Source organism: Adiantum capillus-veneris, chromosome 19, assembly GCF_014529385.1.
Source record: "Adiantum capillus-veneris isolate H3 chromosome 19, ASM1452938v2, whole genome shotgun sequence".
Lineage (NCBI taxonomy): Eukaryota > Viridiplantae > Streptophyta > Polypodiopsida > Polypodiales > Pteridaceae > Adiantum > Adiantum capillus-veneris.
This window is the reverse complement of record NC_140949.1, coordinates 36103369-36175457: the sequence shown is the minus strand read 5'-3', so window position 1 is coordinate 36175457 and position 72089 is coordinate 36103369. Positions and strand designations below refer to the sequence as shown.

The following is a 72089-nucleotide window of genomic DNA, read 5'->3' as shown; positions in this document are numbered from 1 at the left end:
CTGCAGAAGAGAGAGAGAGAGAGAGAGAGAGAGAGAGAGAGAGAGAGAGAGAGAGAGAGAGAGAGAGAGAGAGAGAGAGAGAGAGAGAGAGAGAGAGAGAGAGAGAGAGAGAGAGAGAGAGAGAGAGAGAGAGAGAGAGAGAGAGAGAGATTGGATACAACAGAAACCACGCTTTTTTTTTGATTGATTGAAAAAAGAAGTCTTACATAAAAGATGTGCTTGGACTACATGCTATAGAGGTCGTTTCCCAATAAATTGAACCTGAATTGCATGCTGTAGAAGAATCGTTTCCCACGGGTTATGACCACAAGGGCTTGAAAACCCAACATGCTAGAATTAGTTCTCTGTGTGTGTGTGTGTGTGTGTGTGTGTGTGTGTGTGTGTGTGTGTGTGTGTGTGTGTGTGTGTCTCAACACTACGTTGATTTATAACTCTTTTAGATTTTAGGCTAATTGCTACTCAACTCTAATTATCTCTAGCATTGGTCTTGGGCACATCTATACATCCACTCCCCTTGCCAATGATTAGCGGTAATTGGATTGATCATTAAGTTGTGTATTAGTATTTCCTAATTTCATTGGTTAGATCCCTATACTAGACTTAGTTTCTTTCTCTCTCTCTCTCTCTCTCTCTCTCTCTCTCTCTCTCTCTCTCTCTCTCTCTCAACACTAAGTTGATTTATAACTCTTTAGATTTTAGGCTAGTTGCTACTCAACTCTTATTATCTCTAGCATTGGTCTTTGGGCACGCTATACATCCACTACCCTTGCCAATGATTAGCGGTAATTGGATTGATCATTAACACTAGAATGGTAACATGACACTTTTATGTCCTTGGACACTTTTGTGTCCTGTTAAGTGACCATTTTGCTTGAATTAATTGAAGAGTATGAAAATGAATTTCTAAGTGCTATATATCCACAAAGTTGCTTATGAGCTGAAAAAAACTTAGTTTTTTTTTTTTGAGTATCAATCTCACCATTAACCTTACTCTTGCACAACATTTTTGAACCTAAACTGTGTGAAAAAACAGGTCCTCTTTTCGGCTTTTTTTCAATTTTTGGCAACTATACCACTCTAAACTTCATGTTTGTGAGGTTTAGATGGCTAGAGGTTAGGCCTTCATAGTTCTCAACATGTTTTGATGCTTGTAGGGAGAACTAAGTGTTAAAATTGAAAGTTATGACTAATTTACAAGAATTGTATAATCCTTTTTTTTTGGCCAAAATTAGCACTTTTATGATTTTTTTGGTGGCTTTCTTGATATCCAAATTCAATTTGATTGTGTAAGTGTAATGTATAACATAAAGCTAATCTTCCTTGAGTTTTGGGGGACCTAATATGCTATATAGCATAGTATATGATGATGGTTGAGTTTTTTGATTGCTGAAGAACACGATACATTTTAGAGTAGCAAGTATAACTCTCTCAATATTGCTAGTTTCTTAGGCCAATTGTGTGTATTTTGTAGGTAGTAACCATATCTAATCATAGACTACAAACTTGGCTAGATATTGAGTAGTTTCTATGGGTTTCTAGAGGTCATAATGCTAAACCGAGTTTTTTCATGTTTGCTGTATTTAGCACTTTATCATTGCCCCCAAGGTTCCAATTGTAAGAGATCCATTATCCTTTTGACATGCTCCATGGCTCCTTTTGAATCCAGAGGCCCAAAGGGAACTAAGAAAACATGTATATAGTATCTGTATTGAGCGTGACTATAGAAACTTTGATGATAGGTCCGCAGAATGGCAAAAATGCAACTTTTTTGTACCTTTTTTTTGCCCAAAAAAAAATTAGTGAGGTAAAAGCAACCATATGTTTTGGTCACCAACCCATTGAAGTTAATGGGGCATTTTATCTCATGTCCTACAAAAATCTCCACTCTTATTTATATGCAATCAACCGTAAGAAATTGTTGTTTTAGGCAAAATGCTCTGGTCCATCAACTTTGGAGGCTTGTAGTGACCGAGGGATGAGAAAAATTACAAGTTTCTCATTTTTTCCATATGTAGTAGTTATTGAACTATAAGCTCATGAAAGGATTTTTCAAAATGAGTGGATCTACTGTGGTTTTGGAATTTTTTCCCAAAACCCTGAAAGGACACTTTTATGTCGTGTTAGGTTATCATTCTAGTGTTAAGTTGTGTGTGTTTTTCCTCATTAGAATTTCTTGATTACATTTGATGCTTGCAAAATTTCCTATCTATGCATACGTACATGCAAAGCACCCATCAAAAACTTTCAATGACTGCACCCATGCACTATCTAGCCCAAGCGTCAAGCAATGATGTTCTGATTAATCTTCAATTTTTTCGTCCTTGATTTCTTCATTATTTCTACTTGTTGCCATTGTTGAAGTGTGCATGTGTGTGTGTGTGTGTGCGGACGTGCGCGCTTGAAGCCAAAAAATGTTCTTCAATGCATTTGAAAAGGGGTTAGCCAATGTGGGACCATGACCCTCACTTTCATCCAAGTCCACCACTTGCCCACTACCTATTGGACTAACTGCAAACCCTCCGACCATAGTCCAAAAAGAAGACGCCACCCGTCGATTGGATACTCGTTGTGTGTATGTGACTCCTCATCTATCCAAACCTGAATCTTGTCTGAAACAATCTATAGCTCAATTTTGGTCCATTAGGACCTTACCCCGCACCATCAAGGCTTCAACCCAAGCTGCTGGAGGCCACACCACCCACCTGCACTCCATTTGAGTGATCTTTTTGGGTCACCCCCTTCCGAGGCACGTTCCCATGTTTGTTAGCATCACACTCTTTATTGGCCGAGCCTGAGTTCCCACAACTCCCTTGGCATGAACCTCTTCCTTGTTGATGTTAATCCTTGGCACTAAGGCCTTATTCCGATTTGGAAATAGGGGCATAGCTAAGTAGAGAATAGAGTGGTTTACTTAGTGGAGAGAGATAATTTTCACACACAAGAGAGATAATAGAGAGAGAGAGAGAGAGAGAGAGAGAGAGAGAGAGAGCACACGATATATGTGATTCACCCAATGTGAGCTACGTCCTCGGAATCACCACCTCACACACACCTTGCTTCACTAAATTCACAATCCACAATCACAACAATGCCTTTTGTGTGTAAGAGACCCGTGTGTGTTTTTGCCCTTGTGTAAACTAGTTCATCTTGAACTCTCCCATGCGGCCATGTGTGGACTTCCTTAGGTAGACAAGTCCACCTGAAATTCCTCCATGCGTCCATGTGTAGCGAGAGCCAAGTCCGCCTGAAACTCATCCACTGATCATTGAATTCGACCACCAGCCAAAGGCTTCCAACCATCAGCCACCCCCACTGACCATTGACTGCATGCCACAAACCTACCGATTGGTCGTTTTTTGATCATTTGTTGGCCATTGTCCGGTCAGGATATTTCGGTGAACCGTGGTTTTTTGGGGCGAGTGATTTTTCCCACGCACAATGGATTCTCCTCATAACGGGGCCTTATAAATGTGTGTTTTTGAGACTAAAAATTACAAGGAGTAAATCACGCTCCATACTAACAGTTCCTATAGCTGATGAGCAGTAGGACTTTAAAGTCAATGAAGCATAAAATCAAAAAAATTCAAAGCATTCGAACTACAATTTAGAGGGTGAATTGTCTTCCTCCATCATAGCTCCCATGTTCTTTGCTTGCAAATGATGCTGTATTTGTCTTTTGGTTGTAAATCCCACTATGTATGCATATTTGAGCTAGTGGATCTACCACATTGCACTCTAAAAGTTGTAAAAGGTCAAGATTCTACCGTATTTATTTGGTAAGACCACCCACATGCATAATGTCTACCAAAAGAATCGACAAATTCAATGGCATTGGATACACACCTGAAATGTTCAAGAGCAAGCCAAGAATGAGCAAGCACTTGGAATAATCATCATGGCCCTAGAAGATGACTTCATCCACCACATTGATGATGCTACATCTGATCTTCATGCTTGGAAAACCCTAGAGTGTCTATTTGGTGCTTGAGGAAAGGACTCCAATATGAGCCTTAAATCTAGCTTTATGGTCTCACTTTGCAAGATCAAGATGATGTTTCTAGCCTTCTGAACAAACTGAAGAGTATCTCAACCCAACTCATTTATGTTGCCAAAGTACAAGTTTCACAGACTAGGATAAGATAGCCATCCTCTTTAAAGCCCTACCAAGAGTTTTGACAATATTGTAATTGTGTTAAAGGAGAAGGAGCCCATCCCTGCACTTGAAGATGTAATCAATTCACTTCTAGAGGAAGAAAAATGATTTGCACGTTACCCAAGGTCTCAAAATAGTGCAATGGTTGTAAAAAATAAAGGTTGCTCACATTGTGGCAAAAACAACCCATAAATTACAAAATTGATTCCTCCGTAAGGTGTGCCCTTTTTGCAACAAAAAAAGACATGCACCTATAGGTGTTGTTCAAAACTAATGCTAAAAACAAAGAGAATCCTAAAGCTTCCAAAGGCAAGGTACATGTAGTAGTAGTAGAACAAAAAGAAGAAGAAGAAGGGAATGTCAACGTTGTCTACTATGAGTATGTTTTATAATGGGATTAAAAAAAGAGAATCCTAGAGCTTCCAAAGGCAAGGTACATGTTGTAGTAGTAGGAGTAGTAGAAGAAGAAGAAGAAGAAGAAGAAGAAGGGTATTTCAACACTATCTACTAATGAGGATGTTTTATAATGGGTTTAGACATTGCCCAGAACCCAAAATTTTGGTGATAAGACCTACCCTCTTGCATTAGATTCATTGTTATGAGCCATATGTAGCTTACCCGATGTAACCCATATTAGACTCCATGATTAGAATCCATGCTTCTTGTGTAAGCTTCATGGTATGATGGCAGCAATTGTTGGCGTAAGCCTTTATCTTACACTCTAATGCGATCAATCCCTAAATCCAAGCATACGTGCATGCACCTCTACATGCATGGATACACTCTCCTACATAGAACTCCCAAACACATGCTACTCATGCTTGCACACATGCTACACATTGTAACCCACATGCTACTTGTTGTGGCGCATATGCTACTTTCCCTCTACCATATGCAGTGCATATCCCTCTCACCTTTATTTCCACCTTTCATCTTGAGCCTATAAAGCACTATACAAAGATTGTATCAATCTCTCTCATTTTCTCTAATCAAGCAAGCCATTGTGTATTTAGTACACTCTGTCTAATCTACCTATTCTTTATTGTTGTGGTGCCTACACAATGATGAACAGTGCAGTTTTGCTCAGGCAAAAGATAGCTTTGTGACTTACCTTGCACACCATCCAGCCTTGAACCCACGACGGGACGACAGTGAGTTTGAAAGCATAACCATTAGGGTAACACCACGTTGTGTGCATAACACATTCATAATAAAAATATGTAACTGTTTTTGTCATTGTGAGGGCTGTGCTGCAGCGGCCTGCAAAGAAGGCAATCAACACTCCTCTGGTGCGCTGACTAAAATCTCCTTGTTAAGCCTTAGGGTGCAACCATGGAGTAATGTCAATGCATGTCTGCAGAAGGCCGTGTTCCCGTGATACTGCAAAATCGTAGGCCAGAGGAGGTAATTTAATTGTATTTTGTGCTGGTGAAAGGGGCGACCTGCCCATGCACTGGGAGTATTGAACCGTCACCTTATCAGTATCATGCCTCAAGTGCAACCGCTCAGAGTCTGAGGAACAAATACGACGCTGTGTAGATGATGGGATTTTAATGCTTTGTGCTGCAACCAAAGGGATGAGTACAAGGATGCAATCAATTTGCAGGGATTTTTGTGCGCTAGACCACGCAGATGCAACAACGAAGCAAAATCGCTTTGGGAAATTCTCGACTGCAGAATCGCTGTGTGTAATAGACGGTGGTTGCAACATAGGGATGAAGGCGCAGGGTTTGGTCTGAAGGCACACGCTTGACAAAGCAGTTCGGATTTCGAAAATTAGTAAATTTTCAACTTTTTAAGAGGCAATGCTCACATTGTTAACATGAAACTCGTGAGTGGTACAAGAATAAAGTTTATGTGTTTGGAAGTAGTCAGTAAATATTTTTGGTGCAAAGCTTATCTTTGACACAATCTAAGAAATTTGAATGCACATGTTGCATATGTGAAGTACACCATTGACGTAAAATGAAAGCATCATGGGGGAAAAATGTAAGAAATCTTGCATTTTTTGCGGGGAATATGACCACATATGGGAAAAATGTCGCAATATGCCGTCGTCACAATGCGGGCATGATGATCACAAAGCCTGGCATTGTTTATTAACATTATTGGAACAATAATACATTCTCGAATAAAACATTGTACACAACAATTTGCATAAACCCAAAGCATGGGTAGAAGATTTTGCTGATGCAATAGAAAAAGCCTACTTGTGGTTTTATAAGCATGGTGAAAATACATAGGCAATTGAACTTGCTAAAGGAGTTTCACAAAAATAAAAATCATCTGTATGAGTTGCTTCATAATCAAAGATTTCTTCAAAAGGTTTTGAGATCATGGCATAGCGTGTTGAAGAGGGAGTAGATGATTACTCAAGTAATGATGATGAACATAATGAACATGGGAATGGTAGGAATGGGATGGAGATTGGAGTGAAGAGAGAGGACCCTATGAGCCAAGAGAGCCAAGGAGAGTCCTCGAGGAGCCCCATACTCACATCTTGCACCATCAACTAAAGCATTGTGGGTCAAATTCCATCAGTTTTTGATGGTGAATTGCATAGTTTTGATGTTGTAAATGATGAGGATGACATGGACTTGTTTGTTGATTATCATGAGATGAATCAGGAAAATAATGTTTGCAACTCTAAAGAAAATGATTTCTTTGATGAGCTTTTTCATGAAACATTGAAGACAACTCATGATGAATATGATGAACTCTCACTTCTTGTTGACGAAGAAAATGATGTGATCAATGATTTTGGGAACTCTCGCATTGCGAGTAGATTTTTGTGTCGTACATGATGTTGAAATAGTGACTAGCCAAAATGAAGTTCTTCTTGTCCAAACATGAGAAATAAATTGTGATGTGTGTGAAGCAACCTATTTCAAAAATTGAGGGTATGCTAAATGATTGTTTGCTTGAGGCAATGTTGTGTGATGGGATATGTGTTTATTCACACAATTGGTGCCTACATGATGGGGCTTGTATGCTTATCCATGCTAGGAAAGTTGGTTATGTTGTGATTTTGAGCAAGCTAATGTTTATTTTTGTGCATGATCATGCAATGATCTTGTGGCTTTTTCTCATTGTAAGCCTAGAAGGAGATCATGTTTGGTGGTTTGAAGTCCAAATTGCATCAAGGAATGAAGTTTCTCTTTACACAAATAACATGGAGCTAATTTTTTTGCATGTTCTTGTTGAAAGCATGCCTTTACAAATTGAAGCCAAAACACACAATATTTTTGAAGAAATATGTGCCAAAGAAAAGGAGTTATCATTGATGAATTTTGATCTTGTTTGCAAAACAATGAAGCTTATTTTAAAGCAATTGGCTCAAAGATGGAATCTACTCAATGCAGTGGAGATTTTCTCATTACTTTATGGTTCTACAAGTTTGTTTTGTATGAGCTTTCATGGATGTTGATTTACTTGATGGGTTCCCAGCCCTGGCATGTTGCCAATAAAATGGTGCACTTGTATTCACATTTTTTTGGTAAGAAGGCACACTATACCTGGTTTGGTGATTGTAATGCAACATATAGCTTTAGGAAGTGTATTTGTGCATCTTGGATTAAGTTCCAGGCACTATGATTTGCATTTTCTAAGTGCTTGGGGGAAAAAGGGCGATGTTTCATGGACTACTGTGGTGTATATGTGTACCTTGGAGTAGACTCCAGGCATTGCACTTTGCATCACGGTATTCTATGAGCACTGAGTTTTTGGATCAAGGGAATTGTGGGATTCAAGTCAGATTTTTATGCCAAAAATCTTACCACCGGATTGTGCCAAGTGTTGAACCGTAAATGTGCACTATTCCCTAGGCTAGCACTAAGGTCTAGGAGAATTAAAGGGTTGCCTAGGAGGAGGTAGCAAAGGGCATGGGAAAGCTATAAATAAGTCTTTTATATTGTAATCTCAAGCATGAATGTGAACCAAGAAGTAGTTGTGTCTGTTTGTCTCTCTCTCTCTCCTTCCTCTCTCTCTCTCTCTCTCTCTCCTCTCTCTCTCTCTCGTCATCTCCCTCACGCCATCTCTCTCTAATCGTCTCTCTCTCTCTTCCCCTCCACCCAATTTACATCAATGTACCCATAGATTTGCACCTCCATGTTAACCTCATAAAAGAATGCCTAATCTAATGCACTCATATAGTGCAATGTGCATTTCATCGCATCCAAGTGTGAATTCATGCAAAAATGCATAAACTCTCAAGTGCAGGTGTATCACTTAAAATTGGTCATGAGATTTTCAAGTAGAATAGGCTACCCACACTCTTCTTATACATGGTGACATTCTCAAGTACATCATACACATCATCTTGCACCATTAAATTCTCTTCAGAGGGTATAGAAATAGGATTATAACAATCCGTACAATACTGTCTAGCCTTGTAATGTGTCATTTCATTGTGTTTCACCTTGTAAACACATTCACATTGAACCATATTCATTTCCTTTAAAAATGGCACTAAATCCCATGTCTCATTAGCATCAAGGGAAACCGCCTCCTCATCCATACTTGATCCCTTTCTCAAAACAATGATTAAAGCTCCAAAATTAGCAAAGGCTATTCAAGAGAAAAAAATATTTGAGTTATATAGCCTTCCATTTAATATAACAAAAAATTGATGGCCATTTCTAGCAAGTGGTATTTGAAGGACCTTGCAGGAGTAGTGCAAATGTAGTACATGATGTGTGTGGAGAAGAGAGAATAGATGTGGGTGGAGCAGCCTCTCAATGTGATAGTGAGAGTGCTCTTTATTGCTTTGCCGACCCTGAGTAAGAGGCACATTGTCTTTACCCTAATGCCCTCCCACTTAAAGGCGAGTGTGCCAATAAAAGGACTTACTTGCTAACTACTAGTATATACAAGATGATAGGGTTAAAGGCGAGTGTGCCAATAAGAGGCCTTACTAACTAACTACTAGTATATACAAGATGATAGGGAGAGATCTATAAGAGTTCAAATTTCTATCTGATTGTGACTCCAATATCTCCTAGGAGAAGAAAAGGGAGTGAGGGTTGTTTTGTGGCTATGCTCGATCATATCTAAGGTAAACGTACCTTTTCTCGGTGATGCACTTTACAATGTTGCCCACCCAATACGCTGGCATGAGGTGGGACCCATGTTCCTAGGGCTTTTCGGGGTCAGAGTCCTGAGTGTTATGCAGTTCTGCTACTAAATACGTGTCCCGTGTCACTTTAAGTGAGCTTACATATTTATTAGCATTTATTGACCATTTTTAGGATTGTGGATTTTTTATGATGGGTAGGGAAATTTGCCTATTTTCCTATATATGTAGCCCCCCCTCGTACTTTTGGCATGTTATATCAATGAACAAAGCTTCCTACATTTGGATACTCTCTCTCTAGAATTTTCTCTCTCTAGTTTTGTGTGAGTGACCTCTCTCTCTCTCTCTAGAATTTTTGCAGTGCACCATCCATCTCTCTCCCAATGTTTTTGCATCTCTCTCCTTCTCTAGCGCTCCACTTCTCCTATGCTTTGAGCCCCTATGTGCACACGTGCACTTGCAATGCTACCCATGCCTGATTGATGGGCGGAATGCGATTGGAGTTTGTCTACGAGGAGATCTGTCGTGATAGATTGAAAATCCATTGGCTGTCCGTTCACGAGAGGAGGTTTGCTCACGATTGCAAGCGAGACCATCACTCGATTCACCCTTTTCCACTACACCTTTGACATGGTGAGCCACTATGTGCTCTTGAATCAGATTGGTGATCTATGTGAGTTTCAAGGGCTAAAATTTTTGCATTGAAAAGAGATTTCTAAGTTTTTCACTCATTTGGGGTTGATTTTGGCTGTAGTGGGCACATTTGAAGATTTCCCTTCTTCTATCTCGACCTAGCCTTGTCACATGCCCAATTTCTCTCACACGATGGAGAGGAGTGATGTTTTTGACATGAATTTGATTCGTTTCATTCATCCTGAGGTAGCTACCAACGGTGGATATTGGTCCAAGTTCTATTCTGACGTAGGTGATCAACCAATCAAGATAGACAACTATACCATTTGGAAAGCGACCATGATGGCAATCTTTGACTCATACGAGCTTGGAGACTTTGTTACAAGCCACTTTCAAAATCCAAATGGGAGCGAGTAGATATGCTCCCATTTGACGAGTAGATATAATAAATCCTCAAAAAATTTACACCTCTTCCATGCTCACATTGAGCCATGGAGACCCATCATAGCCATCAGGAGACCATTTCAAAACTAAAACCATATAGGAGGAGCGTGTCGACAAACATAACAGTCCATAGTGGGCTTTTTACATGGAAGCCCATAATCAAATACAATGCGGTCGATATGACCTTAACAAACCCCATAGCATGGTTGCCACCACATCAACACTCCCTCGCACCAAGTGTGATGTGCCCCTACAGAAAACAAATACTAACAACACCCGAACAAAGCTGTCTCCACAGTAAAAGCCATAGATGTTGCCATGGCCGGTACTTCTCACTGGTGCTTGTTGGCTTTCTTGATGAGGGCATGGTCCTTGGTGGCAAGTAGGTCCTAGCAAAGAAGCCGAGCCAGACGAACCGTCAACCACCTCCCAAGACGGCCTTTTGACCAGAATCGAGCACCTTCACAGAGCGAAGAGAAATCCTGCAACACGAACCGCAAGGCCTCCAATGGACGAGGGTGCCACCAAGAAACCTGCTTGCCCTCGAACCACGCAAATCTACACAACGAATGGGCAAGGCAAGCAAGATTTACCCCAACCTGAGGCAAGGGTTTCCGCCACACCCCCTTGCAAGAAATAGGCTGTCCGAAGGAGCCGCCAGTGCAAAGAGGCACATAATGACCAGGGTCCCCAACCCCTGGGAGATCCTCCCCTCCTCTGCTCAGTAGATCCTCCCTTCGTTGACGACAATCTTGCCATGACCAGCACCATCAAAGACGCCCCACCACACACTGTCCCCTGCTTCGGCTCCTCGGAGCACGCCCTAGCTCATACAAACCCGAGCAGGGATGACAGCATGCGACAAAAAAGTTAGTCTTGTGTTTTCCAAGCTCACAATTGTGAGTGTTTTTTGTATTATAATGTCACAAAGTGAATTACAAAGCAGCGTCAAGCTCATGTCGAGCCGGTTACATGAGAACTTGGTCAGAACTACCCGGTCTGACAATGGAGTACAGATCAGTAGTACAAAACTTCGAAACTGTTTTCCACCAAGGCACAAATCCTTCTTGAAGAAACCTATCTTCCATGTTCTTTGTATCCATTTTCACCCTTTTTTTGCTAGGCCTCTAATAGCCGGACATTCTATGAAGAGGTGGGCAAGGTCTTCACTAGCCAATCTGCACCCTGAACATCTATCAGACCCAATACCGCGTGCTTGTATCTTGATGCCCCCCCCCCCCCCCCCCCCCAAAGTACCTTCCACAGAAATCTCTTCATAAAACTAGGCCACTGTAGATTCTAGATGTCTTCGTGACCTCAACCCATCTAGCTTTCATCCATTGCTTCGTCCAATGCTTGTTCAATCAGGCAAACGATTTAGCCTCGTGTATTAACAGTTGGTAAATGCCCTTGGTATGAGGTTTAAAGAAATGGCTACTAAAAGACCATTTCCAAGCTTTCCACTCAAAAGTAGATTCACAGATCAGCATCAATATATTGACCAGGCCTTCTACTACTCTGTTAACAAGTAGCTTCTCAATGTCATTGAGTAGAAAGTGGGCTGCCACATGGTCCACGAATTTCTAGCACTTGTTATCTCTACCGTAGAAGTGGCTCAACCACTAAAGTCCTTTATTGTTGATCCTTCTTGGAGTTTCTCTCCAAAGCCTTGTGGCTAAAAATTTTAAAGATTGATGTAATCTTTAAGAAAATAATGAACAACTCTTAAAAAATGTTTCTAATTTGAGAGAGTTTATAAAGAGAGATAGGAAGCAAGAAAAAACTTACATATTGATTCAATATTTGAGAATCTGCAAAGATAGACTCTTTAAGAGAAATCTTGAAAAGAAATACCAGTTAACACTAGTTTGGTATCAAAACAAGAAATATAAGTGTCCAATTTTTTTTAAAAAAATGCTACACTAATTCTAGTAAACATCTTCAAAAATTATCTTGTAAGAAAAGTGTATGCTAGCCAAAGTACCAATTAAAAGTATGTACAATTACTTTTGTACACACTCATGAATAGGCACTCTATGTCGCTTGCCATCCCTTCGTGGCCTCCCACACCACCACCTCTCCTCCCTCACGTGCTTGCACTCGTTGTCTCCACCATTGCCAACCCTCTTTTGTCAATTACGACTGTGACCGTGCAATGGCTACTATAGCTCATCTACAGATTCTCATCTTTGCCACCTCTAACAGTGATAGTCACCCGAGGGGTCTGCTGCTCAAGATCGTGCACCACACAAGGACCCCCTCCCACCACACATGACAACGTAAGACGGATAGAGATCAAGAGTATTTTTTTCACCCCTATACACACTTGTAGCATTGAGAGACCGAGAGAGTTGTCTGCGCAAACCCTTACCAAGATCTGCCACCATTCCTCGATCTGGTTCTCTCTCTCTCTCTCTCTCTCTCTCTCTCTCTCTCTCTCTCTCTCTCTCACACACACACACACACACACACACACACATGTGCACGCACATGCAAACATGCAAGGGTCTTGGCACAAGAATACGTCCTACTCTGTTTCTTTCCTCAAACCAATAGGAGAATTTGCCTTTGCAGTCCCACCTGGCGTCTCTCTCCCTCTCTCTCTCTCTCTCTCCCCCCTTCACATGCCTCCCTCCCCCCTTTTGTCCTCAAAGCCATAACGGCATCTTTCTTGATTCTATCTAATCATACACATTATGAAAGTTGGATAGACCTACTACTTGGTATAGATGCAATGAGAGAATTAATTAGCACACTCTCGTAAAGGTTTTGATAACATTGTTGAATTAGAAGCATATAATGCTCGTAGATTAAGATTTAAACCACCAAAAGTTAATACCATGTTAACACTTTCAAGATTTTGGTCTTTTTGTCTAACAACTATATTTGCTATAAGAACTAATTTTTTAGGCTTAACGCAGCCCACCTTGCTCTATCCAAAACTCTTGAAAACCATGCAAAGCCTTACTTTGAACAAAGCTATAGTAAATTTTCTAGAAGTTTATTTTTTATTTTTTTCTAAACCTACTTTAATTTATTTTTTCTTAAAATATTTATTGAAATTTATTTTATGCTTTAGAGCTTACCTTTGGGGTAAGCTTAAGACCAAACTTCAAAGGAGATGCCCAGAGATAACGAGAGTGAGCCCGCATGTGCCTATGATAGAAATAATAGGATTTCGATCTAAAGATATTTTGATCGGAAAAAAGTTTGATCAAACTTTCAAGAAATTATATGATACGCTATTTTTGCTGATGTGGGGCCATATAATACGCTCGATTAATCGTGTCGTCTTTTACGTGCGTACACTGTAAAATGTGCAATGCAACATAGCACAATTTTTTGCAGTGCAACATGTGAGTCATTGTTGTTACAGAGGCTACCTTTGAAGATGGGATTTCCCTAGTAGACCACCACGATGTAATCTAACAACTAGAGTCGTTTAGCCATTGCAAGGAACTCGGTGTGCCATGCTCGGACCAAGCATATATAGATATGATACCATTTTGTTCGTGAGAAGACCAAGGATAGCTTTATTCAACTAGAGTATATTCTGATGTCAGATAACCTTGCTGATATCTTCACCAAACCTCTTCCATAGGAAGCATTATCCTCTCATGACAGCTCCCTTATGACCCATTCAAGAGTTGAGAGGGGGTATTAGAGTTCAGATTCTTGTGTGATGGTGGCTCCAATATCTCCCATGAGCAAATTAGGGAGTAAAGGCAGTTTTGTGGCTGTGCTCTTCCATATCTGAGGTAGACATACCTTTTTTGGGCGATGCACCCACGATGTTGCCCACTCGATAGACTGGCATGAGACGGGACCATTATTCCTAGGGTTTTTCGGGGTTAGAATCTCGAGTGTTCTATAGTTCTGCTACTAAATATGTGTCCCAAGTCACTTTTAGTGAGTTTACACATTTATTGGCCATTTTCAAGATTGTGGGGTTTTATGATGGGTAGGAAAATTTGCCTATTGCCCTATCTATGCAAGCCCCCCCCCCCCGTACTTTTGGCATGTTGTATGAGTGAGTAGAGCTTCGAGCATTTGGCCACACTCTCACTGTAGTGTTTTCTCTCTCTAGTGTTTGTGTGTGCAACCTCTATCTTGCTCTAGCATTTTTGCAGTGCACCATCGATCTCTCTCTCTCCCCCGCATTTTTGCCAACAATCTATCTTTGCCTCTCTAGTGCTCCACTTCTCCTCTGCTTTGAGCCCCTATGTGTACACGTGCACTTGCAAATTGCTACCCGTGCTCATTTGGTGGGTGGTACACGATTAGAGTTCGTTTATGAGGAGACATGTCGCGATAGGTTGAAGATCCATTGGTTGCCCATTCTCTAGAGGAGGTTTGCTAACCTACGTCCATTAGCTCTCTCAAAATATATGCATGCAATCATATAGGGTCTAGTGATAGTCAAGCACACACATCATTGCTAGAGCCAGCATACATATCCCGTAGGTATCTCGGGGGTATCTCGTAATGACCTGTATAGCTCCACAATGCATCAAGCTAGTGTTAGTCATGGTACGAGGAAAAATCCTAACTGCAAAAGATCCCACTACAACTGCTATATCAGGTCTGGACACTAAGATATTGTACACGAGACTCCTGAAAGCCCACGATAAGTGTGTAATCTAAACTAACCTAGCCACCTCAATGCTATTTCCATCATATGCATCACCACCATTAACACTAGTCACTTATGGATATCCCAACTCGGACTCTTGGAGGATCCCTCTCCCCCCCCCCCCCCCCCCCCTTCTATCCATAGGAACTTGATGCGGGCATCCTAGCATAACCATGTTAGATTCTAGCATGAGCATATCAAAGAACTCTACGTTCTTCATCTTTGACTCGGTCTTCTATGACTCACAAGAGCACTCATGCTCTACCTCTATATCTGCAGAATCCATAGACATGTCATGCATAGTGTCATGGAGCTCATTTGCAAAAGATACACGTCACATCTTTCTACATGTTTGTAAAGTGACACACTAATGCTTCGTACATGAGAAACATTAACACCGTAAACCATGCCACTCTCGACACCTTTCACGGTCATTAGTGAGTCACTATGCATATGAAAATACTTCTATCTAAGAATCCATGACAGCCACTATCTCGCAACTATCTCACTAAGATCAAACTCTATTTAATTTACTAAGAATGAAAACAATACATCTTCTGTGCCAACAATATCACAGATTCAACCATCAACAAAATGCACACAACCAAATCTCCCACTAGAAGAACTGTTAAACCACTCACAGCATGGCGTGACATGAAAAATTGCATCATCGTTTAGCAACCAACGTGGCAAAAGTATGTGTACAAAGTAAATAGAAAGTAAACTAGAGACAAAGTTGACATCACCGTCACTAGCATAGTAGCCATTGCAAGTGCTTCACTAAATGGAGTCACTACCGTATTTGCATCACTCATGTGTCTCTTGTGTTTCCTCATACACCTAAAGCAATGCCATTCTACCCTATATGAACACAATTCCAACATCACACAATGTTAGGTAAAGGCGGTGTGCCTCACCGTGCTTTGCCTGTGTGTGTCGGCCAGTGTCCGATCGCCCACATTTATCTCCTTATTCTTTATACATACAAAAAATAAAGAGCTCTCGTTGATTCTCACATTGTGCTCATATAATAAGATTTTGGAGCTCCACCCACATCCTGTGTGCTCTCTCTCTCTCTCTCTCTCTCTCTCTCTCTCTCTCTCAGTTTGCTCTCTGATGGTTAAGTGGTCGAGTTGACTTCGACTTTGGCAATTATCTGCAGTTTTTTGGCTTGCAGTTTGCGTTGAGTTTTGAATCATTTTGCAAAGGAAATTCTATTCGTTTTTCCTGTCTTTTTGCCATAAAAGTTTGCAGTGATTTTGCCATCTTGTACAATGGCCGTTATATTCCCACTTTGACGGTGATCGAGTGTTTAGTCTCACTTTCAAGAGGTTTTGTCAATTTGGACACGGTTGGTGTTCTTATACCCTCTCGCAGGAGTGAGGATTTGTGTATGCTTGTGTGGCTACAATATAGGCTAATCACAAGTTTCATAGGTTTTTGCAAATTTTTGCAGACAGTTTCTCTTGTGGGACGTGTTTTGAACTAGTTTGCTCTCTACTTGCGTGTATGGTTATGCGCTTTATACTCGGTTGAGCAATTTGTCCCAGTTTATGCTTGCAAAGTTTGCAGATTGTGGAGTTGTTTTATGCATATGTGAGCATTGATTTTGATATGATTGATCATGCTTTTGAGCATTGTGTAGTGGTCGAGTTACCACCCACTTTGTTGTCAGTTTGGCATGGTTTATGGTTGAGATTGTACTTGAAGTTTTGCTCAGTGTACAGGGGAGATTCTGTAGATTTTTCCCAGATTTCTCGCCATACTTTGGTTCTTAGCCACACTTATGGTTGCAAATATGTGTGACAGTGAGAGGCGATGGTCTCGTTATTACCGATACTTGCGTAATTGGCATTGCGGTCACACAGGCCACATTAGGCACCATTGTTTTAGACGTATGAGACAGCAGCGGAGATGTATGCGAGATACAGGTACGGCTTTGACACAGGTTAGAGAGGTAGTCCCAGTGGCAGTCTATGCCAGTGATGGTGATGTCACGCTTGCCTGTAGTGTACCTCTTGCAGATTTGTCTATTCGTAGCACACTTTCTCCACAGTGGTTACTAAATAGTGATGCTGCTTTCCACATCATGCCATGTTGTGAGTGGTTTAGCACATTTGTTGGAGACTTGGTTGTGTGCACTTGGCCGATGGTTTGGCTTGATATAGAGGGTGCAGGAGATGTTTGTTTGTCTTTGCCCACTGGTGCATAATACACGCTACGGCATGTGTGCTATGTTCTTCAACTGAGACAGAGCTTTATCTCAGTGAGACATGCAACAGATTTTGGTTGTCAGACACTTCTTTGAGAGGAGTCTTTCCAAATGCATTGCGGTTCACTAGTGATTCCTCGCAGCGGCTTGGTATATCCTATGCATGTGTCTGAGGTTCGATTCGTGATGAGGATGCATATGGCACTGAGGTTGCTGCCAGGGATAAGTCAGTACACATAGTGCACGTTTCGTCGGCTTTCAGGTCTCTCATGTTTGACCTTTTGGTCTCGAGATCTGATCTTGCTTATGCAGTTGGTGCATTTGCAATGGGAGTTGTCAGTCGTGTGATGACTGACACTGGCATTGTGCATTGTGGAGACATGCAAGTCGTCACTCGATACCTGCAACAAGAGTGTCATCGTAACTCTAGCCCTAGTGGTATGCATGTTGCATATACACTAGAACGGTTACAGAGTGAGCCAGTGGACATAGGTTGAGAGCCGCCTTCTCTCACCTCTTGTATATACTAGTTGTAAGCTAGTCTTCTCGCCACTTATCAGCACACAACCTTTAGTGGGAGAATGTTAGGTAAAGACGGTGTGCCTCACCGTGCTTTGCCCGTGTCTACTGGCCAATGTCCGTCGGCCGCCCTCATTTATCTCCTTATTCTTTATACATACAAAGAATAAGGAGCTCTCACTGATTCAAGCGAGAACGAAAACTCTTCTCCAAAGGGGCAGTAATATGATGACAAGGGTAGGACCGAGGGGGGGGGGGGGGGGGGGGGGGGGGGCACGTCCTTGAGCTTGAGCAGTTCAAGGAGTTTCCTAAAGGTAGGGTAGATGTGTATAAAAGGGATACGGGTGGAAAACAGAGAACCAATCCCCTACCCTTTCATCTTGATCATTCCAAATATTGTTTTCGTGGAAGACGCACTTCAACCACTGTTAGCATGTACCAAGGAGAAGACATGAGCTACACAATGTAAATAATACCTTCCTCTCTTTGATGGTGTAAAACTGCAAGTTTTAATGAGGCATATGTATAGCCTATGCAAGTTTCAAGTGATGCTACAAATTAATCAAAATCCAATGCATATTTTAAAATTGGGATTGGTCATGATAGGGCTTAAAATGAGCAAGCTAGAGGTATGCCAAGTTGGTGCAAACCTTGTGTTAGTAAAGTGGGTGCACCTTGTCTACTCGTATACGTTTAAATTTAAATCATACCTCCTATGGCTTTGTCTAGTATGTATGTTGAGGAAAAACATGTCATTTGATGAAGCACAAAATTCACAAAATTAATTGGTTACAACCCAATATGAGTATGATGCTATTGTGAAGAATGACACGTGGTATTTGTGTAACTTGACTCCTCACAAAATGGCCATTGGAGTAAGTTGATTATGATGAGACTTTTGCTCCCATCTTTCATAAAGGCACAACCTTGTAAGAAGTTTGAAGATTTTCACAACGCTTTGCTAATCTTTTCACAAAGGCACTCCCAAAGGGGATTTGTTACCATATTATGGTATTGGTGTGAACACACTTAGGACCGTCGGGTACAGCTTTTTTCCCTTGTTAGGAGGTTTTTCATCCCCCAAGTTGTATATACTCCCATCTCTCTAAGGCAAGCCCTATCTTTGTATTAGCACACTATGCAATACTACCTTCTTTGTTGTGTGCTCTTGAGCTTCTCCTTCATCTTCTCCATCTTTGTGCACATTCTTGCAGCTATGCTTCCAACGCTACATACCTTCCCATTGTACGTTTTTTCCTAAGATTCTTGTCCAAAACAAGTGGCGGAGCAAGTAGCGTATGACGTTGTACTTATTTCGGATTGTTATGTATTCTTTGCAAACTTTTGTAGCAAGACCTTCACTAGGCTAAAGTGCTTTAGGTTAGTGAGACTTGGATACTTGTTATGGGAGTTCTTGTGTTCCATGGATGAAACAACCGTGTGTAGACAAAGTTGGACAGACATAGCATTGTGCATTCCTTCAATCATAGTGGACCTAAAAGCTCTCTGTGAGGCACATTGAGTCCAACACATTTTCTAGTGCTCTCTCAATGTTGGCATACCCTTGGGCTTGCACATGATCAATCGTGGTCGGGTCCACCTCCTCAACGGATTAACCTGTGGCATTAGATGATATCGGAGGTAGACATTGATTTTTAGCGCAGACTAAAAAATACTAAACAAAAGCTCTAAGTTTGCAAATATCTCGAGTACTTGGTTCATGCCACACATACTAGTTTTATAAAGTTGTAGTGCTCTTGATACTATCTTCACCTTTCAAGGCCACAACCTAAGCTCATATGCATGTGAGGATTTGATGATGTTGCTTCTAATTTCAAGACAGACTATAGTCAAGTGGATTGGAGCTTCCTTGAAGGCACTATGATGAGGATGGGCCTTTAGAGGCTTGGAGAAGGGGTGTGGCACCATTGTATACTATTGCTCATAGTCAAGTTTGCATTATCCAAATCTATTCAGCAAGGTTGCCCCCTTATGCCTTCCCTATTCTTATTTATGACAAAACAATTGGCTCAAAGGGCTACATAAGCCTATTTGATGAGGACATTAATGCAATGTTTGTTGATGACACTGCATCGTAGTTACAAGAATGGAGGCCAATTTACAGAGGGGCCAATAGGTCCTGGAGATTTTTTTGAGTAACTTTGAGTGTACGTATTAGTTCGCACAACACAATTGCTTTTTGGATTGGTGGCCGACCACCCTTCATTGGTATTTTGGAGAGGAATTTTGTTGTAGTTCTCTTGGATACTTGCGTCACTTGGGCTACCAAGTAGGTAAGGCTCAATTCAGCACTTGAGCAACAAATTGCACCCCTCATTGTGAACTCTCATGAGGCTTCTTCACTGCAACTCAACGCATCCTTTCTTTTGGCAAGCTGGATTGTGGTCACCGATCAGGTGCTTTTGGCAATGATGTCTTACACAACTTCACAAAATTCTATCCAACTCTTATATAGCCCAGATCCAATATTAGGAACCTTCCATGGTCTGGTGAAGACGGACATCATGTTTGTGCCTAATTGTTTGGGAGGTTATCTTCGCCATGTGGACTTGGACTCACAAACTCTTGTCTTTCAGAGTGGTCTCGTCTCGAAAAGAGCTTCTTTTGCCACGATTCAAGGAGGTTATCTTCGCCATGTGGGCTTGGACTCACAAACTCTTGCCTTTCAGAGTGGTCTCATCTCGAAAAGAGCTTCTTTTGCCACGATTCAAGGTTAAGCTCCCCTATCACATGACCCACCATGGCTTGAGACCTGATGGACTTAAAGAGATGTGCAAGTCAAGCTGAGTCAAGGATGGACGCACAGACTTGTATTGAGTATGTTGAGGCCTGAGGCTTTTACCATTGATAGACTTAGAGAAAGACCTTTTGGTATAAACCCCTTGATTTGCACACAACACAACCATACACTTGGCAATCCCTCATGTCGGTCTCATTAATGGAGGACTAACTAGGTGGTGAGCATTCAAATAATGGCACACTCCTTTCAAGGTTTAGGAACTTTCACACAGTTTAGGATATAAACTGCAATCAGAGCATGTAGAAATGAGCAATAGTACTTTTTCTGTGGTGCCTGAGGGGCTACTCACATGCATTGAAAGCCTGCACCAGTCTCACAGTGCACCTTCCAGAGGATCAGAGTTCATGCACCGGCAGACTCTGTGAATTCTCCACCCAGCTCATGGGGACACAATCAAAGAAGGGCAATGTTAACAAGCTTTCGAGAAACATAATCTATCATGACTACAGTGGAAGCCAAGGGACTGCCTGTGGAAGGATTCCCCTTCCCCCTACCCACTCTAGGATCTCTCTCTTTTAGTGCAACTACACAACTTAGCCACACATCTAGATGCTCGGAGAGATGAAATACTAAACGACCATACAGCCTTTGCAATGACAGAGCATGATCAAGGATACTATCTGCTTTTTTTTATCATGACTCGCCATTGGGCTCGCATATAAAAAAAGTTATGGTAGTCCAGCTAGCCTTTAGTGGACACCCCTCAGTCTGCCTTGACTGTGGGCATCCAATGGAAATAGACCTTAGATGGGACATGAACAGGCGCTCTCCTCTTTATGAAGGGCTCAGTATTTTAGTACGTGCTGGCAAGGAACGGTTTTCACATTGCCACATGTCTAACTTCTCCCCCTTCCCATCCTAAGATGTAGCCATTGTTTACTGTCACTTAATTAAAAGAGTTTCCCCTCTTTGTAAAACTAAACTTTCATGGAAGGGGTCATCCTACAACGAAGAAGGATCTTTTTCCTCCAAGAAAAAACTGAGATCAGGGCATGATTCTCTATTGTGGGATACGCCAGAACATGGAACCTTGATAGTCACTTTCAATTGTCCACATAAAACTCTCTTTACAAACAATGTCTTCTATCAGATGAGCATGTACCAACATCCACATATTTTCAAAAAAGAACTCTCTCCGACGTGTCGTCCACACATCAAATACATCCAAATCTCTCTCACATTAACTAAAGACCTCATGTTCGTGTTTGCAAATGCACATGCACTTACAAAACAATGTGTCACAAAAATCATACAAAGATAAATGAGTAGGAAACCAGCAGTGACTTGGCCAATTTAGGTCAGACAAGGTGGAATCAAAGATGATGGCAAAGGGGGATGATGCTCTAGTGTGGGAAAGCACAAGCCTAAACACTCAAAAACCCCACAGAAAACAGCCCATGAATCTGCATAAACCGTTACACATGGACCACTATTAGGAGGGCCTGATAGCTTTAGAGAGAAGACATGTGGATGAGCAGTTCAGAGAAGTCTGATCTTTTGGACATACTCATGATTTCTTTTCCAAACAATGGACAGTATGTTAATCTACAGCGAATCAGCCAACTAATCCAGAAATTTGAGTTTGAACAAATTAGCAATTTACGACACAACAATGCAGTTTGGAAGACTTACGCGATACCTTGGGAAAATGTGTGCAATTCCTCTGAAGAGAGTGGACTTCAGATTGGACTGAAGTGTCCATGCTTTGAGATCATATTTTGTCCTCCCATGCAGCTATCATGTGTGCACAAAACTGCACCTTATTTCCACCACCCAATCACCATGATTCTCATTACAAAATTGTCCAGCTCAAACATCCACCATATTTTCTTTCCAAGAATGCTACTAAAATGCCAAGGTAAACAGGAGCAGATAAACCTCTTCTGTATGTGAGTTGCTCCCCTGAAAGATTCCCCATATATACTTGCGATGCCATGTATACGGCCCACAAGTCCAGCCAATTGACGCACTTTGGAGAACCAACATCCTTGGATCTTGCAAAAGAATTGCAGGACAAGAAGAATATTTCCATTTACAAAGATGCCGCCGACGAGCTCGACCTAAATCAGCAGGAATCTAAAGACATCACTCAATGTAATGATGCCTTCAATGCGACGACTTCCGGCTTCTACACATATGACTCTCCTTACTCCTGCAGCCATTTTAGGACAAGCAATCGAAATTTCAGGATTGCACTAAGAAACTATACTGACCAACTTCACAACTAATCCTCAAGTCCAAGATGTAAGTGTGGGGCGCGACCACAGGTGAGTGTAAAGAAACTTAAAGATATGTAAAGAAACTTAAATTCTCAAATCGGCATGTGTTCGGACTCCAGCCTACATAAGCTGTATCAATGGCATACCAGGTATAGCGAGTCGTTCTATTATGTATTGGAAAGTATCTGTTCGAAGGCACATTTGACATCTAAGAACAGGGGCTCCTCCAGTTAAAGCACTTCCATCATGGACTAATTGCAAGGCCTGTCAAAACACACCAAACCTCCATATCGTTGGTAATATAAAATAATTTGGTTTTGCTTCAGTCATGAAAACTTAGAAGACCTTAAGAATCAGCACAGAGAGAGCCTTACCTGTTCAACAGTTAAGTGCTCAAGTTGCACATGGGCATATGTATCGTCCCTTGCCAACGCTGTGATATCACTATACATAAAGAGTTCAAAATGAATAACAGGGTAAAGATGCCCAGGAAAAAAGAGCACTAAAAATATGGAACTGGGTATTGCATGACGTAAAGATACAAAAAAGAAAGAGTGAGCTTGCACAAAGTATGGCCTTTGGACTATTCCTGTCTCTGCAATACCTCGTCTAATCAAAGCTCACACACAAGACATTACTCTAAAAAGACCTGTACCGCCCAGACGGACTCCTTTGTATTGCTGCAGATACTAGTTCAGTAAGAAATTACTTATTTAATCTTTGCTTAACAGGCCCTTAAAAACTCTTGGTTTATAATTGTTTGTGCCGGCAGCAACAAAAAGGGCAAGTGATTGTCATCGAATAACTTGAGTGGCAGGTGGCTTGGCCAAACTGAAATGGTTTCTAGCTAAGAGCTTGTGAGATTGTGACGTACCTGAACCCCTTTAACATTACAGCTTATTTTTCTTACAAAAACTCCCAGACCCAAGTTGACAATCAGATCCGTTATCTCTTCAAGGGACCACTCCTTAACGTACCTTACCCTGCTATAGCATAAATCTAGAAGACAATTATTTACGTCACTAAGGCACACTCGAGCGTTTGAAGTCAACTAGCGCACAATCTGCACATTTTCTTTAATGCGTGAGAAATCTGAGAAAGTAATGAATAAGTTAGCAAGATATTGACCAAATGCAAAACATTGCTTGTCCCATTGTGACAAGGAAAAAAGTTTCACATTTGAGCCTTGGAAAGGTAGCAAACCTTCTAGCATAAATATCAATGAGAGACCCGTTGTCATCTATGATTGGTAATGAGCTCACCCTGGCTGCAAATACAAAAACCAAGGCTGTTACTTGCCTAGCGCTAATGCAGAGATACTTTACCACGATTACAAGCATCCACAAAAACTTCAAAAACTTAACGAAAATAACACACATGAAATCTGTCTGTAAATTTGATTTTCAAACAAGAGCGCCCTAAAATAAGGTCAGCTTAAACTCCTCTTTGGGGCCACAGAAGACAGATGTTAAAATGTTTAGCTATGGTGGTACAAGTAATCAACAAGAACGCCTAAACTCCTCTTTGGGGCCACAGGAGAGAGATGTTAAAATGTTTAGCTATTGTGGTACAAGTAATCAACAAGAACACAATTCTCATTACAATAGTGTATTCTCTTTCTTTCCCCATGCACACCAAATATGATCATAAAGTCTCACTCATTACCTTGATTGAACAAGGCCAAAGCAGTGCTTAGAGAATAATTCAATCTAAGCACAAAAAGATGGCCCTCAGGATTGTCTCCTCTCCATGTCCCAAGCCGCAACGAACCAATAGGCTGGTTAAAGAGGGGCAATGAGCCAAATGAATGCTGAAAATGTCTGCACAAGCCTACAACAGCAGTCCAAGAACAAGCGAGTGTAAGAAAGTAGCAAAAAAGATGCCGCTGGCTCAAGAAACAAAGTACAAAACACTCACATTTCAAAACGCCAGAAAGTGTGGCCAAATGTAAAAGCTGAGGTAAACTCTGCTCTTGCCCTGGAAAATGGAGAACTGGTACAGTAGTCACCTGATGGTGAAGCAACCTCCTTACCACCTCTTTTAATGAGTCATCCGGACCAACCTGCGAGCATCGCATCCCATAGTAGCATCAGCATTTGAATATATACCAGGAACTAGATTCCTTGGTTGAAACAAAATCAGGTGAAGTTCCACTCGATAGATAACCTCAAGATGTTGCATCATGGGAAAATTCTTTTACTTCAACACTTGGGTGGACTAAAGGTAGTAATAAGTCTATTCAATTGTGCAACGACTTCACAATTACACCCTAGTAATTGAATTATGTAGTACCCCACTGACCTTAGACCCCTAAGCAATACACTTCATGTGGTGATTGCAATACAGAGACTCTCTTTGATAGCTGAGGGAGGAGATTTTCGGTCTTGCTTGTTAGGTCCAAATTGCTCATGAAGGTAGTAGAAACATTCCCTTATCTAATTAAAAACAGGAAATGTTCCTCAACCCACTCCTAAAAGTCCATATAACCAAATGCACAGCAGAGAGCATGAAGACAATATGTTCAGAAAGGCGTCACATTTTCCGTGTCAAAAATCCAACCTTTTACATGATGGCTCACGTTGTATAACATAAGGGTTTTGAGAAAGTAACCCCGGAGATGATGCTTTATACAAGCATACAAGCATGTAGCTTTAATGAGTTGATGTTGGCCCCAGACCGATTATCCAGTCCATGAAGGTAAAGCTAGCATTGATACTTACGAGTTCCTTCTCCTAGACAAGTACTCATATTCCATCTTCTCTCAGTAAAATGCATGTTTGGCACATGTATTAAACAGACTTGTAGGAACATTTTTGAAACGATGGCCAAAACATTCTTGCAACTGATTATATCAAATGGAGATCTATGTTGAGCATCTACAACTCTCAAATATGAAATCAAGCAGTGATAATAATTTGGCTTAAATTTTCAGTCTCATGCGTACATAATTGAGTGATATGGTTGGACCAGGGGCGACTTTCAATTCTTCTAATAATAAACTGCAAATGCCACTATTCTTTCACAACTCAAGAATTCTAGCATCATGCCCAAAAGTTCCAGGTACTGTCCCTATGAAAAAGTAGTGAAGGTCGTCATACAGGTAAGGGCAAACATAGCTATGATAGCTATAAAAAAGTAGTGAAGGTCGTCGTACGGGTAAGAGCAAACGTAGCTGAAGGCTGGCACACAAGAGAAACCAACCCTCCCTCTCCATGTGCATATGCTTCCTCCGCTACTCCTCACAGTAAACCTTTTCAGAAAATCTTTCTGTATCATCCTTCCACTTCAAGCGCTTTGGGGTATTTCAATAGCTGATGTTCCTCATGTGCCACACGTCATCAGCTGCTCACAGCCATATTAAACGTAGCTCCCTTACTAGGAAAAGAAAGCGAAACTACCAAGGCACAAGAATTATGTAGAGTCCAGGAAAAAGGACAACATAAGCAAATCAATGCTGCATTCAATACATTGAAGCTTTAGATCAGTGCATTTGTACAAGCCAATTTGCTACCCACACATTACTTAAACAGCAGGCTGCAACAACATGAATAAACCCAAAACACTAGACCCAGATTGTCCATGCTCTGTCCCTAAACCTCTCCAAAACCAAAATAAAATTTACTTACATAGTGTAGAGGGTGTCTTCTTTGACTTGCATCTGTTAGCCTGATCTTTTCAGCCTTCCAAGCAGCTATGGTGTGGGTCTCCAATTCTTCTTCCGATAAAATTGCTCTGTGACTTCCTATCTGTGGGAGCAAACAAAAAGTTAGATGTACTAAACACCCTATGGCTTGTCCCAAGGCAGGGCTGACACGTACACTTACGAAGACGTGCAATACTAATTGAAGTAGAAAAATTATAACGTATTGTGGATGTTACTTACAAAAAAAAAATAGACGACATGTTATTTTAGCCTAGAGTCTAGTCTTTAACACTAGTGCTATAATTGGACACATCAATGTCCTTTTTTCCTACCCAATTGTCACATTTATTTTATGAAACTAGACACACACTATGCATGTCTTACTCATAGTCTAGCTAGGTTATGAGGTGAAAAAAATAGGCAATTTTCCATATGTAAAATTACATTGCATAAAGGTGTCAAACTTTTTGTACCACTCTCTTGAGCTTGAATGAGCCCATATACGCTGCGTTTCAGTTTGCATACCAAATGCTCTTTTCTTGGAATGACAAAACCTTCTGGTTGTTCCATGTACAGCTCCTCATCCGAGTCACCATGAAGAAAAGCAATATTTACTCTAAATCAAAAAGAATGCAATGAGAGCAAACAATACACGGAGGGTAGTCATCTTCACCACCAGTGAGGAGACTTCTTAGAAGTCTATGCCTTCCTTCTGTTTATAACCCTTGGCAACCAACCATGCTTTATACTTGGGCTTCCATCAACACATTTCACTTTGTTAGGGATAGCTTTCCTACCCTTAGGCAAAGATACAAGCTCTCATGTGTCGTTTGCATACAAAGAATTCATCTCGTTTTGCATAGCAAGCTCCCACTTTCTCTTGTTTTCACATGATTGTGCCTCTTTAAATGTCAAAGGCTCATTTTCATATGTCAACAAAATGCAATTCAAAGATGGCTCAAACCTCTGTGGCTGCCTTCTGACACGTGTAGACCTTCTTATTTGTATTTTGAGGCAATGGGTCTACATCCTCAGGAACAAGCACACCATCATTAAGTGGCTGATTTTCAGCATTTGACTTGCTGCTGTAATCTGTTTTCAGCGTGTTCTTCTTCTTGTTCTATCCCATCTTGTGCATCTATTTGCTGTCCATTATCTCCTGGTTGTAGCACAATGGGTTGCTACTCATTTTCAGCATCAATAGGAACAATATCTTCAGCTAACGGTTGATTAATGGCTGGTTGTTTGTGCTGAAATTTGACCTCTTTTTATCAAGATCACCCTATGTAGCATTGTTCAGTAACTTTGCCTCATTAAACACTGCATTTTGGCTGCGTACTATTTTCCTGTTCTGAGGTAACCAAATTCTATAACCCATCTCTCCCTCATCTCTATATCCTATGAAGATGCCCTTGATAGTAGCATATCAAGTTTGGTCCACAGTTCCACAGGTACATGCACAAAGGCATCACACCCAAAGACACGCAAATGGTCATATGAAGCACGTTTGCCAGACCAAACCTCTTCAGGGATGTCATTCTTCAATGCACGATTAGGAGAGCAATTGCATATACTTAGATGAATCCAGGATAAGCCCAGATTCACCGATAAAGGAAAGTGCAAGGTATAGACCCATGGTAGTTACCCACAAGACAATATAACCATCAGCTTCATCATGCATAGTATTGACTAAATACCACGACATCCCCACTAACGTCGTCAGTGCCCAATATATATACCTTCATAAGTTCAGAAGTCTGAACTCACGAATTATAAGAGGGAATAAAGCACTCATAGAACTATAAAAGCAAGGGACACGAGAAAAGAAAAGAAAAACAAAAACAAACAAACTAACTAACTAAATCACTTTGTTTGCTACGAAACAAAACTAAATAAAACAAAACATTATTAACTTAAAAATGTTTTTAGAAAAGGCATGTGTAAAATAAGTTGACGCAACTTACTTGGCTTAAAACAAGTACTCAATTTTAAGCAAAAAAGAATAAAACATCTTAAAAACTTAATCCTAGAAATCAAACTTCACACAACAACTTCTAACAGAACACATTCTTAAGTCCTCAGGTAAGCTAAATACGAAATCGAAAAATGAATACTACTACAAACCTACGAAGAGCAAAGAACCAAACTTGACAATATGTGATCTCAACTTCACTGCTTGTCCAAACAGGAAGAATAAGATTATCACCTTTATCATGCATAGCTTGGACAACAGCTATGACATCCCTACTCACGTCGTCAGTGCCCAAGAGTAGGTGCAGGTTTATATAGAGGTCATTCATGCTTTGAACGTACTCTACAAAACCAACGAGCTGAGTTTCTATCACCCTCCGGAGGTGATGGGCATACTCAGCCATGATAAAGGCTAGCATTTGTCAAGCTATAGTAAAAATACTAGAATCGCTAAAGATCAAAACAACAACATAAGGTGTTATTAAGTCAAACAATAAGTGGGCTTTTTAGCTCCCCACTTCTATTGAATTTACTACTGATTATCTTGAACATTCCAAAGAAAGAAACATTAAAAATAAACTTACTACGATACAAAAATGAACGAACTTTTTTCATGATTCTTTTGAATGAGTATCCTTTTTCAACTAGTAAAGAAATAAGATGGCAAGATTGAACAACAAAAGCACATTTACTAGAACAAAGACGAGAAAATCTAAATAGTTGAGAGCAAATGACACCGTACTTAGCTAAAAGAGAAATGTTCGAAGAAATGTGAGGCATACGGATGATATTTAGATTGGCATATTCTGGTTCAAAGCGCTTATCATAGATATCTACTTCTAATCCCAAGGGAGTCTGAAAAATCTTAAAGTCTAAAAAGGCACAACAATCACTATTTGTGGTACAGTTGAGTTCACAAAACTCCTTGGGATAAATTCCTCCGCCTACAAAACTCGAATTCAAGTACATAAAATCTTGAAAAGAAGGAAAGTCAAGGACAAAAAGATCATCTACAAAGCGTCTTACATTGCATAACTTGTGCAAAAATATTGGGCAAGTGTTAGCAAAAACAAGACGCTCCATAAAATCAAACTCATAAGTAAAAAGATAGAAATTAGCAAGAAAAACAGTACAATTGGTGCCCATAGGGATACCAATCGTTTGCTTGAAAAGAGAGTCGCCGATGGTCCTGGTGAATCTCTTTCTTCCTTCGTCTACGTCTACATTCTTACTTTACAACCATAAGAAGTCAAAGTTCAAGCTGACTTTTCTACTAGCAATGCCTTGTACCTATCCTTCTCAAGCTTGTTCGCAAAAACTTTTGAAATAAGAGACTTGACTCTAAATTTAAGGTCCTCCAAATTTAGCTTCGTGTATAGCGTAGTAAAGTCAAAAGTTTGGAGACATAAAGGAGAAGATTTCTCTTTAAGGCTTCTTGAAGAGTTCAAAAACTTTAAAACAGGAATCACACCTATTGAATCATTTAAAATCCAACTTGAATCGGTAGGTACGTCTGCTTCCTTTAGCATATTTTTCCACAATTCATTTACGCTAGGTAAAATAGCTTTGAAACAATAACTAAGCCATTTGGAAACCTCGGTCAAAGAGGTGTTACAAGAAGCAGCTATAAATCTAGGCTTTATAGGGTTCTTGTGGAACTTCCAAACGGTATATAAAAAAAAAAAATTAGGTTGGCACTTGAAACCAAAAGACTTACAAAAGTCTTGATGTTTCAAGATAACATCTTGAATTGAAAAATCACAATCGTTGTAAGTCTGAGAGTTTACTTCACCTAACAAACATTCTAAAAAGAACTTTTTGCACGTAACAACAAAGTTATTAGAGCTGAACATACATCAACACCCCACACACACACACACACACACACGAGCATACATCAACACAAAGTTCAACGTACTGAGTTTCTGTCACGACTCCGGAGATCAAGGGCAGACTCAGCCATAATGAAGCCTAGCACTAAAAGAAGCATTATATCGGAAAAATTAGCACAAAAATGAGGTAGTTGATAGCGCATACGCACCACAAAAGATAGAAAGAATTAGCACACTTGCATACATGTGTGAGCATAATGGAGTACATACAAAGATTCTACTTTAGTGGAATACACATGTTCACTCTAGTGGAATACACATGTCCACTTTTACGTTAGTGGAATAACCCATGTTCACTTTGTGGAATGCGCACTACATGAAGCTTGTAGAGGAAGCCACCCACTCTCCTATAAAAGGGAGACTCTAAAAAGAGGATTTACACCTATTTGTACACAGCCAAGATGAACAAAGTGATAACCTTTTTTTAGGGCTTCTGCTTTGTAATGTTGAAGGATCTCAATAAGCTAAATAAATGCATTAGATTATCTAAGGAAACACATGTAACTGACCTATTATCTAGATAGACAGTGGAGGCTTAAGCTTAAATAAGTTTTATGTTTATATACTTGATCCGGTTTAAGTTCTAGGATTTGCCATTGAGTAGAAGGTTCGGCTTCTTCTACTATCATAGAGAGGTGTGCAAAAGACTTGGTCACTTTTGACAAAGATCTGTTCAAGAATGCCATTGAAAGTTTACCTGAAATTGAGTCAAGCGGTAGGAATTTACTGTGGGAATTTTTGTGAGAGTTTATCGAGGATTTTTTGCATGTGGCTGTACTCTCAAATGCCTATGGCGATCGTCGGACCACGCGACTACACGACCTTGCCTCACGACACGATTTCGGAAACCAACCAATTGATTCTTTGGCAGACGTTGTAAAAGAGAAAAAGGCTTTGCTAACCTTCTTGGTAGTTACAAAAAGATAACCTTCAATGAACTTAATAATAGTTTAGACAAGAGATTAACTAGGCTCTGATTATGGCTCTGATACCAAAATACAGTTGGTGTATTTCAAGAGAACTGAGAAGTCTCACCCTCCCGAGAAAGGAAAGTGGTTTCTCGTGCAATTAGATCAGCTTCCCATCTAAGGAGAGCCTGCTGTTTTTCTAGCATAAGCTCGCGTTGATGCAATTCCTGTTCTTTTTGACGAAATTCTTTATAACAGTGATCCTGTTTATGTCGGGATGTTGATGGAATATATTGAGGAAATCAAAAGCTTCTTCATCATAACTAGAGGAATTGGAGGGTGTTCTTCCTGGCGGCAATTCTTGGAGAGGTTGAGCTTTGACTTTGCTTGAGACCATATTCCTGATGAAATTGTGATCAAAGAGAGGCTGACTTACTTTGATTTGTTTTAGTTTCATTTTAGTGGCCAAAGCTGGAATGACCATTCGTTCTAAAGCTGGTGCTTTAGGTTTGTCAGCTTCACGTAGAGCATTTCTAAGTTGCTTCTGATAAGTAGATGCTTCTTTAGAGGTGTGTTGGAAAAAGGTCTTTTTACCTGGTTTTTCAGATTCTAACGAAGAATCTGAATTGCTTGAAGCAGAGTCATCTAATTGGAATTGTTGTTTTCCTTTGGAAAACCTTTTCCATTGTTGCGGGTTGAAGGAGTATGAGCACCAAGCATGGGCATTTCCATTGTGAATTACCACAGTTGATTGATTTAGATCAACATGACAAGATTCGATCTCTTTGTTTGCGTGTGCCTGGTGAACGGTTTGGCACTCCGTCTATTTGTTCATCTACATTGCATGCACAGTCTTTTAGGAAGCTGAGATTTTTTCCAATCACTTTACATGGACTGGGTATGTTCATGTTTTCGTGTTAGAAGTGGTTTCAAAAATTTTCAGCATTGGAGATTCTTGAAGAAGATAGACGCATGACTCTAGACGAAGTAGAAGCATGGAAGAAGCCACATAAAATTTTGTCTCACTTTCGACGCAGCCCAAAGAAAAAGACTTTGCAGGCCTTTATAAATTCAAGTATCGCACGACCCACACATCAGAGTGGGCCGGCGAAGACTCCTTTCGAGGATTACGGATGTTGTTGGCGATCTCCCTCGATGCCATACAGTTCGGTACCAGTACCTCACTTTGAAAAGGAGGGGATGTCACGTGACACATCCAACCCTATGTGTCCGTGGACGAGCTACTTCATGACATGGGTTCAGTTCAGATCAGTCAATCTAGAATAGGAGCAAGAGAGGCAGTAAGAGCATTGCTCACAGGCAACTTCTTAGCAGGACCCCAAGTTCTCTAGCGTTTTTGCATCACGGCAGAAGAGCTAGCGTTTTTGGACAAGAACCCAGATCATCCAGTGTTTTTGCATCTACATTAGCCGGGTGACAGTAGAGGAGAATTCAGCCCTAGCGTTAGCAGTTGCATCAGCAGATCCATAGCAAATTTCACCAGACAGCAAGATTCAACCCTAGTGTTTTTGGTTTGCAGATCAACCTCAGTGTTTTTGCAGATCTTCGCGACGGAATCAACCCTAGGACCAGCGTTTTCAGTTTTCAGCATAAACTCATAGCAGACTAACCCCCGAACCTCTCAGATCTCACCTTTCCGCAGCAGATCCTCGCCGCACGATCAGATCCATCGAAGTTTGCAGTTTCAGCCCGGAAAACGCAGATTTCGGCATCTGCGTTTTCAGCGCGTCGTCGTTGCATCGTCGTCATCGACATCGTCACCGACATAGAGTCAGAATTCAGCAGATAAAGATTTGCAGATTTCAGCCCTTAGCATTTTCAGATTTCAGCCCATCTCGTTGTCGTCCTCATCATCGTCGACATCATCGGCAAGTCCATTGTAGAGATTTGTGCAATCATAAGTAGATCGCTCTCGCCATAGAGAGTGGGGACTTCCAAGGAGGGTTTTGACAACATTCTGTGTCGTATCTTCTCTCTCTATCTCTCAGTCTCAAGCACCTTCATTCGCAGTGTTTATCCACTTTGTTTGTGATCATTGCACTCTCTCACTAAAGGAACGGAAGGCTCTCCCTTCCGTAAGAAAAAGGAACCCTTGAGCACAGTTTAGAGCACTCATCTTGAGCAAAGTTCAACATTCACTTCCGCTGCACCTTACAGCTGGCATGAGGTGGGACCCCTATTCCTAGGATTTCACGAGACAGAGTCTCGAGTGCTTTGCAATTCTCCTACTAAATATAAGTGTCACGTCACTTTCAATGAGTTTACATATTTATTGGCATTTATTAGCCATTTATCAAGATCGTGGGGTTTTGTAAAAGGTAGGGCAAATCTGCGATTTGCCTATACATGCAACCCCTCCCCTTGTACTTTTGTCATGTGTTGTGATCATTGCAGAGCTTCAACGTTCGGGTGTACACTCACTCTCTAGTGTTTTCTCATTGCTAGCGTTTTCTTTGTGAGCGGACTCACCCTCCCTCTAGCGTTTCTAATCACTATCGGTCTCTCTCTCTCCAGCGATCTCTCTCTCCCTTGCTAGCCCTACCTCTCCCTTACCGTATGCACACCCTCTTCGTGTGGCATTGCCTGCAATGAGGTCCCGTGCCTGTTTGGGGAGCGGTACGCGCTAGGAGCTTGACGACGAGGAGATCCATCGCAATAGATCTGAGATCTATTGGCTGCCCGGTACGGAGAGGAGGTTTGCTCGCAATTGTTGCAGACAAGTTCATCACATGATTCACCCTTTTCTGCTGCACCTTTGACATTCATGACTATTCTAGAGGATGGCTTCATCCAACGTGCAAGGAATTGCTTCATGATGGAAGCTCGTAGAAATCCCATGGCCAAGATATATGGAGACTCATATGCCACATAGTGCTAGAGTGGAGATTTGACAGCTAAAGGTTTCATCTCACAAACTAGAGATTGAGGCTGGGCGAGCAGCCCAAATTGCGAGAGACCAGAGGACCTGTAGGGTATGTAAACGTGTGGTGAGAACGAGTACTATGTATATAAATGTTTGTCACACACTTCTAAAAAGTGATTTACATGTCTACATTTGAAAATTGATTCTGTTATCCTTCAGTCTTGTATCTCTCTTCAAGCCACGGCGGACAGCAAACGTTTCTTCGAGCAGCTAGGACCAATTGCAGAAGCATGTGTGTATCCAAGCACAAAGAAAAGTGCTAACAAGATTTGCAGAACTTCTTTCTACTCTAAATTGGAGCGCTACATCCGGCCTCGACTGTATGAAAATCTAATTTATTGATGACCATCTACAAGAAATGTATTCTAAGAGTAAACAGGAAAAACTTGCACTGCTGAAGAATGCCCAAGCACATGCCTAGCCAAAAGAAAAATTTATGTCGATGTTTCAAAGTCTTACTTGCATAAGAATTGCAATAAAGTCTGAAGCAGTTAGCATTCCCACAAACTGTTGTTGATCAGAGTCCCACAATGGTGCCAAAGGTATTCCCTGCAAATGAGCAAATCGTTCAGAGGAGCCAGAATGCATAAAATTGGAAATAGAGAAAACCCTAACTTTGAAGAAAAAAGACCTACCTGCTCATAAAGCACATGGAATGCTTGCTTGATAGGCAGAGAAATGTCCAATGCCACCACCTGTCAGCAATCCTCTTAAAACAGGTGCTTCAATTCTTAAAACCTAGCTGTTTTATTGAGCCTTGAATATGAGAAATCACCTTTCCGGAATCAGGCAGTACTTCATATGCTGTATGGCTTGTCAAAAACTTATCGATACGATGCCGTGATGCATCAACATCTGCCACTGATATATTTTGCATGCCTTCTAAAGGTAACTCGTGAGGCCGTGAAATAGATGACATACCAACCTGAACTCAAAGGGCAAATGAAATTTTAGAAACTTTACAGTTGATTGAGTCTAGAGAAAAACTTGAAAACCACGTCAATTTTATGGATACCCTTGCCATGTTCATTTCACCATCCTCAACCTCCATGCTCCCTCCAAGTACTGCTCCTCCTGGCCCTGACCCACCTTCAATTTCCCTAACTAGTATACAGTTGCTGCAATTGCCTGCAGAATCTGTTACAAAAGGCTGATCGTCATTGTGCCGCCACTCCCCATCCACCACAAATTTAAACTGCAAAAAAAGGTACAGCTTTTACTGTTGAAAATGTCTTCTCAAAAAAGTTCAGTAACCAGAGAACTGTGTAAGCAAGCACTCAAATTAAGTAAAATGAGTAATCTCACATTTGCAAGCAGCGTGTCTTTCACAACTTCTATCAGGTAGACACACACTTCATAAAAATGTGTACCATGACTAGTCACATGTAAAGCCAAAATTCACTTTTAAGGGAAGTCATAGTAGTCATCCACAAGCTATCATGCTTTGATGTACTCTAATTACAATGACATCCCCACTAACCTCATTCCTTAAGCTTGTATGCTAATTGTAAAACCCACTGACAGATGCATGTTTTGTGTCTCTGTTTGTTGTGTGTCAAAGAAGAGTAAATCCAAGCCATTTCTCCTTTCAAAATTTACTGAACTTCTAAAAGCTATTCCACACATCTCGCCATTAAGCAAACAAGACTTTCCAAAGTTCTACCGGTTAAACAATGCAAACCCCAATTAAACAACGTAAACCCCCCAGAACCATTCAAATTGCTGGAGAGCTAGCACTTTTTGGTCCCCATGTTTCAATTCACTTTTATCTACATTGATAATAAAATACTGCAAGCACCCTGATGCAGCTTGCCACTGACTCCCAAGAGCCCAACTCAGTTTCAGAATAGAGACAATTAAAGGTTTGTCACAAAGAAAGTAAGGGCTTATCCATTTAATCTTACTAGCTCTAGCTTAGTCAAGGTCTAGAGTTTACTTGATATTTTCCAATTTGACTGACACTTATTTATCTGTTTTGGCCTTAGTACTAAATGTTCCTATGAGCACCTGATGATAACCTGGAGACACACTCCAGATAACTTGATAAACTGATGGGCATCCTTCAACTTGTGACATAGGTATCATGTCTTGCCACCTGTAATGTACAGATCAGGAGTTAACTCTTTCCCAATGATAACTTGAGTTGAATAGGTCTCTAAGCAAGCTATAAGACAGTTTTCTGTAAGCGCTTACAATCTGTTATGATAATCACACGAAACAAATACACAAACTATATTGAAGTCTTCCAGCATTATACATGACACATCATAGCTACACAAGTACTACTAAATCTTCCAGTACTTTGCACGACACACCTAGCTGCTATGCATAAGGAAAATAGTTCAGAGTTGTGTTCTACAAACTAAGTGAGCCCAAGACACTCTATGCCAATCAGAAAGCAGAAATACAAACATGTCATATCAGTAAAGTTTTAAAAGAAGAAATTCCTTCAAAACATTTCTCAAATCTCTGTTTCATTCTTTGCAACCAAATACGAGTGTTACATCAATTGCAGCATGTACATACTCTACCCTCACTCATGTGTAAAGTCTAAATCTGCATTACCTGCTCTCTTTCTACCCCATAAAAAACGCCTGCTAATTACAATCATCTAGACAACTCGTTACTATTTAAAGGATCCCTGAAATGCAAAGCATGTGCATGAGAAAATTATGAAGACAAATGTCCATGTGCCGTCAAGGAGAGAGAAGAGAAGAAGAGAAATCAATTTCTAAGGAGAATAATTTACTTTAAGAATAATTAAGATAGTTGATGATAAAGGAAAAGAGTAAAAAGGACAGTTTGATCAACGTTGACCACAAGTTGACGATTGGCCAAGGGTTGATTATCAACAAAGTGCACACTGCACAAGATAGCATATGCACACATGAAAACTCATCTACAACAAGGTAGATAGATATGTTAAATACAATACATAAAGTGCGAGGGAAAAACAGTTGTACCTTAAAGAACAAGGAGTTTGAACCATAAAATACGTTTAAGTACTGAACAAGATTTCTTTTTAACATGTATTTGTGTGTATCTTTGTAACTTTGTATGTGTGTGTAAAGCATGTTTGCTAATCAGAGATTCTTAGAAACATTATACAGTAGTCACACTTTTATCATATGCAAACTTTGAATTTAGAAGTCACAATTTTCTTGCCACATTTAGCAGTCAGGCAATTGTAGTTAAAAAAAAACAAGTACGTTAGTATTGGGCAACCAATGCGGTATGAAAAGCAAACTTCGTTTCTTTTTTGTTATACAGAATATTCTGAAAGACTCTCCGCCCACCTTTGTCCCGGCGCCCTCATATATATTTCTTTTCTTGTTGGGTTGTGGGGGATTTTTTCCAAGCATTGCCCTACCTCCCCTTGTGCACCTATTTATGGGGTCGGGGGGTACCCACTTCCATCATCTGGTTGTTGTATTGGGTCTTCTGCTCATGGTAGTCATGGGGGGCTGATCGTCCCCTCCTCCACAGCATCTTGCGTTTGTTGCCTCTCTCTCTCTCTCTCTCTCTCTCTCTCTCTCTCTCTCTCTCTCTCTCATGGTATCTGTTGCTAAATTGGCTTTATCTGACAGGAAAATAATTCTAAATGAATTATTGGATTTATAAGTGAGAGGTTTTTCTCGCTTGGAACACCAAGAAAAATAATTCTAAATGAATTATTGAAATTTTAAGTGAGGGTTTTTCTCATTGGAGACATCCGAGTACAGAGTATTCCTAGGTGCGTCGTTCAAAGTAATGACGGGAGCACTGAGAACGGGAATATCTGTAAGGCCACCAGGAACGGCTACTTCTGATGTGTCACATCGGATGGGTGACAGGGAGCATCAAGAAGAAGTATCCGACCATTTAGGAACGGACATCTCTGATGCGTCATAGGATGGGTGACATGGAGAAGGAGATTGTACCGTAAGTTCGGTAGGAAAGGACTAGGTGATGGGTATTACTGATGTGTCACAAGGTGGGTGATAAGTGCATCGGAAAGGGAATATCCATAGTCAAGAGGAAATTCCGAACTGTGTTAGAATTGTGCACAAGGAAAAGCAAGCACTTGAATGAAGATGGATTCAGAGGAAACTTTGAGGAAAAACAGATGCTTTTTGAGAAAGCGGGATGCTTTTCCGCGAGGAAGTCTATGTCTGCTGGGAAGTGCTGTGAAAGCATTGTTTTTAACTTAAAAGGTTTTATTGAGTTTTTGGACAGATTCAGACCATTTTTAAAAGTGAGCGGTCGCCCACTTAATAAGTGGGCAGCCTATGATTAAATAAAGCAGTATAAACCAGCCAGCAGTTTTTCTCTCTCTTTTTCTATCAGTCAAAAAAAAACAAAAAACGGCCGGGATCTCTACGCAAGCAGCCAATGCTCTGCTATCTTTGCCGTGGCCAAGGAACTATAAAAGCATCACACGCCCTCTCCCAGAGAGAGGACCAGTTTTCACAAGGAGGAGATGCTGCTGCAGATTTCAGCCGCAAAGAAGACATTGCCGGTGATGCCAATGGCTGCCCCAAGTGTACCCAATGTCGCAAGGACCCAATGCGCGAGTTCCCCCGCAAAGAAGTGCCTATGGAGCGTGTTTCCATCATGACAAGCTGCTGTTTTTCTCTGTTTTCAGCCCATAAACGTCGTAGACGGGGCTGATTTACGAGAAGGGACTCGAGAACACACCTCTTTTGTGGGTAGGATTGGAAGAGAGGATTTTCTCTCTAGAGATCTCTTTTGGGAAATTGTTTTTCGAGAACCGAGTTGCATTTCGAGCGTCGAGACTTTGAAGGTAACGATTTTCATATTATGATCTCTAAGTATTTGTTTGCAGGTGTACTTCCTCTTAGTGAGGGGGTAGGAGCAAAGCAAGGCATGAGCCTCTGTAGGAGAAAGCGCTCTGAGGAACTAGAGCCAGATCAGCCCAAGGGTTTTGTACCCAAGTTTGGAAAGTAGATCCACCGATCGGAGAGAGGTAGTCTCTCGAGTTGTGATCCAGAAGTTGGGATTCCCAAGTAAGGACTTCGTGTACAGGAAAGCAGAGTTGTTCTGCAGGAAAAGGACTCTGGAAACAGAGTGGGAAAAGAGAGTTGCAGGGATGCCATGCCCTGAGTCTGGAAGGTGAGATCCAAAGGCGAGAACCTTAGTTCTCGAGGATTTGGAATAAGGAACGGAAGTTCCTTGGAATAGGATTTTGCCCTAGGAATCGGAAGATGAGGCTTCCAGGAACCATCAAGTCTTATTCTAGAATGAACCTGGTAATATAGTCGGTTCAAGTGCCTTGATAGACTTCTCCTCAGTAATAAAGATACTATTACGGGCCCAGTACTCTCTCTCTCTCTCTCTCTCTCTCTCTCTCTCTCTCTCTCTCTCTCTCTCTCTCTCTCTCTCTCTCTCTCTCTCTCTCTCCATATACATATATATATATATCCTCTGGCTTCAGTAATAAGTAATCAATCCTATTTATCCAAATGTATTTTATACCGCTATGCGCTCCCATTTGTGACAGTGGTATCAGAGCATGGTCTCCTCTCTTTCTTTGTAAAGGAGGACGACTCTGGGAAGATACGGAAAGAAGCCATGACAAGGCAAGAGAGAAGTAAGCAGGCGGAACCCTAAGTCCTGCAACGAAAAGCTCGCAGAGTGGGGGAAAAAAAAAATCTCTGCAAGAAGTTGACACAAAACGTATGCCCTATTTGGAAAAATTCGAAGCATCGGCCTTCATGTAACAAGGCGTCTCGTTGAGGTTGTGTCAGACCAGGCCGTTGAGGTTGATTTTCACGGGATTCCCGCGAATTTGATTGTTGTTGCCGGGAGTTCTCGTCAGTGGCCGGAGGTTCTTCTTAGGTAAACTCCAACTTTCCTTTCATGAGCTTGTAGCCGACCACGGCATGGTCCATAAGCTATAGCATGTTAGAGACTTGCTTGGAGAGACAATATCCCTGCAATGGTGATGGTAGTCCAAAGGTGTAGCGCTCGCACTGGTCCTCCAAGGAAATGAACTTAAAGGACACTGGAAGGTACACGTCGAGAAACCTTTGGTTATAGTCGTCCACGGTTTCGGTGGCAAGCATTTTCAAGTTGCCCCACTCTGCCAAAATCCGGACTTCAAAGATCGAAGTCATGTAACTACGTGCAAAAACTGTGTTGAAAGCTTGCCAAGTCCTTGGAGCATGCGGTTGCGTCACGATTGAACTCCACCATTGCATAGCATTATCTTTAAGAAATCCCGTTGCTCGAGAAATCTTGGATTCTTCTGTATAGTTCCCCAAAGCATAGATGTTGTCGAATTGCTGTAGGACCTGCAATGCTTTCTTGCGATCTTTCACCCCGGAAAAATTTGACTGTCGTGCCGCCATTTTTGAAATCTTTGGGTTGGTTAGGCGCATATCCCGGATATGGATAATAAGGGTATCCATATGGGCTCCAACCATTGTAGCCTAGTGGCGGTGGTGGTAATGGAGGTGGGGGCAATGGCGGTGGCAAAGGCGGTTTGCACTGGGTCAGATGGCTGCACCACATTCCTGAAAACTCCCCCGATCGGAACAGACGGCTAAGAAGGTTGCCCGTTGGAAGCTCTCGTACTTTCTGCTGCCGGAGGAGGAGGTATGACTTGGGGCATCAAAGGGGGTAACATGTGGTTCAAAAATTGTTGAAAACTTTACAGCATCGGAAGATTCTGCTGAGGATGCCGCGAAAGAATGTCGTGAAGCTCGTTGAGCAAAAACTGCAAATATTGTTGAATCCATGAATTCCATGTCTTGGGTTCTTTATGGCTTATGCCCTGTAAGACAGAGCGATGGAGACGGGAGCGGAGCGCGCCCGATGCGCAATGAAGTAAGGGTGGGAGTGGCTAATAAGTTCGGGATCGGAGGCCAAAGATACCTCAAATAAATTCCATAAGTCTCTGGTTTGCTCTGTCTGCTCTTTTGTGGGACCGGTATGCTTTCAAAAAAGCACACTCCTAATGCTCTGATACCATTGTCACAAGACGGGCACCACGTGCACATAGAAAAGAACAGACTGAACAGACTTTTAGCACTTCAATAACAATTGAACTGAGAGAGAGAGAGAGCGCGACACAGAGTGGCAAGATTCCACCCCAGAGAGTATTGGCTCCAAACCTTGGCACCGTTTTCGGTATTTCTTTATATTGCATCCACATAGTACAAGCCGGTACTCCAAACTCTGCACCTTCTCCAGGAAGCATGCCAGAGAATGAGCCCATGGCCTCATATTTAAAGGCCCTAGGCCCCAAAGGTAGTTTTACATAAAAAGCCTTCACACTCAAAAGCTTCTGGTCCAAAAGCAATGCCAAAAAGCTGCCAGCATAAATCACGGAATTCCGTACAACTGCCACGTCAACAATCAACGCAAAACGCAGAGCGTCCGTATAGCTGCCACGTCATCAGTTTTGCACAAGTCTTGATATGTGTGTGTGTGTGGGGGGGTCCTGCTTTATTTTAATTCCTTTACGTCGCTGGGGCCCCATCGGACAGGGTCCCCATAAGTTGGTATGACTTCTTCTTCTGTTACTTCTTCTTCTTAGTATTTAGGCCCCTCAGCCAAGATCTGCAAGTTGGCTCCATTCTTCAGGGCTTTGACACGTCAGCAATTTGTGACTATTGCTATGGATTTTCTCTCTGATCTTCCAAGAACGCTGACAAGGAATGATGGTATATGGACCATTATTTGCAAGTTCAGCAAGCAGGCCTACTTTAATCCTGTCAGGAAGACGATAAAGTCTGATCAATTTGTGACTATTGCTATGGATTTTCTCTCTGATCTTCCAAGAACGCTGACAAGGAATGATGGTATATGGACCATTATTTGCAAGTTCAGCAAGCAGGCCTACTTTAATCCTGTCAGGAAGACGATAAAGTCTGATCAGATGGCACGGTTGTTCATGTACAATGTGTTCAAGTACCATGGTATGCCACAGTCTATTGTCAGTGATCGTGATTCTCGTATGACGAGCCTATTTTGGAGAGGCTTGTTTTAAAACATGGGCACCACGCTCAAGTTTTCCTCCTCATTTCGTCCACAACCTGATGGACAGTTAGAAGAGGCTAATTCTAATGTCTTAGATCTACTAAAATGCTATATGTCAAATAATAAGGGCAAGTGGGAAAAGTATCGACCCATGCTTGAGTATGCGTACAACAATACAGTGCATTCATCAACAGGAAAGGCACCTTTTGAGATTGTTGAGGGTGGCAAAAAGATTCCTCCCATTTTGCACACAAAAGACAAAATTTTTGAAGCAAATCGATATGTTGAGAATATGGATGAAATGTACAAGAAAATCAAGCTTGCCTTGGAGAAGACTCAAGCAAAGCAGAAAAAGGTTGTTGATTGTCACCGAAGGGGATCGATTTGGGTTGCTGGAGCTTCATTGTGAGACCATAGTGTGTGTGAGCAGTGAGTGCAAGTGATCACAGCTTTAATGGAAAGCTTGCCTTCTCCCCTGTTCTATGTTGCACGATGATTCCGCTCTCTCCTACCTCTCTCCCCCTTTCAATACAGAATCGTAATGCCCAGCTCAAGGGCTTTTCATCTGTATGTACAGTTGTATGGGTTCTCGTCCCAATTCAAAGGGCAAGTAGCCCTACAGCAAATAGAGAGGGGCATCTTTCTCTCTCAGTAGCGCTATGTCCAAGAGTTGTTGGAAGCATTTGGTATGACTGAGTGTAAACCTATCTCATATCCTATGGATCCCAACTAGAAGTTGTCACAGTATGACCCCTCAAATGTAGTCCATACTGCAAGTTATCGGAAGCTAGTCAATTCTCTTATTTGGTACTCAACACCTATTTTGATGTCAGTTTTTGGATGGGACTTCTCAGTTTGTTTATGCAGAGACCTGCCAAGTCACATATGGGGGAGGCTCTTTGGACTGTGCAGTATAAAGCAGTCAAAAGTCGTTAGGCATTCTCTATGTAGGTGGAGTTACGGACTTCGAGATCATTCTTCGAGGACGAAGTGATTCAGATTGGGGTGGACATTCAAATGGACAACGGTTGACTATAGGTTACACCTTTTCTTTTGGCTCAATCCATGGAGCAGTAGGAAACAGCCTACAATTGCCTTATCATCCATAGAGGCGGAGTATAGGGCTGTTGAAACCAGCCCGTAGGGCAGTAGACTTTAGCTTTCATCCGATTCTTTAGTTGACTTTACGACACAGAAACTTCACGAATAAACCGATGATTGGAATTAACACTTCAAACAAAGCATGGCCTCTGAGCTAGAATGTTTCCAAGCAGACAGCGACACCCTAGGGCCTATAGGCCCCAAAGACTAGCACCCCTTGGAAAAAACCTACAAGTTCCTACAAGCCGTCCCGCTTTTACCGGGCTGAAAATGACCTACTCTAGCCCGATTTCAGGAGTATAATCACAGCAGGAGGGTTCACAAACAAAATCCCCATGTAAAAGGTGACTTTCCCGGCGCATACAAGCACTTTCCCAAACATGGCGAGAATCTGCAGCTCGCTGAAATCTCTGTTTTCTGCCCCAAAGATGCACCAGATCACCTGTATTGTGATCTCCTTGCTTCCCCGAAGCTCCAGAGGGTATTAGGGATCGATTAGGGTCAAAACCCTAAACCTGCAAAAATACACAGCAGGCTGCAATTTACTGTTTCGGGCTCCATTTTCGCGTTCTGGTCACATACGTACCAAGCCGTGCCGGACGCATCCGTAGCAAGCCCTCGTACTCCCGCACCCATACCTCCAATCCAACAAAAGAATAAAGCAAGCCGAGATCTGTCATCTCAAACTCCTTAGCTAAGGTCTCCATAGTATTGCGAATGTGCTCAATATGGCTACCTGTAATTGTTACCATATACATGTGGTAGTGATGTGTGTGAACACACTAGGACCGCCGGGGCATTTTTTCCCTCTTTAGGAGGTTTTTTCCCCCGTGCATTGTATATACGCCCATCACTCTAGGGCTATCTATCTTTCCATTGCACACTAAGTAACACACTCTCTATTGTGTGCCTTGAGCTTCCTTCGTCTTCTCCAAGCTGTGTGTGTTTCTTTGCAACCCTAATTCCAACAATTGGTATCAGAGCAGGTCACGTCCTCCCGGGCTTAGTCGCCAGCTGCTCCAGCACACGCCTGCTCACTTTCTCCGATTTCAGTGAGCTTTGGCGAGCGTTCGCAGGTCGACAAATATTTTGGGAAGGCTCAAAGAGCTTGGTCTACCCAGAATTTTGATTTGGGCTCATTTCGGCCTCCGTTTCCACTACGGGCAGTACTGCACAGGCTATTTCGTCATTTTGTGCAGATTTTCTGTCAGTGCCGTTTTCTGCATAACAGGTGCCTTATAGTCTTCTACGGTTTGTGCTATATAGCACAAGTTGTTCCCGCTCCATTTCTCCTATTTTCGGGCAGTTTTCACATCAGGTGCAGCATTTACCATGGTTGACAACAACAACACAGATGTGTTCAAGATGTTTGCTGTTGAGGACAGGTTGGATGGGGACAACTACCCTATGTGGGCTTATATGATGCAACATGTTCTTGTGTCAAAAGGTGTCTGGAACATTGTGCAGGGCATTGATGTACGTCCTGGTTCTGAAGATGTAGGCGATGTTGAGGATGTTGCAGGTCTTGCTGCAAGGATTGCAGCTGTTAGAGTTGTTTTGCCTACGGCAGAACAAGCTCGTAGGGATGTTAAGGATGCGCAGGCTCATGCATTGATTGCGTTGTCTGTGAAGCGCACCATTATTCCTCACATCCGTTCAGCAAAATCTGCAAAACAGGCTTGGGATATTCTAGCAGGTCTTTATGCAAGCCGCAATGAGGCTAAAATTGCTTTGCTGCGTAAAGAGCTAGAGTCGAAGATTATGCATGAGGAAGATGATATGGACACTTTCCTTGCTAGTGTCAAGGATATCAATGAGCAACTCATTTCTGCAGGTGAAGTCATTTCGGACAGTTCCCTTGTGCAGACTGTTCTTGATGCCTTACCAGATTCCTACTAGACTTTTGCTAGTACTTGGAGACTCGTGACCCAAGGAAATCCTGAAGTTGTCAAGTTTGATGCATTATGCACATTGCTGTTGCAAGAGTCACTTTCTAGAAAAAACAGGACTAGGCAACGTGCAGTTGAACAGGCTTTTATTGCTTCTCAAAGAAAGGGTGGTACCAGTAATGCAGCCACTTCTTATGGTTCTGCTGCGAGTGGCAAAAATTCTGTTCCTAATGCTTCTGCTGGCAGCACTTCGTCTGGCAATTCTGGTGATAAGGGCAAAAAGAAGATGCGTTGCCATTATTGTAAAGCCAATGATCACTTGATCAAGTCGTGTCCTAAGTTCAAGGCCAAAGAGGCTAAGAAGAAAGAGGGTGGTTCCACTGCAAATGCTGGTTCCACTACAAATGCAGCCATTGTTGAGTCTTCTGTGAAAGGAGATTGTGATGCTGATGTTGATGCAGAATGGGCTTTTAGCGTAGAGTGCACTTACAATCCTGCTGTCCATGATGCATGCTTGTCAGTTGCTGCAGATTCACATGTGTGGTATTTCGACAGTGGTGCTACAAAGCACATTACCTCACATCGTGAATTGTTTACCTCTCTCGAGTCTGTCCCTCATGGGAATTCAGTCACTTGTGCCAACAACGCCTCTTATCCAGTTCAGGGAGTTGGAAAGATTGTGCTCACTGCTGCTAATGGCAGTTCCTTCACACTTGTTGATGCACTTTATGTACCTGGGATCAAGAAGAATCTCTTGTCTGTAGCCGCACTTGCTAGACTTGGACTTGTAGTCAAATTTGTGGATGACAGATGTACAGTTCATGATCTCAATTTTGGTGATGAAATTGTTGCATATGGGCTTTTGTGCCGTGGGCTGTATAAGCTCACTTTGTATGACAAGTGTGGACAAAATTTTGCAAATGCTGTTGCAGATTCAAGGGCTATTTCAGATGCAAAACTTTGGCATGCACGTTTTGGTCATCTGAATTTTGCCAGTTTGCTGCGTTTGCAGAAATCTGATATGGTTGCTTCTTTGCCGCCTCTTGAAGCACCTGTCAAACATGTTTGTGAAGGCTGTATTCTGGGTAAAATGCAGCGTTCTAAGTTTCCAAAGGATGGTTCAGTTAGGGCCACATGCAGGTTGCAGCTTGTGCATAGTGATGTTTGTGGGCCCATGCAAACTCCGTCCTTGGGCAATTACCTGTACTTCGTGACTTTCATTGATGATTACTCCAGGCATGCATGGGTATTTCCGCTTAAAGCGAAGTCCGAAGTTTTTATGTGCTTCAAACAATTTTTGGCTATGGCTGAAAATGTCTCAAAATGTACTATGGGCACCCTCCGTTCCGATCGAGGGGGGGAGTATATGTCTCATGAATTTAATGCATTTCTGGCTAGTCGTGGGATAAAACACCAATGTACAGTGCCTTATACACCTCAGCAAAATGGTGTTGCTGAGAGGAAAAACAGGTCACTAACGGAAATGGCACGATGTATGGTCAAAAGTCAAGCTTTGCCGCATTCTTTTTGGCTTGAGGCCATCATGTGTGCCACTTATGTACTTAACAGGTGTCCTACGAAAGCTTTGCAGTCTATTACTCCATATGAAGCATGGCATGATAGAAAGCCTTCTATTGAGCACATGCGTGTTTTTGGCTGTTTGGCATATGCTTTGGTGCCACAAGTGCAGCGCAGAAAATTGGATGATAAGGCTGTCAAATGTATTTTTGTTGGTTATAGTGCTGAAAGCAAAGGTTACAGGTTGTATCATCCGCAAACAAAACGTATTCTGGTTTCACGGGATGTAGTGTTTGTGGAAGATTCTGTTCAGCCCTTGCTGTCATGTACTAGAGACAGTAATGTAAGCTCACAGGACATTTATGACACTTTGTTGCCTCTTTTCAGTGGTGGAAATACAAATGTAAGTTCCAATGAGGCAAATGTACAGCCTATGGGGGTTTCTGAAAATGTTTTAGAACAGCCTATTACTGATGCAGATGTACTTGATGAGGAAAGGGCTGAAAATGAGCAGGCTAGAGGTATGCCAAAATGGCTGGTGCACACTTTGCGTGACAGTAAATTGGATGCACCTTTATCTAGTCGTACTCGTTCAGGCTCTCGCCATGCATCTTATGCATCAGATTGTTATGCTTTGGCTGTGTCTAGTTTACATGATGTTGAGGAGCCTCTGTCTTTTGATGAAGCACAGAATTCAGAAAATTGGATTGCTACCATGAAATCAGAATATGATGCACTTATAGAGAATGACACATGGACTTTATGTGATTTGCCTCCTGGCAAAAAGGCCATTGGTACGAAGTGGGTTTACAAGTTGAAACGCAAGCCGGATGGTGAGATCGATCGCCATAAGGCTCGACTTGTTGCAAAGGGTTATGCACAACAAAAAGGCATAGATTATGAAGAGACTTTTGCTCCCACTTGTCGTATGACTACTGTACGTTTTCTATGTGCATTGGCAGCTCATTTTGGTTGGGATGTACATCAATCAGACATTGTTACTGCTTTCTTGAATGGTGACATATTTGAGGAAGTTTATGTAACGCAGCCTCGCGGTTTTGTCATAAAAGGACAAGAGGACAAAGTGTGCAAATGTAAGAAGGCTTTGTATGGGTTGAAGCAATCTCCTCGTGCTTGGTATGAGAAAGCTGACACTCATTTGGTTAAACGAAGCTTTCGTAACAGTCCAACAGAAAGCACATTGTATGTAAAGCGTGAGGATGATGTATTTCTCATTGTGGTTCTTTATGTTGATGATTTGCTGATCACTGGACCAAATGAGAGACATATTGCTGAATTTAAGGCTGATTTGAATGCTACTTTCAAGATGAAAGATTTGGGGCTGTTGCATCATTACTTGGGTATACAGTTTAAGCAGTGTGATGGTGGTATTGCCTTGTGTCAGAAAAGTTACATAGAGACATTGCTATGTAAGTTTGGACTTGAGGATTGCAAACCTATTGCCACTCCCATGGAAACAGGTTTGAAGTTGAGTCTACATGATGCTGGCGATCCTGCTGATGTCACTCTTTACCAAACTGCTGTTGGCTGCCTCATTTATGTATGCAACACGAGGCGAGATATTCAGTTTGCAGTCTCGCAGGTCAACAGATTTATGCATAGCCCAGGGTCTAAGCATTGGCAGGCTGTCAAGAGGATTTTCCGCTACCTTAGTGGCACTTTACATCTTGGCTTGTTTTATCCCAAGGGGGGATCATTGCCGCCAGACTTACATGCTTTTTCGGACTCAGATTGGGCTGGTTGTTTTGACACGCGAGTGTCCACAAGTGGTTTTTGTTTCATGCTTGGTAGTTCATGTATATCATGGTTGAGCAAGAAGCAACCTACTGTGGCCACTTCGAGTTGTGAGGCTGAGTACAGGGCAGTCTTCACAGCTACGGTTGAGTGTGTATGGCTCAGACGCCTTATGGCTGACTTGGGTGTTGGACAGGACACTGCCAACACTATCTACACTGACAGTCAGAGCGCATTGGCAGTTGCGAGGAACCCAGTTTTTCATGCTCGCACAAAGCACATTGAGGTGCATTACCACTATGTCAGGGAGAGGCTCTCAGCAGGAGAGATCAGCTTGGCTTATGTGCCAACACAGGACAACCTTGCAGATCTTTTCACAAAGGCATTGTCTCGTGAGAAGCTTGAAGCTTTCCGCAAAGCTTTGGGCTTACTCCCCTTTGTGGACTGATCCTGTCCTCAGGGCATGGCACTTCCCTTTACTCATGTGCCAGCTCTCGTTCACCGCATCACTCCAGGGGGGATTTGTTACCATATACATGTGGTAGTGATGTGTGTGAACACACTAGGACCGCCGGGGCATTTTTTCCCTCTTTAGGAGGTTTTTTCCCCCGTGCATTGTATATACGCCCATCACTCTAGGGCTATCTATCTTTCCATTGCACACTAAGTAACACACTCTCTATTGTGTGCCTTGAGCTTCCTTCGTCTTCTCCAAGCTGTGTGTGTTTCTCTGCAACCCTAATTCCAACAGTAATCACAAGATCTTCCACATAGAGGCTAATAAGAGTCACCAATCCTCCCTCATTATAAATATACAAATTTGGGTCTGTAGAAGAACGGCGACAGAAATGTTGAGGAAGAAAGAGTATCATCTGGTACCACGCTCGAGAGGCTTGTTTCAAACCATAGAGAGCCTTCCACAACCCGCAAACCATGTCACTAAAATCTAGATCCAAGAACCCCGATGGTTGCTCCCATACACATACACCTCCTCCTTTAAGTCGTAGTTATGAAAAGCAGAGACAACATCCATCTAAAACATGGGCCAGCCGAAAAAGAAGACAAGGGCAAGCACTATCCGAATGGTCGCCATCCTTGCAAACAATGCAAAGATCTCGTCATGGTCCACACCATGCCTCTGAGAGAAGCCCTTGGCAACAAGTCGTGCCTTGTGCTTATCCAAAGAACCATCAGATTTGTACTTGGTCTTGTAGACCCATTTGACACCAATCACCTTCCACTTGGCAAACCGCGAAACCAAAGCCTATGTGTCATTCTTCTTGATGGAATCAAGCTCTTTCTATATGACCAACTTTCAGCCATTGTTCAAGCACTTGTCGCAAAAATCTCCCCTATGATGCAAGCAGTCACCCTTCTTAGACAATTATTTTCCATCAAGTTTGAAGCCCGAACTTCCACGCACTCACTTTTGATGACGGCAAAGGTAATCCATGATCAACTCTCCGCTATGGAAAGAAAGAGTCATAGTCACAGGGAACGCCCCTTTTCAAGCTTCCCGTCCCCACTTGCCATCCCGCCCTCTTTTTTACACTAAAAATCCATTTGAGCCCCGTCCCCCATTCCCCGTCCCGAAATGCGTCCCTTGTGACTATGGGAAAGAGTACTCAATTAACTTCCTTGGTACTTGCGAAGTTGCATGAGGAGTGCGAAAGCATGGCAAGGCCATTACGCTTGCAAATCATGAAGGGAAAGTTGGATTTTGCTGATCTCAACTCTTTTTTAATTGACGAGGAAGTTGTCTTAGTCTCCCAAGGCAAGATTCGAGTTTCAAAAGGTGACAAATCGACGCATGTTGCGTCAGAAACTAATAAGGAGTCTCGGAGCTATTATTACAATTGTGGAAAGCATCATCAAGATTGTACATCCAAAGGCAAAGGCAAGAGCTTGCAAAAGGACAAAGACAACAAAGGCAAGCCTGACGAGACCAGCAATGACAGTGATTATACCAAGGACTCAACAAAGTCTGTCGGTGTGGCACATACTACACTAGCAAAAGTTCCAGCCTTCTAGAGACTAGTTCATTGGTGGGTGCCACAACACGCTTCAGCTAGAGAGAGGCACGTGTGCGACAGAGAGGGACAAGTGGTGCTCCCAATACTTGATTTGAACCCATGTGTCTAAATCAAGTTATCGGTGTTTGAACTTTGGACTCGTGTGTCAGAGTTTAAAGCACATTGCATCTCACGAGGAACCAACATCACGTGACGTATACAAAACACGATGGATGTGTTGCAGACAATTCATTATGGTTGGCGGGATTCTGGATAGGGCAAGTTACAAAGTTCATTGTCTTGAAAATCTTGGATGTGATGGTTTCACAATTCACGAATGGTGATTCTTGGACGTAGTGTGGTCTACAATTCAACTTCCATGGGATAATTGGTGCTCGAGATGGAATTTAGCTGTTGGTTGCAAATCCGAGGTGTATTGTCACGTGACGCATCCAACCCTATGTGTCCGTGGACAAGCTACAGCATGACAAGGGTTCAATTCAATCAAGTCAGTCTAGAATAGGAAGTGATCTTGCACTTTTGTGAGTCTGTTCGCAGACCGTGCATGCCCAAACACTTAGATTAGATGCATATCCTCTGGTTGCACACAAGATGATCATCAGATTTCCATAAGAACCCATCAGGAGCATTTTCCAATGCATAGAACCTATTTTGAACATTTTTCACTTATTATTTTTAAGTGACTTTTGTTGGGAACTAGATAGGGCAATTTTGCTAAGTTCGTATATATAGAAACCTAGCGCTAGCACTTTCTGGCAGAAGAGGCAATAGGAGCTCCGGTTCAACAAGCACCTTCTCAGCAAGACCCCCAAGACCAACCTAGCGTTTTTGCCCAACAGCAGAGCCTAGAGTTTTCATTCCCAGATCAGCCTTGGCGTTTTTGCATTGCAGAGTAGCCCCGGCGACCACAAGACACAACAAATCAGCCCTAGCAATAGCAGATTTCCCAGCGATAGCAGATCAGCCCTAGCGTTAGCAGTTTCCTCAGCAAAGACAGATTTCAGCCCCTGCGTTTGGTTTGCAGATTAACCTCAGCGTTTTGCAGATTCTTCGCGACAAAGTCAACCTTTGCATCAGCGTTTTGCAGTTTCAACAGTCAGACTCCGCAGTAGAACCCCCAAACCTCGCAGATCTCACCTTCCCGCAGCAGATCCTCGCCGCACGGTCAAATCCACCGTAGTTTGCAGATTCAGCCCGGAAAACGCAGATTTCAGCATCTGCGTTTTCAGCATGTCGACGTCGCATCATCGTCATCGACATCATCACCGACATAGAGTCAGAATTCAGCAGATAAAGATTTAAAAATTTCAGCCATTAGCGTTTTCAGATTTCAGCCCATCTCATCGTCGACCTCATCGTCGTCAACATCGTCAGCAAGTCCAAGCATTGTAGAGATTTGTGCAATCAATAGTAGACCACTCTAGCCATAGAGAGTGGGGCCTTCGGAGGAGGGTTTGACAACATTCTCGTGTCGTATTCTTCTCTCTCTATCTCTCAGTCTCACTACCTTCATTCACAGTGTTTATCCACTTTGTTTGTGTCCATTGCACTCTCTAATTAAAGGAATGGAAGGCTCTCCCTTCCGTAAGTAAAAGGAACCTTGAGCACAATTCGGAGCACTCATCTTGAGCAAAGTTCAACATTCACTTCCGCTGCACCTCACATTGGTATCAAAGCTTTGGCAGTGTTCTATATCACTCAAGGAAAGAACAACAAGAACCACAAGAATTTTTTTTTCTTGTTGCGGTCGCACGTAACCCAAGTTCTCTTGGGCGTGTCGATTCCTAATCGTGTTTTTGAAGAGTGACAAGAAACCAAAGAAAGAAGGGCTTGTCCAGCCTTCCCTTGTGCCTCTTTTCACTCATTGAGAGCGGACTGTGCACTTAGCGGCCGGCCAATCGACGTGAGATGGGAAAAAGCAAACTTGGTGTGAGCGTAAGGCCGACAAGGGGTGCGCTCGTGGAAAAGCGCAGAACTCGGGTGATAAGAAGATCCTTCTCTAACACACATTGCAAGCGACAGAAGAACCACAAGAACCTCAAGACCCTCAAGAACCAAGACCCCCAAGAACCCAAGTTCCTCGTGAACTTAAGAACCCAAGACCACAAGAATCCACAACTTTAGTGGATAGTCATCACTCGAAGTGGAATGGATACTTCGCTCGGAGGTGATGAGCATGAGAGAGGCGAAGAAGAATTTTCCCCACCAAGAGGTTTTCCCGACCCTCCCACCTCCCTATCTACGCCAAGGATTGGAGGCTTTCGACAAGGAGCTAGAAAGCGATGAAAGTATGGCAGCCATAGAGCGTAGATACGAAGAAAGAATGGCAGCCATAGAGCGTGAGCGTGAGCGCGAGAACAAAGAAAGAGAAGCAAAATTTGATCGCGAGAACAAAGAAAGACAAGTAGCATTTGATCGCGAGAACAAAGCAAGACAAGAGAAGAGTGACCAACACACGAAAGAGTTGTGGCGACTTTTTTCTATTGTGCAGACGTAGTTTGCACAGAATCGAGAAAAGGAGACTCTCCGTCTCTTCTTCTCCAAAGCATGACACACAGGATTTGCATGATGATAAGCATGATGAATTGAATGATAATGATACGCATGATGATTTAAATGACAATGAAAAGCATGATGATTTGCATGATGATCACGATGTGATTTCTCACAAGCATGATGATTCGTATGATCAAGACGTGATTGTTCACAAGGATGGTTTAGTTGATGCTTTTTCTAGTAAAGCTAACCTCATTGCAGATTCAATCAATCACCACGAACCGATCTTGGCTCTCGAGTCGAGGTCCATAGAACCCCCACAGGAAGATTCGATCGATCACGAAGAACCGATCTTGGCTCTCGAACCTCGGTCCAAAGAACCCTCACAGAAAGTACTATGTGTTCGAATGATTAGTCAGCACGCATTGTTCGAGTGTTGCATTCGTGATGTTTTCCTATATTTTAGTCACCGTCCTTATGTGATCCCTTTTCATAGGCATGACATATTGTACGATGAGCACGATCCACTCATGAATGAGCACGAATGTATGCGGATTTCTCATGAAAAGCTGAAAAGTATGCATTCAAGGAAGTCGCATTTCATGTCTCTTACTTGGCATGACAGTTTCCGAAAGATCACAAGAAGAATTGAGCATCAAGCCTAAGCATGTCCATTGTGATTTGCCACAATTGATTGATTTAAATCAGAAAGTCAAGATTCGATCTCATTGTTTGCGTGTGTTTGATGAACGGGTTGGCACTCCGTCTCTATGTTCATCTACATTGCATGCACAGGCTCTACAGAAGAGTAGTATTTTTCCAGTCACTTTACATAGAATGGGTATATTCATGTTTTTGTGTTGGAAGTGATTTCAGGAATTTTCAGCCTCGAAGATTCTTGAAGAAGGTAGACGCAAGACTACCCACGAAGTTGAAGCATCGAAGGAGCCACAGATGACTGTCGCTTTCGGCGCGGCCCAAAGAAGCAAGCGTTGCAGACCTTTATGAAGTTCAAGTATCGCACGACCCACACCTCAGAGTGGGCCGGCAAAGAGTCCTTTTGAGGATTCCGGATGTTGTTGGCGATCTCCCTCGATGCCATACAGTTCGGTACCAGTACCTCACTTTGAAAAGGAGGGGATGTCACGTGACACATCCAACCCCATGTGTCCTTGGACAAGCTACAGCATGACCAGAGTTCAGATCAGGGGTCAGTTCAATCAAGTCAGTCTAAATTAGGTAGTGATCTGGCACTTAAATGCACTTTTGTGAGTCTGTCCGTAGACCATGCATGCCCAGACACTTAGATTAGATGCATATCCTCTGGTTGCACACAACATGATCATCAGATTTCCATCAGAACCCATCAAGAGCATTTTACAATGCACAGAACCTATTTTTTCTATTTTTGACATTTTTCACTTATTATTTTTAAGTGACTTTTGTTGAGAACTAGGTAGCGCAATTTTGATAAGTTTGTATAGATAGAAACCTAGCGCTAGCACTTTCTGGCAGAAAAGGCAGGAGGAGCTCCGGTTCAACAGGCACCTTCTCAGCAGGACCCCCCAAGACCAACCTAGCGTTTTTGCCCAACAGCAAAGCCTAGCGTTTTCATTCCCAGATCAGCCTTGGCGTTTTTGCATTGGAGAGCGGCCCCGGCGACCACAAGACACAACAAATCAGCCCTAGCGATAGCAAATTTCCCAACAACAATAGATCAGCCGTAGCGTTAGCAGTTTCCTCAGCAAAGACAGATTTCAGCCCCTAGCGTTCTTGGTTTGCAGATCAACCTCAACGTTTTGCAGATTCTTCGCGACAAAGTCAGCCTTTGCATCAACGTTTTGCAATTTCAGCAGTCAGACTCCACAGAAGAACCCCCAAACCTCGCAAATCTCACCTTCCCGTAGCAGATCCTCGCCGCACGGTCAGATCCAACGCAGTTTGCAGATTCAGCCCGGAAAACACAGATTTCAGCATTTGCGTTTTCAGCGTGTCGTCGTCGCATCGTCGTCATCGACATTGTCACCAACATAGAGTCAAAATTCAACAGATAAAGATTTGCAGAATTCAGCCATTAGCATTTTCAGATTTCAGCCCGTCTTGTCGTCGTCAACATCGTCGGAAAGTCCAAGCATTGACCTTCATTCACAGTGTTTATCCACCTTGTTTGTGTCCATTGCACTCTCTCACTAAAGGAACGGAAGGCTCTCCCTTCCGCAAGTAAAAGAAACCTTGAGCACAGTTCCGAGCACTCATCTTGAGCAAAGTTCAACATTCACTTCCAATGCACCTACATGTATCCAGAGGAAAGGCATCTATTGGGGTGTCCATGGTAGCTTATTCATCAACTTGGTCTTCCTACATATGTCCACTATGACTTTCTCCATTGTACACCTCATTAGCCCTCATGTGATTGTACCCCTCCCCATATGTTTAGAGATGATGTATCCTGTGATGATGATAATGATGATGTTGATGATGATGATGAGCAAGAGGAGGAGGATGATGATGATGATGTAGGGTAGGCTTATATACCTACCTAGGTACCCTCGTTTATTTATTTATTTATTTATTTACTTATTTATTTATTTATTTATTTTATGTTCCCCAAATATTATACTAGAGTCACACATGGATGTAGCCATGTGGTCTCATACGTCATTTCGACCTTTTGAAAACGTTAGTATAGCATTTCATTTCTATCGCTACACTTCCACAGCATCAACTTTGACAGAATTTCCATTGTCGGACCACTTTCAAGTTTTTGTTTCAATCCACAGTAGTTTTGAGTGCAAAAAGCAATTGGGAGTGCTCTATCCCTTTAGAGCTGCATGGGAGATGGTGCTTCTCATGGCCCGATATCTCTCCAAGGCCAATTCGTAGGGACTGGCACTAGCCCTTCTTTTGTTGTGCCCAATCGTATCTAAAGTTATGTGCTCATATAGAACTCCCTATGTCTAGCCATGTTGTGCCAGCCCTCCGTGTGCTAGCATGTTCCATAAGTAGTTCAAAAAGTGCCACTATCTTCTCTCCACAAATTTTGTGGCATTATTAAGTCTTGTAAAATGAGGAATCATTATAATAAAATGGAGTCAAGGGCGGAAAGACCCTCAACATTCAAAGTTCCATGTAAATAACGAAAATTTAGATTTACCAGTAACATCGCACCTAAGAACACCTCCCATCTATGAGGAGTCTACATAATAGTAAAAGAGAGCTCCATAAACCTTCCTTTCCAAGAAAAGGGCACGTGTATACAACTGGTTTGCCCACAAAGGTGATGCTCTGGGCAGCACGAGCAACGATATGAAACAACGATCAGGGTAATGAGTAGCCTGGCAATTTCAACTTTAGTATCAGATCAAAGTTGCCTTACAGCCATATAAAGTAAGGAAAGGCTTGGCTAAAAATTTGGTGACCATACCTAGACAAACCTACCTGGACAAATCCACTAGCTTGCTCAAATCACATTAAAAGAAAGTGCAACTTACTGTCAGGATATTCCATGCCCAGTATTACTATCCAGATTGTGGGAGTAAGAATTGATATCCCATGCACACATGACCAGGCCCTTATAAAGAATGTTGCAACAGCACTATTCTGTCAGGACACCTTCATTAGTACCTCGATCTCACATGTGATTACCCTAGACAACGAAGATTGTTTCAGTATCTGTGTATTATCCATGTTGCTGGTATGGCATCTGCCATAATGCTGATACATGAATTCCTTTCTGTTGCCATTTGAAAAGGTACCTCAGAAAGATAATACACATCCGATCTCAACACCCAGGTACCCACTCAACAAAATCATAATAGTATGAAATCCATCCCTTTCTAGTTGCCCACAGTATGGGAACCATTAACCTCATAAACCATAATTCGATTATGTTCATTCCAGAGTTCAAAATTCTCAATTTAGCAGGGTGCTGTCACATCCCGAGAGATTGCACCATAATCAGTCCTCCCCAAATACTGAGGATAATCTGAGCAAGGTTTGAATAACAGAAAGTGGATGAGCTTCCACGCAACTCTTCAGTAAAACTCAAAACTTTATGTTTAAACTGAGTAAATGTGTGTGTGTGTGTGTGTGTGTGTGTGTGTGTGTGAGAGAGAGAGAGAGAGAGATTGTGTGTGTGTGCGCGCGCGTACGCGCATGTGTGGAGAGAAAGAGAGGAAGTGAGGCAAAAACACACAGATACAATTGCTGCAAGTATTGCTACTGAAAAAATGTCAGAAACGCATTCAAGACCTGGTAAATGAGCCACAAAGGAACACGCGGTGACCGCCATGCGGCCAAATGAAAGGAGTTGCAACAAGCGATGAAGAGGATGATCGAGCTCCGGAAGTGCCTGCAGGCTCTGTGGACATTTGACCTCTTGGGCCCCTTTGCAAGCTCCACCTTCCCTATCTGCACCTCTTTCTTTGCGTAAGGAAGCCCTAATTACATCTTCATCTGTGTCGAATTTCACATCCTCCTTGGTAGGAAGCTCCCCATTAAAGTAGATCAAGTGAACCCGGAGAAGCCAGAGACTCTGTATCCACAAGAGAGTATGCACAACTCTGCAAAGCGCACTTTTAGGGTTGAAGTAAGTTCTGTGTGTGACGAATCTGAGTGAGCAAGGAGAAGGTAAAAAGGGGAGACGAAAATAAGCCAGCGAGATGAGTGCGACAAGGAGACCGGAAAAGAGCAGAAAAGAGACCAGGCGGAGTTTATGTAAAAAAAAAAAAAAATCGATGACTTCAATGATTCATGGGTGGGACTCGGGAGAGAGAGAGATTCTTAGGTTCAATTTCAACAATGAGATTGTGGCAAGTCAATTGTGACCTACATCAGGCAGAAGCAATTTTGATTCTCCATATTCACGAAAACTTGCAAGTCAAAAATCTACAACGAATTTAGAGCAAACAATGTCGCTTATGGACCGACTCCATGCCATGCGTCACTCCTTCCACACACTTGCAGAGCAAGTATAGCATTTGTACCATGGTTGTGTGGTGGTCTTCTTATTCACACCTTTATCTTGCAAAAAATAGAAGTTGGTATGGAACCCTAGTGACTCACCACGAAAAATACAAATGATCTAGAGAGAGAGAGAGAGAGAGTGTGTGATTAGGTTCAAATTTACTACCAGACAGTTTAGAGACAATCAGGTTGTGGCAAGTTGATTGTGACCTACATCGGGCACAAGCAATTTTGATTATGTATAATTATGGAAATTTGCATATCAAAAAGCTAGAAAGAACTCATAGTGAATGATGAACGCATTCTCACTTATGACCCGACTCCACATCATCACTCCTACCACATACTCTTGCAAACCAAGCATAGCATTTTGTCACATATATGTGTGGTCGTCTTCTTACACACACCTTTACCTTGCAAAAAATAGAAGTCGGTAGGGAAATGAAAACATCAATAATCGAGAGGGAGGGAGAGAGTTCTTAGGTTCAATCTTACTATTAGCCAGTTTAGAGACGTTATGTGAGGACATGTGTCCCACAGAGCATGGCTCTGTGGAGCACGGCTCTAAGATGGTGGCACACAAGCCCCTATTTGTATAAATAGAGGGTTGGGTGGAGGAGTGCCAAGATCGTCCTTCCCTAATCCTCCAAGTGGAATCAACGTGAAGGGGCAAGAAAGCCGTGGCGTTTTACATGGCCATGTAAGCAATGGTCCTCACTATCTCTCGTTTCTACCTTGTATGGCCTGAGAAAAACCTTGTGTTGTTAGGCCCAACAGGAGTGCCTTGAAGTGGGAATTTTTTTTCTTTTCATCATTTCCTCCATCTGAGCTATGCGCAACATGGTGCGGTCCCTTCTTCTCCATCATCATTCTCATCTAGGTCGTCATCATTGTAGGTTGTAGCTTTTCACGCTCTAAAAAAAAAAAGGTGCCCTAAGGCTACCCTTACACCCACTGAAGGGGCACCAAGGTCAACACAAGAGTGTTTACATTGACATGTCAACCTATGACACACAAGTTTCAAGGCAAAGAGTTTGGCGGCGCAGTTTTGCAAGAAAATTGCAGGAAAATTTTGCATACATCAAATTGTTTAAAGCAACGTGATCGATTGCAAAACAAAGTTTCTTCTCAACAAAATCACAGTATACAAGTCCAATTTCTTCAAATTTCATGAATGCGTGTATATGGCAGTGTTGCCCGAGCTACCTCCTGCAAGTACCAAAGAGTGTAGCAATATGCACGTATGTTGATTTTAAAGTTTTGTGTATGTTGACTTTAAAGTTTTGTCATAAAAACTAATATCTAACCAACCCAAATGATTTTCTCATATTAAACTGATCATTTAATGTGGGAGAATAAACAGGAACAAGGGTTAGAATATAGACATGCGCTTTCAGATCTATCTCAACACGGGACCAATGGTGAAGGGGTACAAATGAGAGATGGTCTGTCAAAGAGCAAGGCTAGCTAATGGAGCTTAAAGACCTTATGGTTAGCTTCATTGAAGACCTCCAATAGTTAGTGTTAAAAGTCCTTTGACCTTAGATAAGCTAGGGTTGTGCTTGAGGTGGGAACCCGGCCCAAGCTTGAGGTGCTTGTCATGCCTGATGACTGAGATGCTTGAAGTGCTTGATGATTGAGATGCTTGAGGTGCTTGTCATGCTTGAGATGCTAGGGTTGTACTTGAGGTGGGAATCAAGCCCAAGCTTGAGGGGCTTAAGGATTGTGCTTGTGGTGAGAACTAGGTCCAAGCTTGAGGGGCTTGAGGTAGCACAAAAGTCAAAGAAAATCCCTAAAAGGAGGGGGCGAGCCATGCAAGAAGGGGGGGTGGTTGCTTGACCACTCTCTCTCCCAAAGGGCACCCCTTGCCCAAGAGGCAAGTAGGACACATGTCAAGCCCCTAGCTAGGTTACCCTCATGGCGTGCCTAAAGCCCATTGGTTGGCCTCCCAAGGGGTCCAATGATAATTTAGTGGATTTAATTAATTGTTTTAGCATTTATCAAGCCCTCTTTCTCAAAGGGGAAAGGGGGACACTTGTCCCAAGGCTACCCTTGTTGCTTGGTATGACTCTTGCTTGTGATTGGCTAGGCCTGGAGGGGTCCAATGAGCTTCAAGCATGAGCTACAAGGGGGGTCGACCAAAGCATGCTAGGGGGTTGCTTGAGGGGTATACTCTCCCACACACACTCACACACACTCACACACACTCTCATGTTGTATTGTGCAAAGTGCAAGAGCCCCCTCTCCTTATCCAAGCAAGTAGAGAGGTTGAGAGTCTACACCAAAACTCTTGGCTATGAAATATAAATCCAACCAAGAGCCATGCTTCAATGCTTAAGCTTGCCAACTTCTCCATCTTCATTACTATGCTATTATGTATGCTAGCAAGAAGAGTGATGATAAGTGAGGAACTAGTTCTTTCTCCTATGAAATGTTTCTTCTTCCTCTTCCCTACCCTCATTCCCTGTTAGCTCTCTCCACCTTTGGAGGTGTTTGAGGTCTTGGGATAGTTAATGCTTTCCACAAAGTTTATGTTATGCTTGTGATGCATGAAGCTTTCCATCTTCATTGCATCACCTAGGTCACAAGGAACACAAAGATTGTATTGTAACAAGTCTCTCTTGATGGAAGGAACTATAATACAAATGCCTATTGGAGGGGGGGATCGGCTCCACATAAATCCGGTCCTCAACTGTTGTCATGTTTCTAAATTATCTCTCTTGCAAAAGTATTGTTCATGCCAGGTTAACTAAATGTTGTCTTTATGTTTCTACCATCTATTAAGTTCACCCGCTATGCTCACAAAGCAATTTCCTAAAAGTTTTCTAATTTTCGCTACTCTCCAAGTTAATAGGCCATTTCCATTACATTTGTATCAGAGCATTTGGTTTCTATTTTCTTGCTTAAGAAGAGAGGTCCTTAACTAGCCTATAAATGGTTGATTTTGTTAATTATATTAGGGTAAGTAGGATTGGGATCTATTATCGGTTTTGTTGAGCCCACTATGTAGGTTATGGTGCACACCTCGTAAGCTTTGGACTTAAAAATGGGGTCTTTTAAGACTTATTGAGCCATAAGAAGTCCGAAAGGAGCTAGCCCTCGGCAATTCTGCAATATTAGACCCACTCCACTACTCTCTATAATTAACCACTTCGAGCTGTGGGTGTAGATACTTAAGTGCTGATTTTCAAAGGCTAAGAGGAGTGGCAACTAAGGTTTTGAATTGCCAAAGCATACACTAAGTATACAAATTTTGTTAACATGACTGACAATAACCAAGAGAGTAGAATGAACATTAATAGCTTTGTTTTTGCACATGAAGGTGCTAATGATGATGCCCCCATGTTTGTCAATTATCTTGTTATTACTAGGTTGCAGCAAGCTATGGGCAACCCTGCTTTGCAAGCCAAAGTTACTCGACAACTTCGCGCTTGTGGGATTTCTCTTCCTCCCCAAGACAAGAGAGAGCTTAGGAGGCCACTTGAAAGAGACCCCCAAAAGAAGACTCTCTCCCATACGCGAGGAGTAATCCAAAGAGCAAGAAAGCAATGAAACTTTAAGTTCCTCTGAAGATGTGGCTCCACGAAGACGGCGGTCTAGACGATCGCCAACTCCTTCCAAGAGGAAAAGATCAACACACTGTCCTTGTCCTCGTCATTCCAAAAGGGAAGAGAGGAAACAAAGGAAGAAAAGAGAAAATCATACCCTGCATGGCGAAGGTCACAAAAGCTCAAGAAGTTCAAAGAGGGAGGAAAGAGTATCTCTTTTCTCACCTATGATGGCACCTCTGGAGACGAGGGCTTCACGAAGTCCTCCAAGCTACGCCATGTAGCTATGCACTTTCAGAAATTGGCTTGTCAATGGTGGGCTAGCCTTCATGGCAACGGTGAAGCCCCAAAGACATGGAAAACTCTACGAGTTTCCATCATGAAGCAATTCCTTGCGAGCGATGCAAAGGACAAAGTGCTCACTGAATGGTGCACTTTGAAGCTTCTCTCTCATGAGTCTATCCACAAATATGTAGACAAGTTTTGGGATTTACATCTCAAGGCTACTGTCTTCCAAAAGATAGACTTCGCCAAGCAAAAGCAACAATTTTGTGTGGGATTACCTGAAGGAATGACCAAATACGTCAACTCTCAACGGCCTGGTTCTATCACCGAAGTAATCCATCACACCATGGTTGCTTCATGCATCAATTTCGAACAAGGGGCTAGACGGAATGTCAAACCCATGGAAAACAAAGACAAAAATGATGTAAAGGGAAACACCAATGTCCAAAATTCTTCCCAAGGCACTTCCAACAACAACAATCGGTCCAAGGAGAAGGGGGCTTACAAAGACAAAAACAAACTCTCTCCTGAAGAGCTTGAAGCTTTTCACAAGGACCATAAGTGTTTTAAGTGTGGGGAGCAAGGACATGGCTATCGTTCTTTCTCCAAGAAAAATGCTCGCAATGAGACTCCTAGGGCTTCCACCATCGAGCTCCAAAGAGGATGCTCATTGCAAAGGATCATCTCTCTCTTATGCTTGGGGAAAGGGAAGGGAGCATGATGCCTTCATCTTGTTTGACCCTGGCTCTACTCACAACTTCATATCAACGGAGTTGGCCACCAAGTTGGGCATTCAAGATTTCAAGATGGGAGATATTGTAACCCCTAACACAACTTTCAAGGGACAGCAAGCCTCCGTTACTCCCTTGATTGGGAAGTTGAGGCTTCATGTCCAAAGTTATTTCGACAAAGAAGACTTTTTCATCTCTCCTCTCCAACATAAGGATGCTATCCTAGGGGCGCCATGGTTTGATCGCATGGCTGCCAACATGAAGTTCCCTAAAAGAAGAATCTACTTACCTACAGGGGAAAGAACCTGTATATAGATGATAGTGAGTGTGGTCGTACTATACCACTTGTAAATCCTCCTACTTTTGATAAATCAATGAAGAGCTCTTTTTCTACGTACATGATTTTTGTCAAAGAGTCTCTAAAAGATCCTAATGTTTCATTAAATGTAAATGGTAGGAATCAAGAAGAGTTAGACATGTCTAATTTTCTAAAAGGATTCCAAGATTTGTTCATGGATGATATCCCTATGGACTTACCTCCAAAACGAGGGGATGATGACCATCGCATTGAGATCCTTCCAGAAAGCTCGCTGCCTAACAAGCCTCCATATCGAGTTTCTCAAGCTCAAAAAGAGGAGATCATGAGGCAAGTACAAGAATTGGTTGACAAAGGGATGGTGAGACCTAGCTCCTCTCCCTTTTGTTCTCCAGTCCTTTTAGTGTAAAAGAAAGATGGTACATACCGTATGTGTGTGGACTATCGAGCACTAAACCATATCACTTTCATAAACAGATTTTCCGTGCCTTTGGTAGAAGATCTGTTTGATAAGCTACAAGGCTCTACCTACTTTAGTAGGAAAGACCGTGTTTTGTACAACATTTTGCCTTTGTGAATATCTAGTCATGCCTTTTGGCTTGACTAATGCACCAACCACGTTCAATTGTCTAATGGAAAATATCTTTAGACCGTTCTTTGATGATATAATCATCTACTCCCAAGTCTTTGGAGGAACATAAGCAGCATCTCCAAGTGATGTTTCAAGCATTGAGGGAGAACAAGCTTTTTCTCAACCAAAAGAAAAGCGAATTTTTCCTTCAAGAGATTCAATACCTAGGTCATATTATCTCTCAAGATGGTGTCCGTATGGACCCATCGAAGTTAGAGGTAATAAAAGCATGGCCTAATCCAAGGAATCTACATGAGCTAAGAAGATTTATGGTCTCTAACAGGCTCCAAGAGCATGGTATGAGAAGATACATACTTATTTGATTGGCAAGGGATTTTAGAATAGTCCAACAGCAAGTACTTTGTATATCAAAAAGAGAGATGGAGTTCTCATTATGCTAACACTTTATGTGGATGATATGCTTCTTACAGGCAATACTGCAGATGAAATTGAAGCGTTTAAAGATGCTTTGAGAAAAACCTTTGAGATGTCTGATCTTGGTTTGCTACATTATTACTTGGGTATTCAGTTTGTGCAATCAGAGGATGGCATATACATGTTGCAGGCAAAATATTTGCATAAAATTTTGGCCAAGTTTGGTATGCAAAATTGTAAACCAATCTCTACACCCGTAGAAACTGGATCAAAGTTGAGCATACACGATGCTGGAGAACCTTTTGATGTACATACTTATGCAGCAACGGTTGGTTGCTTGATATATTTGGCAGGCAACACTCGTCTAGACATTCAATTTGGGGTTTCACAAGCAAGCAGATTTATGCACAGCCCAGGTATGCATCATTGGCAGGCTGTGAAGCGCATACTTCGTTACCTTTCAGGTACCCCTAATCTTTCCATGTTCTTTCTAAGGGGGGATATGTATGGAAAGCACAGTTCTATGCAGCTTCTTGGTTACATCGATTCAGATTGGGCTGGTGATTTTGACACACGACATTCCACAAGTGGGAATTGTTTTTTCTTGGGAAATGCATGTATATCTTGGCTAAGCAAGAAGCAACCCACAGTGGCTACATCAACTTGTGAAGCTGAGTACAGGGCACCTTTCACGGCAACAATTGATTGTGTATGGATACGCAGGTTATTGGCAGATCTTTGTGAGTGTCAACAGGCACCCACTACCATTTTCACTGACAGTCAAAGTGCTATGGAAGTTGCAAGGAATCCAGTATTTCATGCAAGAACAAAGCACATAGAGGTTCACTACCACTATGTCAGGGAAAGGCTACATGCAGGGGAGATCACACTAACTTACTGTCCTACACAGGATAACATTGCAGATCTATTTACGAAGGCGTTATCACGAGAAAAGTTGGAAGCTTTCCAAAAAGCTTTGGGCTTACTCTCATACACATGATGATCTGCTACTTTGTACGGATTCACACTATCACTACAGGGGGGATTTGTAGACATGTAGTAGTGTTAGTGTGTATACGTGCTTCACCAGAGGCACTTTTCTCCCACTGGGTTTTTCCCCCTGGACATCTGGTGTGAAAGGACACCTTATCTCTTAGGGTCTCATATAAGCTTTGTAGCTCTGAGTTTGTAAATACTCTATTATTCTAATACAGAGAGATAGACTACAGAGATCTCGTACGCAAGCTCTGTGTCTTCTCCTTCTCCATCTTCTTCCTACTCTAAGTTGCTATCTTCCTTCTGTTTCCTGTTTCATCATCTTCAACAATTGGTATCAGAGCAAGGTGATTTCCAGAGCCTCTACTTGTGTTTTCGCGTCCGCGCGCGCAATCGTAGTTTTCAGGCAGTTTTCGAAAAATTTGCTCGTGGGAGCATCCTCGACGTTCTGGGAGTATTCTGAGTAGGTGACCTGCGGTTTTACCCCCCGTTTGAAGCCATTCAAGCCCTCAGAATTCTGTTCTGAGCAGCTTAGCAGAAGTTACTTTTCGGAGGCGTTTAGATCAAGAGGGTGTGCTTTTTGACAGATTTTCTTCAGGTAAACAGTTCTTTTGGGAAGCAGCTTGTCTTAGCTTTGTGCTAAGATTTTGTGTAGAGTTTTTCTTGCATTGGAGAGGAGATTTGTGAATGTCTTGGAGGTTCTTTTGCTCTCTTGTGTGCATCCACAATATGGCTCAATCTACGGAGAAAGAGATTTTTGGTGCGTTTACATCCGAAGACAAATTGGATGGTACCAACTATTCTCTTTGGTCTTTTATGGCCAAAAATGTTTTGGTTGGTAAAGGATTGTGGGATTATGTATCTGGAGATGAAGTTCGTCCAGGTAGCATTGCACCTGCCACGCCTGGTCGTGGTGCAGCTGTTGGTGCAGGACCCTCACAAGTCACTCCAGAGCAAAAGAGATGGGATACTAAAGATGCACAAGCTATGGCTGTGATTGCCTTAACCATAACGAGGACAATCACACCACATATCAGATCTTGAAGAACTTCTGAGGATGCTTGGAACACTCTGCAAGCTATGTTTGGAGGAAGAAACGCTGCCAGAATAGAGTTTTTGAAGAAACAACTTGACAAAATACAGATGGATGAAGGTGACGATATCGTCGAGCATCTTACAAAAATCAAGGATCTTAAAGAGCAATTGCTTAGAATTGATGAAGTGATTCCAGAGAAGGACTTGGTTTCCAAAACACTCAATTCACTACCACCATCTTATTTGACTTTTCAGACTTCTTTGACTCTGTCTTTGCGAGCTAATCCTGAGCCTCTTCATTTTGAAGAGTTAGTGGCTTTGCTATTGCAGGAGGATCAATCACGTAAGAACAAGTCTTTACAGGTGGATGGTATGGATCATGCTCTTGTTGTACAGAACAAAAACAAGGGTAAAGAGAGTGCTCATCACTCCAAGTCTGGTGCAGGACAGTCTTCAGAGAAGTCTAAAGGTGATTCCGACAAGTCCAAGAAGAAAGGTAAATGTCACTACTGCAAGAAACCTGGTCACTATATTAGTGAGTGTAAAAAGCGAATTGCTAAAGAAAAGAATAAAGAGTCAAGTTTGGTTGTTTCAGCTTCTGGTGATTCTTCTACAGCTAAAGAAGAGTCTGTAAACTTTGTGCAAGATTCTTATACTTTCTTAGTATATTCAGATTTTTCTGCTTATAGTGTTGACGAGACACAAATGATTTGGTACTTTGATAGTGGTGCATCCAGGCATATTACTTCAAGGAAGGATTTGTTTTGTTCATTGGATGCAACTCTAGCAGGAAAGAAGGTGACATGTGCAAATAATGTTTCTTATCTAATCAAAGACGTTGGTAAGATTTTGATTACCATTTCAGATGGTTCAGATTTATGCTTGCCAGATGTCTTATATGTTCCAGGGATCAAGAAGAATTTGTTGTCTGTATCCTCTCTTGCAAAAAATGGTCTTCGAGTCATTTTTGAGGATGACAGATGTGTTGTACGAGATCGAGAGAATGGTTATTCTCTTATCACTACAGGTACGCTGGAAAATGGACTATTTGTGCTAGATCGTTATGAAAAGCAAATTCAGGTATGTATTGCAAAAACAAAGACTCAGGCCATGCAGGATGCTGAGTTGTGGCATGCTAGATTTGGGCATGTTAGTTATGGCAGTTTGATGACTTTACAACGTCATAATATGGTGCATGATTTGTCTTTATTGGAGATGCCACCAAGACATGTATGTGAAGGTTGCGTTCTTGGAAAGATGCACAGATTTGCATTTTCACAGGATGGTTCAGTTAGAGGGACACGAAAGTTGCAGCTTGTACACAGTGATGTATGTGGTCCTATGAGGACGCCATCTATAGGAAACAACCTTTATTTTGTGACCTTCATTGATGACTTTTCCAGGTTTTGTTGGGTGTATCCACTCAAAGCAAAGTCAGATGTGTTTGCAGTTTTTCAACATTATGTCGCCATGGTTGAAAATGAAACAGGTTGCAAAGTACAGACTCTTCGTACCGATCGAGGAGGTGAATACATGTCAGGTGCATTTAAGGATTTTTTGGGAAAGAAAGGCATTAAACACCAATGCACTATGCCATGCACACCACAACAGAATGGTGTTACAGAAAGGAAGAACAGGTCTTTAATGGAGACGGCTAGATGTATGCTCAAGGGCTATGGATGGAGGCAGTTGCTTGTGCAGCACATGTTTTGAACAGGTGTCCTACTCGTGCCTTGAAGACCATTACTCCATATGAAGCTTGGTATGACAGAAAACCTTCAGTTAGTTATCTTCGTGTTTTTGGTTGTCTTGCTTATGCTCACATCCCTCAACAGTTACGTGGGAAGCTTGATGATAAGGCAATCAAATGTATATTTGTGGGGTACAGTAGTGGAAGTAAAGGTTATAGACTTTACAATCCTGCTACAAACAAGATTTTTGAAAGTCGTGATGTAATTTTTGCAGAAACTACTGCTCAACCTATGGTTGCTTTTGATGTACCTCATATGCAGACACATGATGTATTTGAAGGTTTGCTTCCTTCTTTTGTGGAGAATCAAGAATCACAACAGGTTGATAATCTTGATCAATCTTTTGATTAGCATGTGACACCTCATGATGTAGAGGAAATTGTGCGTGAAGAGCAAGAAGTTCTCAGGGAAGAAAGAACCTTGCTTAAATGGGTTCATAAAACTTTGCAGGATAGCAAGTTGGATGCACCGTTGCCACGAAAAACACGTGTTGGTACTGCTTTTGGCAGAGAGCAAGTAGATTTGGCTTGCTTTAGCACTCTTTGTGATGCAGATGAGCCTGATTCATTTGAACAAGCTTTAGAGTGTGTTCAGTGGAAAGATGCTATGCAACAAAAAAATGATTCTATTCATAAGAATCATACATGGGATCTAGTGGACTTGCCTACAGGTAAAGAGCCTATTGGTACAAAGTGGGTTTTTAAGGTAAAAAGGAAACAAGATGGTATTGTTGACAGGTACAAAGCAAGGCTTGTGGCAAAAGGCTATGCGCAACAGAAAGGCATAGATTATGATGAAACCTTTGCTCCTACTTCTCGTGCGTCCACAATTAGATCACTAGTTGCAATTGCTGCTCATCATGGTTGGAAAGTGCATCAGTTGGATATCAAAACTGCTTTTTTGAATGGTGATTTGCAGGAAGAAGTTAATGTAAGTCAACCAAGTGGTTCTGTTGTAAAAGGTCAAGAGCAAAAGGTATGTAGATTGCGTAAAGCTTTGTATGGTCTCAAACAGGCTCCAAGAGCATGCTATGAGAAGATACATACTTATTTGATTGACCAGGGATTTCAGAATAGTCCAACAGCAAGTACTTTGTATATCAAAAAGAGAGATGGAGTTCTCATTATGCTAACACTTTATGTGGATGATATGCTTCTTACAGGCAATACTGCAGATGAAATTGAAGCGTTTAAAGATGCTTTGAGAAAAACCTTTGAGATGTCTGATCTTGGTTTGCTACATTATTACTTGGGTATTCAGTTTGTGCAATCAGAGGATGGCATATACATGTTGCAGGCAAAATATTTGCATAAAATTTTGGCCAAGTTTGGTATGCAAAATTGTAAACCAATCTCTACACCCGTAGAAACTGGATCAAAGTTGAGCATGCACGATGCTGGAGAACCTTTTGATGTACATACTTATGCAGCAGCGGTTGGTTGCTTGATATATTTGGCAGGCAACACTCGTCTAGACATTCAATTTGGGGTTTCACAAGCAAGCAGATTTATGCACATCCCAGGTATGCATCATTGGTAGGCTGTGAAGCGCATACTTCGTTACCTTTCAAGTACCCCTAATCTTTCCATGTTCTTTCCAAGGGGGGATATGTATGGAAAGCACAGTTCTATGCAGCTTCTTGGTTACAGCGATTCAGATTGGGCTGGTGATTTTGACACACGACATTCCACAAGTGGGAATTGTTTTTTCTTGGGAAATGCATGTATATCTTGGCTAAGCAAGAAGCAACCCACAGTGGCTACATCAACTTGTGAAGCTGAGTACAGGGCACCTTTCATGGCAACAATTGATTGTGTATGGATACGTAGGTTATTGGCAGATCTTTGTGAGTGTCAACAGGCACCCACTACCATTTTCACTGACAGTCAGAGTGCTATGGAAGTTGCAAGGAATCCAGTATTTCATGCAAGAACAAAGCACATAGAGGTTCACTACCACTATGTCAGGGAAAGGCTACATGCAGGGGAGATCACACTAACTTACTGTCCTACACAGGATAACATTGCAGATCTATTTACGAAGGTGTTATCACGAGAAAAGTTTGAAGCTTTCCGAAAAGCTTTGGGCTTACTCTCATACACATGATGATCTGCTACCTTGTACGGATTCACACTATCACTACAGGGGGGATTTGTAGACATGTAGTAGTGTTAGTGTGTATACGCGCTTCACCAGGGGCACTTTTCTCCCACTGGGTTTTCCCCCCTGGACATCTGGTGTGAAAGGACACCTTATCTCTTAGGGTCTCATATAAGCTTTGTAGCTCTGAGTTTGTAAATACTCTATTATTCTAATACAGAGAGATAGACTACATAGATCTCGTACGCAAGCTCTGTGTCTTCTCCTTCTCCATCTTCTTCCTACTATGAGTTGCTATCTTCCTTCTGTTTCATGTTTCATCATCTTCAACAATGTGTGCATACTATAGACGCTTCATAACTAAATTTTCTCAAATAGCAGGACCATTACATGACTTAATAAAGAAGAACGCTATGTATTTATGGACTCCTAAGGAGAAAAATTCTTTTAACAAGCTCAAAGAGAAGCTTACCTCCCAACCAGTCCTCATGCTTCCAGATCTCTCAAAGCCATTTGAGGTCCAATGTGAGACTTGTGGTGATTGCTTTGGAGCAGTTTTGCTTCAAGAAGGGCATGCCATAGCATATGAGAGCCGAAGGCTCAATACAGAGGAATGTGTCTTAGGCATTTATGAGAAAGAACTTTTAGATTTTCTACATGCCCTAGACACATGGAAGCATTATTTATTGGGGACTCCATTTATTCTACGAATCGACCGCCAAAGTCTCGAGTAATTCATGACACAAACCAAGCCTTCTTTTGCAATTTAATTTCCATATTGCTCACATTGTTGGTAAGCACAATCAAGTGACTGTGCACTTTCACGACGACCAAAAGTTAATGCCGTATCTATAGCTACTCACAATAATCTATCTTCTATGATAGACGAGTATGCTACTGACCCTGACTATAGAGACATAATGTTAGCCCTTGCTTTGGGGAAGAAGAGGAACAATTCACCTTGTAGGATGGTTATCTTCTCCATGGCACTAGGATATGTGTTACCCACTCCCTTCGTTAGAAAGTCATGTATGAATCCCATGCTCCTCCCTATGCAGGGCATAGAGGCATTCAACCTACTCTTCGAGGAGTAGAAACGTACTTCTATTGGCCTACCATGAAATTGGATGTACAAGAGTATGTTTCAAAATGTGTTGTATGCCAAAAGACCAAGTATGATAGAGGGAAGCAACCTGGAGTACTCCAGCCATTGTCTATCCCAAATTCACCATGGGAGACTATATCCATCGATTTCATCTTTGGATTGCCCAAGTCTATCCATGGAAATACGGGGAATATGGACAATAGTCATTAGGTTTAGTAACCAAGCACACTTTATTCCTGTCAAAAAGACTATTAAGTCACACCAAATGGCAACTCTCTTCATATCACAGATTTTCAAACACCATGGATTGCCAATATCCATCGTGTCAGATAGAGATCCTAGAATGACCATTAATTTTTGGAAAGGTCTCTTTGAACATCTAGGCACAAGATTGAATTTCTCTTCGGCCTATCACCCACAAACGGATGGCCAAAGTGAGATAGACAATCTTACGATACTCGATCTACTAAAGACCTATGCTACCAAAGTAGACATGCTTACAATGGGAAAAGTACTTACCTCTTGAGTATGCCTACAATAATATTTTACATACTTCTACGGGAAAAGTGCCTTTTGAAATAATTGAGGGAAGACCTAAAAGTTCCTTGTTACTTAAAGTACATAGGAAGATCTTCGCTGCCGATGAGTATAGCCGTGACCTACAAGAATCTTTTCAAAAGATTAAGGAGGCTATATCCATCTCTCAACAAAGGCAAAAAGCTGCTACTGAAGAGCACAGAAGGGCCTCAACGTTCAAAGAAAATGATTGGGTCTTACTTAAGTTTCCTAAGGGTTGATTGAGGCAAACGACGGGCAAAAATCCTACGGGCCATCAAAAGTATTATGCTAAGCTAGCAAAAAGATACTATGGTCCTTTCCAAATCTTGAAGCCCATCAATGAGATGGCTTACTAACTCAAGTTGCCCAACCATTGGCTCATCCACAATGCTTTTCATGTGAGCCTACTTAGGCCCTACAAAGGAGAACCACCAAGTGATCCAATTATTGAAGACCCTCCCGAAGTTGAAAACCAAGAAGAGGTGCTACAACCCGAAGCTATTCTTCGGCATGAAGACAAGATACTACAACATGGTAAGATTATCCGACGGTATCTTATTAAGTTCAAAAATTATCCTTTTATAGATGCTAGATGGATGCAAAGAATACATCTTAAGGATAGCATAAACCTTGTCAATGCTTACAATGCTACATTAGAGTAAGCAAATGTACAAATTTCTTTTAAATGACCAATGTTTTGTTTTATAAGAATAGTTATTTTTTTTATTGTGCACAAATTTAAATAGTATGCATGCTTAGAATCATGCTTGTGATGACGACTTCTCTCAAACACCAAGTAGAATTTGTCACTCTACTTGGGAGAATAAAATGGACTAAAGAGCAGACATGCTTGTG

General features: G+C 41.9%; 1 protein-coding gene across 3 annotated transcripts; it reads right to left on the bottom strand.

The window, feature by feature from the left end:
* Positions 1-22032: 22032 nt before the first annotated feature.
* On the bottom strand, positions 22033-57521 carry SNF4 (sucrose nonfermenting-like protein). 3 transcript variants are annotated; one of them, XM_086490444.1, is made up of 13 exons: positions 57090-57521; positions 36071-36158; positions 35079-35258; positions 34839-34988; positions 34699-34758; positions 34523-34612; positions 26332-26451; positions 24623-24767; positions 24371-24535; positions 23909-23972; positions 23080-23149; positions 22852-22969; positions 22033-22638 (listed from the first exon to the last, which is right to left on the bottom strand). In XM_086490444.1, exons 1-13 carry the CDS (start codon positions 57206-57208, stop codon positions 22547-22549), a joined length of 1461 nt encoding a protein of 486 aa, XP_086346570.1. In that variant the 5' UTR covers positions 57209-57521; the 3' UTR covers positions 22033-22546. The 3 variants fall into 3 exon arrangements, with proteins under 3 accessions (XP_086346570.1, XP_086346571.1, XP_086346572.1); XM_086490445.1 differs by having other exon boundaries at positions 35079-35200; XM_086490446.1 differs by lacking the exon at positions 36071-36158 and having other exon boundaries at positions 57090-57520.
* Positions 57522-72089: the final 14568 nt, after the last annotated feature.

Coding starts and splice junctions, on each gene's coding strand:
- SNF4 (XM_086490444.1), bottom strand. CDS start 57,208: ATGTCCACAGAGCCTGCAGGCACTTCCGGAGCTCGATCATCCTCTTCA. Junction 35,259..36,070: donor TGTCTCCAGGTTATCATCAG/GTGCTCATAGGA, acceptor CTTTTTTTGCAG/TTTAAATTTGTGGTGGATGG. Junction 34,759..34,838: donor TACTGCCTGATTCCGGAAAG/GTGATTTCTCAT, acceptor GATTGCTGACAG/GTGGTGGCATTGGACATTTC.